Source organism: Arachis hypogaea, chromosome 10 (genome assembly GCF_003086295.3).
Source record: "Arachis hypogaea cultivar Tifrunner chromosome 10, arahy.Tifrunner.gnm2.J5K5, whole genome shotgun sequence".
Taxonomy (NCBI): Eukaryota; Viridiplantae; Streptophyta; class Magnoliopsida; order Fabales; family Fabaceae; genus Arachis; species Arachis hypogaea.
This window is the reverse complement of record NC_092045.1, coordinates 477,798-538,745: the sequence shown is the minus strand read 5'-3', so window position 1 is coordinate 538,745 and position 60,948 is coordinate 477,798. Positions and strand designations below refer to the sequence as shown.

The following is a 60,948-nucleotide window of genomic DNA, read 5'->3' as shown; positions in this document are numbered from 1 at the left end:
CCTGCCCCCCAGACGTTTGGCTGGAAGCTCCGTCAACGTGGAGTTTCCACCGTGTGTCCAGGATCTCGTGAGGGTCCCCCTTACCTCCACTAGGAAGTCGGCCATCGGCTGGGCCTTAATCGCGTGTCTGTGCTTATAATGCAGATCGTAATGAGATAACTCAACCGACCAGGTCATCATTCTTCCTGCCAGGTCGGGTTTTTGCAGAACTTGGCGAATCGCTTGATCCGTCCTGACGGTGATCCGGTTCCCCTGAAAGTACTGTCTCAACCTTCGAGACAAGATCAGGAGTATGTAGGCTAGCTTTTCCAATTTGTTGTACCTTAATTCCGTGCCTTGTAGCGCTTTGCTAATGAAGTATACCGGTTGTTGGGTCCTTCTTTCTTCTCGGACGAGGACGATTGCCAAGGTGTCGTCCGTTACAGCTAGATATAGAAATAATGTCTCGCCATCCTTGGGCTTACCTAGGACCGGTGGTGCTGAGAGTATGTTCTTGAAATGGATCAAAGCTTCTTCACAAGCCGGGGGCCATTCGAAGGCAATCCCTTTCTTCATGAGGTTGAAGATGGGGATGGCTTTGGCTGCCGATGCACCGAGGAAACGAGATAGGGCTGTAAGCCTTCCGGCCAACCTCTGTACGTCCTTGATGCAACCTGGGCTTGTCATTCGCAAAATGGCTTCACACTTGTTGGGGTTAGCCTCGACCTCTCTTTGGGTTATTATAAAACCTAAGAACTTCCCGGCTTCCATGGAAAAGGTGCATTTGAGGTGGTTAAGTCTCATATTGTGCCTACAAAGAGACCTTAACACAGTCTCTAGGTCACCGACTAGGTCTTCTGATCGGCTGGTCTTCACCAAGATATCACCCACGTATACCTCTACTGATTTCCCGATTAACTCATTGAAAACCTTGTTCATCAGTCTCTGGTAAGTCGCCCCTACATTCTTCAATCCAAATTGCATTACCTTGTAGCAATAAGTGCCCCCTGGCGTTATGAATACCATTTTTTTCTCGTTTGGCCAGTGCATCGGTATCTGGTTATACCCAGAGTACGTGTCCATGAAGCTCAAGAAACGATAACCTGCTGCCACGTCCACAAGGGCATCAATGTTAGGGAGAGGAAAGGAGTCCTTGGAGTATGCTTTGTTAAGGTCTGAATAGTTGACATACATACTCCACTTTCCGTTGGCCTTCTTGACAAGGACCACGTCCGACAACCATGTCGAGTAGTCCAGTTCGCTGATGAAACCTGCTTCCAACAAGCTGACCGTCTGCTTGGCTACCTCGCTGGCTCTTTCCTAGGACATCCTTCTTCGTCTCTGGGCCACGGGCTTGGCATCCGGTCTCACGGTTAGTCGATAGCCAGACCTTGAGAATAGAGTAGTGAAAAGGGGTTGCTCCCATGATTATGGGGTTTCGTCGCCTTCTCGATCTCTCCCTGCTCTCTTCTCGATCTTCTGCCTCAGCATGAGTCACGAAGGGCCGAGTGTAGATTATGGGGTCTTGTCATCTTCTCGGTATTTCCCTGCTTTCACCGTGGCCCTTGGACTCTGCGCGGGCCGAGGTGGACCGAGAACCCATTCTACGTATGACGTGGTTCCTCTAGGGGCTTCTTCCCCGGGTCTCCCCTCTCCTTTGAAGAGATCGGGCATGAGGTTGACTCGAGCCAGGTTGGTAGCTGTCCCTGGCCGCCAGCTCCCTCTCAAGATTTTGTACTCTGTGGTGTAACTCCTGCATGATTCTTGCGTTATCGACTCCCGTCCCTCCAAAAGGATGCCTTTCTCGGGAACAGGAGGGGAGCTCGTCCCCGTGAGAGGGGGATCTCATGTGTTTGCGGGAGGAAGCTAAGGAGGCCACCCTGCTGGTTCGGTGAGCGCCCTCTTCCTTACGAAGCTCACCCTCATCTCACCCTTCAACTGGCCCCAACAAAAAATTTATTCGTGCCAAAGGTCCCCACAGACAGCAGCAATGTTCTGTTGCTCGGGTATCAATCGGGTCAGATGTGCTAAATGGCCAGGGATGATGGAGAAATTGGGTTCGGATCACCTTTGTGTGTCTGGATCTCTAGGACCAGTGTGTAGAGGAGAAGGTCGGAACTCGAGATCCTCCTGGGTTGATGACGTGGACTTAAGAGAGGGGATGCCACCTACAAAGGGACTCCGACGCTCTAGTCAGTATCCGTACAAAGGTGGCAGTTAGGGTAAAGCTTAGGTGACATACCTCTGGGGAGGGGTAGGGCCCCCCCCTTATATAGTCTACACTAGGGCGGGTCCCACAGGAGCAGGCCCATCTCCGAGGAAGCTTCCTCCTCAACTGTCAGGTACCTCACGAGAGGGAAAGTGACATCCGGGCATAGTTATCAAAACCGAACCGGTGTTTAACCCAGTCATATGACCGGGTCACCGGGTTACTGGTTCAACCGGTGGGTCACTAATTCACCCGGTTAACTCGGTCATAATTAAAAAAATATAAAGTTATATAAATAAAAATAAAAATTATGTCTTAAAACTTAAAATATAAGTCTTTACAAACATTAATAATCTAATATCTAGTCTTAAACATAACTAATAACCTAAAAAAAAGATAATAAACGAGTCTCTAGTACGAAATATGTTCTGAATTTAAATCAACAAGAGCAAGCGAAAGATAACACAATCATTAAATCAAGTCCAAGTGTTGAGTTCAAATTCAGCATCAACATCTTCATAGGACAAAAGAAACCAAATATATTTTCAGCAACAAAAGATTTACTTAAGTCAGTTTTTAAGCAACGCAGCAACCACTACCATTCCACCAAAATTCACTGACTTTGTGATTCAACAAAGTGAACAAATAGCAACTCTAAAAAATTCTAGCAACAAACAAGAACAACTCTACAAAACACAGCAACTCTAAAATACAGCAACCAGCAACAAACAACAACACTAAAAAACTAAATGCAACATCAGCAGCCATTATATTCAAGTTCAACAATAATTCTAACTAAAGTAATAACAACCAAATTCAATAACAACTCTAAAACACAGAAACCAGCAAGAAACAACAACACTAAAAAACTAAATGCAACATCGGCAGCCACTAGATTCAAGTTCGACAATAATTCTAACTAAAGTAATAACCACCAGATTCAATAACAACTCTAAAAAATCAAATACAATAGTAATAACCACCATATTCAATAACAATACTAACTAAAATATGCTCACCTTCAACAACTCTCAAATTCAATTACAATAGTGAATAGCAACCACTAGGTTCAGTATTCAACAATTCTAATGAAAGACAATGGTCAAAAATTTGAAGGGAGCTCACTTGGATAACTGGTTCCCAGACCACGACTAAGAAGACGACCACCACCACCCGACTGACCCGAGGGAGTAGATGCAGAGATGCTGATTGATTTTTGTCCTCTGTGAGCTTTCTGCCGCCGACGAAGTGAACGTAGAGCAGGAGCACGGGACCGCGACGACGACAAAGTGAGGAGACGAGGTGAGAAACTGAGAGAGCGACGAGGTGAAGCCGTGACCGTGAGAGACCGAGAGTGACGAGGTGACCGGAGGTGCGACGAAGTAACGAGGTGAGCGGAAAGACGATGGAGTGACGAGGTGAGGGCGAGGGTGAGCGACTACCGAGTGCCGATGACGAAGGAGCAGGGAAATGAGTGTTTGGGGGTTCCACACTTCTACTGGAATCAGACTAATTTGTGATTTCTCAAATTAGGGGCAATAGTGAAGGGGAATAGCCATTAGGGTTTTGTTGAAAGGGAAAGGGGGATCTGAAAGCCAAACGACGCCGTTGCCATTAAAAAAAAAGAAAAAAATACGACCCGGACCGGGTTGAATTAACCAACCGGGTTCCCAGTTTTTATGAAAACCCGTAAGGTCGAACTGGATTCCACTGGGTCTCATGCATAGCCGGTTCGACAAGTGACTCGACCCGGTCAGATGATCGGGTGACCAGATTTTTGGTCGAACCGGTCGGGTCGAGCCGGATTTGATAACTATGCATCCGGGTCGCCTCTCTGTTCGGATCGTGTTGTCCCATCAGGTTGACTGGTATGTTGGGTTCGAACAGTGGGCCAACTGAGTTGAGCCGGAACAGATATTCCGTAACCCTATTTATTAATTTTATTGTTAGTTGTCACCAATTTCTCATTAGTTAGTGATAAAGTAATAACAAAAAATATTTCTCATAAAAATAAGTTGTCATTTTTTTTTTCAAATTCTTATAGTAAACGTTCTTTTTATTAATTTTTCCGTAGATTAATTATCATTTTTTGACTGGAATAAATAATTTTGGGTAAGGCCTGGATCTCACTAAGTAACTAACAGGCTACTCCGAAGAATAAGAGGAATGATAACCATAGAGAACTTAGGATTAGTGATTAACCGATTAAGGGTGTGTAAATCCCATTACTCTTATTAATTGCCTGTCTCTAACTTTTAGCAACTGAGCTATCATTAGTAGAGGATTAGCTGAAATCATATATTTATGCACATCCGGTTTTTACGGTATATGCTAACAAATTGACTTGTATTGGTTAAGAAAATTAAATAAGAGTTTAGTTTTAAAATATATATATATATTTTTAAGACTCTTGTTAGAGATATGCAAGTTACTCATTAATAATGATATGTTAACCGTCATATATACATCGATGCATGGACCATACGTAGCATAGAGCACTATGTCTGAAATTCAAATTCCCAGATAATCTACTCTAGATTCGATTCCTATCATTTATGCGAAGAGAAAAGTATTATTATTCTATGTCAAGATTAAAAAAAGCGGCAAATCAAAATATCAAATCTTATTCTATCTCTTTACGCGTATTTGTACATATATTATATATTGCAAATATTACAATTACAATTATGAGGTAATAATAATAATATATTAACACGGAAGAAAAGAATGAATGAAATTAATAGAAATGGAAGGAAGCATGATTTTAAGAGATAGAGAAAGAGAACAGCCACCAATATTCCCGCTGTATTAATATCCCGACAAATGGACAACATGTGTCACACAGATAGCAACTCATCTTTTCTGTAACAATTTTTCTATTCGATCCGTGCAATTGATCCATCACGGAAAATAATAATAATAATAATAATAATTTCTTTATTTTGTTTTTATCAAAGAAATTCATTTGCTCTGGAGAATAATACATAGTTACATACCATGTACGACGTATAAATATTAATATATATATTTATATGGCACCATTTTAATTTACTGAGATCCAAACAGTTATATATTAGTCCATCTTTCCCATAATAATAATTGGAGTGGAATGATATATATAATTGATCATCATGAATTGAAATTATTCTCGATTGTCCTACCTCTCTCATTATTCTTAAAAATGATAATAACAGAGAACAAATCCCAGAAACAAAGAATACCAAAATGGCAAAATCTAATAATAGCTAGCTAGCCTACAATACAACATTTTTTTGGGGGGAGAGGAAATAATTGCACTTTGATCCATTATTTTTTCAAATTAACAAAGGGTGGTGAATAGGAGAAATAGTGAGGCGTTATTAGGAAAAAGTAAAGAAAAAGAAGGGGAATGATGATGGGGAAGTCAAATAAAGCCAAGAGAGAATAATAAATGGGAGGAGTTAAGATAAGAGGAACTTGTTAGAAAGCTCTCTTATTCATTCATAAACATGTATTCCCAAATTGAAAGGGGAACGAATAAATTGGATTTCATTTTTAAAAGAGAGAGAGAAATTGCAAAATGTCCACTACGATAAATACTAGATTGGTCCAAAGAAATAAATTGACAAGTCAAACTTAAAAATCAAGAAGGGAGTACTTTATAAAAGAAAGTTGATGAGTATTGAAGGGGATAAGTAATTTAATAATTCATGACATAAATGGTTCAAGCTCTATCTTCTTAGGTCCTTTTTAATTTATTACGTTGGTCCCCAAATTTAATTACAACAATATAAATAAATAAACGATGCTAAATGGCTCAGTGATCAAACATATTTTGGAGCTTGTGATGGTTGGATCGTTGGATGGGTAGATTCTCCAAAAATAACTTGGAAAGTGACTAGACGAGACAGAAAGCAAATGGTGTGCACCCAAAAGAGAAACTTGAAAAGTGAAGCATTTAGTGAGCCATCAAAAAGGGAGAAAGAAAGTTAAATAAAGATGGTATTGATAACAAGATCCCCTCAGCATACGAAAGGTTGGTGTCTATTCCACGTAATTTATGCACCTGTTTTTAGTAATGGTTTAGCTACAAGATATTATAGTATTCAGCTTGGTATTATTATTTACGTGTTAACAGTTAAATTAGTTTCTAAAAAATGGATACTTTTTTAGTTTATTTATAACAAATTTTGTTAATTAAATTAGTCTTTAAAAATTTATAAATTAATCATATTTATTCTTTTATTATTTTATTAATAATTTTTGTCAATTAATGATATACAATGTCAACTGATAACATATAATATCTAGTATATTTAGTTAGATATTGATCAAAAATAATTATAAAAATATATCAATTTATTAAATTGAGATTAAAATTTATGTAATTAAATAAATGGACTAATTTAATAAATTTTCAAAATATATTTTATCCAATTCAACTTATTAAAACCAAAGAAGAAAGGAGAATGGAGGTAAAAATTGTATGCTAACAAAATGGTGAGTTATCAAACACTAATTCTAGAAGATGTATTATGTGAGAATAAGACAAAATAGAATGAATTAACAATTGGTTGGTTGGGCTTTATTGTTGTGAATGAGCTGATCTTTATATTTTATTTGGACTGTTTGTTGTTTATGTTCGAATAATTAACGTTTCAATCGTGGATAAATTTGAAAAATGATCCATCCTTAAAGGATTAATTTGACTATTAATTTATTATTTTATTTTGTATTATTAGGAAATAATAAGGTAAGTTATACAACACTAGCGATTAACAAATTTTAAGATGATATGGTTCTTCTAAAAATTGAAATACACATTGGGTCTAAAAGCAAGAGACTCTTTTTCAACTTCCATTCCATGCAAGACATTTGAGTATAATTGCTTGATTGGCGAGGATTTGTTATTTTGAAAGATGCTTGGAATAGTTGAATATAACAGTTGGTGGGACTGTGGCACATGTTATATTCCCTGCAATTCACAATAATTGTTTGTCCAAATGAACAGTTATTTTGAAGCAGTGGTAATATATAACAGTGCAGCTTTGGCTACATATCAACTTGATCAAAGTTAATTGATCTATCATCAAAATCAAAGTCTGATTGATGAAGCCTGCTCCTGGCCAGTCTGCTCATCATTGCAAGACCTACAAAAACGAAAAAGACATGCAATTACATCATCTACACAGTGAGAAGCTTACACTTCATCTCCAACCACATTGAAAAACCTGAGATTCTTTAATCTTAGAAATTTAAGCTCATTTAGCTCTGATACCATATCTTCCAGGGTTATCTCTAACTTAGAAATATTTGAGACAACATATATAGGAGAAAAAAGGGAAAGAGAAAGGAGAGGGAGGATAATGCATTCATGGACAAAACATGAACTGGTCTCAGAATTTTATCTTTCAAAAACTTCATTGCAAGGGAAGGCTATGTAAAAGATGGCACAAAGTTATACATACCTTCAATCATCTTGTAGAGTGATGACCACCAACTGTCTGAGGATATTTGGTATCGGTCTAAAGATTCCTCGATTTCTCTATCATGCTTCCTTTCCAAAACCCCCTGCAAAGTTATCACAGCATCCCTTGTTTTCTTGAGTATGCTATTCTCTTCTTCCACTTCCAATCTTTTTAGGTCATTCTGTGATGAGGTGAGACTGACGGCAAGGGCAAATTGAGCTGCAGCAGCCCAGCGAGACGAAGCAAGCCATTTTTTCTGGCCATCATTGTGCTTACTCTCTTCCCTATCTGACTTACTCCCGAGTGTTAAGCTGCGTAGATATTGGGCATTTGCGGCTCCTTTACTTTGCACCATCTTAGAGAACGAACTGCCTTCATTTGATAGCAGTTCTTCAGGGGTATCATATTCAAGAACCTTTAAACATAAGAAGCTAGCATCAGTATTATTTTATGTTGGATAATGAGCATTAGTATTACTTACATTAGTGCCAAATGATAACCATATTATAAGATTTAACCAGCAGTACCATATAAATACAGTGCTTACCTTACCACCATCAAGCAAAAGAATCCGATCACAGTCTATGATGGTGTTAAGACGATGAGCAATGTTGAGCATGGTGCCCGATTTAAATTCCTCTCGAATTGTTTTCTGTATGAGGGCATCTATTCTAACATCTGCTGCTGCAGTGGCTTCGTCAATATCTTTAATATAGGCAATAATGCCCGAGAGAGACTCAACAGTTGCCTCTGCCCAACACTGAAGTTCTCGCCTGCCTCAGAGACCTAAACAAAGTACATTTTCATAAATATTATATTGCTTTCAATAAAACATCACTTATTGACCATTGTAAAAATACTCAGCAATAGAAATGGCAATAGAAATGGTTCTGTACAAAAAAAGCCAGGGTGTATTAAAAAATCATAATTTACCTCAGCATCCAGCCCCAAAGAATTCCTCCGTATCACATCCTTCAAATGTGCCCTCTTCAGAGCCTCCCATAGGTCAGCATCATTGTGTTCATTAAAAGGGTCAAGATTAAACCTTACAGTTCCATAAAAAATTAAATTAAGCTTAATATAAATACAACTACATTAATTCAAAGTTTAATATGCTTCACAATTTACAGAGTAAAAATTATAAAAATCAACAACACAATCATATATCTAGCAAAGCAAAACATCACTTATTATTGCTTTCCAGTTTTGACATCACAAGTATTCCAATCTTTACTCAAGTAGATCAACGAATTTCTTAACTTTCATGTTAACATATTTATCCTTATTTTCTCATTCGTTTTTTTCCCTTACTGTATTTTATAAAAATCAAATTATCAATAACCTTTAATATGTGGCTCTAAAAGGAGTTAGAATTCCCTTCCTGCCCAAAAGATTCTTTCCACTTATGGCCAAAACAGATCTCTTAGCTTTGAAAAATTCAAGATCTACAGTCCATTTTACCATAAGTAAAAATAATAATAATAATAATAATAATAATAATAAAAGAAATAAGTCCATTCTTACAACATTATTGTTCAACATACTCTTCCCTCTGGTCAGTTGGTAACTTGGAAACAAAAGAACAGAATCCCAGCCTAAGTTGCCAATATGAAAATACGATGGAAAATATTATATCTTAAATATACCTGAAAACAAAACAGGGGACTGTGGTATAATGCCAAGAACTTTACGCAAATCAGCCAGCCCAAACTTTGCAATATCACAATCATCAATTAATATTCTTCCTCTTTTCAATTCCATAATTCAAAATAAAGCATTAAGCATGCTAGATTTTCCAGCTCCTGTCCTTCCTACAATGCAAACCTTATCGCTTGGAAAAATTATGAAATTCAAGCCATGAAGGACAGGAGAAAGTTCAGGCCTGTATCGAAGTACAACATCCTCAAATCTGATTGATCCAGATGAGGGCCAGCCTGGAGGGGGGCGACTATCCTCAATGATGGATGGTGCCTCTGAAGGCAAATCTATATAAGTGCCAACACGATCAACAGCAAGCCTGAGCACACCAGTAAGCAAACTGGTAATGTTCAAAGCATCACTAAGTAGTAAACCCATGGTGGATGCAAATTCCTGCTGGTTCTCGGCCCTCCCATTCTGCATTAGCGCAAAGGTTGCAGTAAACCATATCATGAGACCTCCCAGAGTTTCTAATCGAATTGCAAGCCATCGATTTCCACTCATGTTCACCAGAGTGAATCGTATGTTGTTGTCCATCGACTTTCCGTTGATATCAGCCATGCGGTCATAAGCCTTGTAAGCACAAATTGTTGATAGACCATTAAGTGCTTCTCCAAATTGTGCATAAACAGGGGATCCACTAATTGAATCTAAGCGCTTTACTTCACGGGCGGTGCTCTATATAAATGAATAAAATGATGCTCACGAGTTGCTCAAATTCAATTTCACAAACAGAATAATAAATTCTACTACTGAAATTTGTGAGAAAACCAGAAAAAAAAATCAAAGAATTAGTGATAAATACACAACTAAAAATATTTTCGTGGTTAACAGTCCTAATCTAGAAATTATTTCAACTTGCATAAGGGTCAGATTTTGGGTGCATTAAACCAATCATCCATAGCAAAATTGCGTAAGGTACAAATGCTGGTTTAATAACAATCATCCATGGCAAAGCAATAATAATAATAATAATAATAATAATAATAATAATAATAATAATAATAATTGCAAAAGGTACAAAGGATGGTTTATGATATAAAAGGTAATTAGACCAAACTGCTTCATAGTGATTGATGATGGATACTAAAAACTATATGTCAAGTTGAGCTTATCAGCACTACACAAAAGTTGACCATCTTAAGTCAAGAAAAATATAGATAGGAGTAAAATTAGAGGAGCTTAATCCAGGTAACGTGAGGGTTTACTTTTTATTTTTTAAGTTCTAACCAGAAACTTACATTCAAACACATGAATATGCATAACAAATTGACAACAAACAGTTCATAAGTAATGCAAATAATAATATAATGCTTTCCATTTGCCAGAAAGCAGTAACAATGGAATATATGTACGATTTGTTCTTTGTCAGAATGCAAATCTGAGTTGATTGCTTGATTTCCTATTACTGAAAAATTAAATTTAACCAACAAGCAAAATTCCATCATCCTGGAATCTGTTGTCTCTCATGAATGCTGTCAAATGCTTCAAAGAATGTGAAATTTCAGCATAATTAGGATGTGATATATCACCTGCAACAAATGAGTTTGTCTTTTGTCCTACAACAATCCAGCTACACCCAGGCATCTTTTGGATTTCTTTCTGTATCATAGTTCTCCTCAAAGATCTAGCTTCATTCCAATGTCCTGATGCAGCATACATATTAGAAAGCAATACATATGGGGAAGAATTGTCAGGTTCTAACTTAATAAGGTTCTTAGCTGCTCGCTCTCCCCTTATGTCATCACCATGAATTCGGCAAGCTCCCAATAAATTGGCCCAAATCATAGCATTCGGTTTGACATTTAGTTTGTCGATGAACTCTTCAGCTTCTTTGAGATTACCCCAGCGACCAAGAAGATCCACAATGCAAGCATAGTGATCAGCCCTGGGCTCAATGCCATAACAGTTCACCATGAGATCAAAAATTTGACGGCCCTCGGAAACCCACCCTGCATGGCTGCAAGCAGTGAGCACTCCGAGGAATGTGACATCATCTGGTGTAACACATGAGTGAGCCATCTCATTGAAGACCTTCAGAGCTCTTTCTGCATGACCATTTTTTGCAAATCCAACTATCATTGAGTTCCAAGAAATCACATCCTTTTTAGTACCCATTTCTTCAAAAACTTGCACAGCACTTTTTACATCCCCACATTTAGCATACATGTCTATGAGTGCACTGCTGGTTAACTCATCCAAGTCAAAACCAGTATGGAATATTAGAGAATGTATCTCTTTCCCATCTTGCAATGCCGATAAGAGAGCACAAGCTCGAAGAACTGAAACAAATGTTGCTTGGTCAGGGAAGATACTGTTGTCCCGCATTTCTCGGTAAGAATTTATGGCCTCGTAACAGCAATCATTTTGAGTATACCCAGAAATTAAAGAAGTCCACATAACAATGCTTTTAAGGTTCGAAAACTCTGAGAAAAGTACATTGGCATCTGCAATCCTTTGTGAGTCCATATACATGCCCAACAAAGAGGTACCTAAGAACTCACTACCACATAAAAGACCCCTCTTAACTATAGCACAGTGGATCTGCAACCCTAGATTTACCTGAGAACCCTTACAAGCATCTATCAGGCTTGCAAATGTAATTTCAGATGGCTTGAGCCCCAATGCTAGCATCTCACTAAAAAGATTAATAGCTTCTTTTATATTTTTCAGAGCATATCCTGAAATCAGAGCATTCATGGATACCACACTCCATTCAGGCATGCTAGAATAGATTTTTCGTGCATCTTCAATGGACCAGCATTTAGAATACATGTCAATAAGAGAACTTCCAACAAAAAGGTTTGTTTCTAATCCCAACTTAACTGCCAGGCAATGGAACTGCAATCCTGCTTTTAATAGCTTAACATTTCCACAAGCGCTAAGTATGCTTGCCAAAGCTACCTCGTCAGGTACTATGCCATGTAACCTCATTCTATTGAACATTTTGAAAGCATCAGTTTCCTCTTCTTCCTGCACATATCCAACAATAATGGCATTCCAAGAAATGTTATCTCGGGTTTTCATGCGCTCAAACTGTTTCCTAGCTTCCTTCAAAGCCCCAGCCTTGGCATACATATCTACCAATGCATTGTTCACAAATAAATTGTTTGCAAAACTTCTCTTGATAACAACTGAATGCACCTGACGACCAATTTCTAAGCTTTCAAAACAAGCACATGAACTCAAAATGCTAGTGAAGGTAAATTCGTCCGGTTCAATGGTACGCCGTGTCATATCAAGGAATAGCTCCATTACAAGATTGAAATAACCATTCTGTGCATAAACTCCCAGCATGGCATTCCAAGTGACCATATTTTTCTCAGACATGACATCAAATACTTGCTTTGCAGCATCTAACATTTCGCACTTCCCATACATACTGATCAAAGAACTTCCCACATATATACTAGAACCCAAACCTTGTTTGATAGCCTCTCCATGGACTAGTAACCCATAATCCAACGCAGCTAAGCTGGCAATCGCACTAAGAACACTTGCCAGCGTGGACCTTGAGGACTTTATACCACACTTCCTCATTTCGAGAAAGAACTCAATGGCCTCCTTATGATGGCCCCTCTTAGCATGACCAGAGATCATCGCATTCCATGCCACAACATTGCTAGTGTGCATGTCTCGGAACAATTTACAGGCATCATCCAGCTTACCCAAATTCACAAGAGCATTGAGAACAGTCACAAAAACCACCTGGTCAGGAGAGCAGCCAGCTATCTGCATTTTGTCAAACACCTGGAGGGCGTCCTGCGGCAGCCCGGCTCGAACATAACCAGAAATCAAAGCCGTCCAAGAAACAGTGTCCAAGTGGACTGCGGTGTCAAATATGGCACTAGCATGGCGGAGAAAGCCGCATTTGGCATAGAGATCGATAAGAGCACCCTGGCAGAACGGATTGGACTCAAAACCTGCCTTGATCACGCAGGAGTGAAGCAGCGTGCCGAATTCAACATTCCTGAGCTTTGAACAAACAGAGAGAGCTATAGCGAGCGTGAATTGGTCAGGCAACTGGCCAAAACGCATCATAGAAACGAAACAACGGAGTGCATTTTGGAATAACCCCTGCCTTGAGTACATGGAAATGATAGAATTATAAGCGGATAAATGTCTCTGACGGGGATGGAGCTGGTGGAAGAGCCTCTGAGCGAAAGGGACATTGCCGGCAGCGGCATAGAGATCGATGGTGGCACTTGCGAGGAAGCCATCAGAGGAAATGTCGTGTTTGATGGCGTGTGCATGAACAACTTTGGCCATTTCCCCGTCGCCGTGGTTGGGAATATTGTAGAACACATGGTAGTCGTGATGGTGATGGGGATTAGTTTTAGTTTGTTGTAAGCGGAAGCAAATGCGGAGAAGGTCGTCGTAGACTTGTGAGATGGAAGGAGGAGAAGGGGAAGGGCAGTGCTGAATGGTGAGTGAATAAGGTCTTAAGAATAAGAAACCTTGGACTTGAGGTGCAACTGCAAGACGCATCGACAAACAAACAAAACCACCTTATTAATGCTTCTATTGCATAGATGCGTATTGCATGCTGTGAAAATGAAAGAAAGGAATTGGGTAAGGGTCCTATTTAAAGAAAACAGTTAGTGGCTAATCACATTTTAGTCCATATAAAATGTTGTATCACTAATTCACTATATGTTAATCTTATTATTTTAAAAGACTTAAATCATAACGCAAAAGACAATTTATAATCTTCTTTAAGGACTAAAGTAATAACATGGCAAGATAAACTTTGTAACTACTTCAAATCAATAGGTTAGGTAATGACAACAATTTTAAGGACGGTGACCCTTACATTTCAGTAGTATCTTTTTAAGGAGTATCAAAAGAGGATGGTACTAAAATAATTACAATAGAAGTAAAATTAATCCCCTGTTTTATAGGCGCCAATGCAATTAGAACAATAATTTAGGCTTTAAAAAACATATTGGAAATGTGCATCTAATAGCTTCAAAGTTCCACCAGACAATTTAAGCCTTAATTACAATTAATAACTTCAAACCTAAAGGTCAAAGAACTGAAAGAAGGAAGCTACTTCAAATGCAATTAGACCAAAAACTATAAAAAGCTAATAAAATTGATTCATATTCAGTCTTTCCAAGTTCCACTTAAAATAAAAACACAAAAATACTCCCAAAAAAAAAGGGGGCATAGTGATTATTCCTATTTCCAACTGCAATTATTAGATAATGTAACCCTATTACAAGTACTCTATAAAATTTTCAATTTTGAAGTCATTACCATGCTTAGGTAATAATAATAGTTTTGACAGTTATCAGAACCGAACCGGCAATCAACCCGGTCATATGACTGGGTCACCAAATCACTGGTTCAACCGGTGGGTCACTGATTCACCCGGTTGACCCGGTCATAACTAAAAAATTATAAAATTATATAAATAAAATTAAAATTATGTATTAAAATTTAAAATGTAAGTCTTTACAAACATAATAATAATAATCAAATATTAATTTTGTTCATATTTATGCCTGAATCTCTATAGACAAATAAAAGATGAGAAATGCTATTCCAACAGAAGTTTTGTTCATATTTATGCCTGAATCTCTGTAGAAATATTACATAACCTATATACTCCTTCAGTTGTGGACTTGTGGCCACCTAGACAGATAAAAACAGCTAATAATGTTATATATACTGAAAAGAAAAAAAATTAATACTCCATCTTGAAAATGGCCTAACTAAAAATAAAGAGTACAAAAACACCTCGTTCAAAGATAAGACTTCAGAGACCATTTAAGATATAATGATATATACTACAAAGTGAAATTACACCAACAGACATGTTCAAAATGATCCAGCATTTATATAAATTTAATACCAATAAATCTATAAGGAACCAAAAGAAAGATAACAAATTTGTACAAGAAGATCCTCACTAAACTGAATGCCCGAGAATTAACAAGTAAATGATCCCAAAACTACACCCAAGATGAACTATCAACATCTAATGCAGCATAAAATCACAATCCAGTTCAAAACAGATCCAATTACAAGAAATACAGTCTAAAGTTATCAGAACCGAACCGGCAATCAACCCGGTCATATGAACGGGTCACTGGATTACTGGTTCAACCGGTGGGTCACTGATTCACCCAGTTGACCCGGTCATAATCTAAAAAAATATAAAATTATATAAATAAAATTACAATTATGTATTAAAAATTAAAATGTAAGTCTTTACAAACATAATAATAATAATCAAATATTCATTTTTAAACATAACTAATGATGTAAAAAGAGATAATAAAGTAGTTTCTAGTATAAATTTAGAGCATCAGAAACAGATTTGGAGTTTCATATCTTTATAGGACAAATTTAGAGCTTGATCAATATTTTTCCCATTTTAATTTGCATCTATATCTTCTATAAGAAACATTGCATTATGTAGAACATCAGAAACAGAGAACGAAGAGTTTGAAGAGAGAGCTTCAAGAAACTAGTAAACTGAATTAACTTCATCTTATTCTTCCATCAATGAATCAATTATACACACTTCTTAGAGGGATGCAAGAGCTTTATTTATAACAGAGTTAGAAAAGAGAGAAAGATCAGAGATCAGAACAAATTCAACACAACAACAACAAGGTTCAGTAACAAATTCAACTCAACTCAATTATCCAGCAACAAATTCTACTTCCAGCAGCAACCACATTTATGATATGTTCAGCATCAAATTCAACTTACAGCTGACAACAAATTCTACTTCTAGAGTTCTAGCAACAAATTCAGCTATGATAACTATGATAACTTTCAGGCAGCAACAAAAAGTTAAACTATGATAACTTTCAGACAGCAACAAAAAAACTCCAATTCTCCAAATTTGATTTACAGCAAATTAACATTAGCTAAGTCATAATTTCAGCAACAAACTCAACTTTGAACAATAAATTCAAGATGTACTAATAATTTACCGCAATAAAATTGAAAGAGGAATAACAGGGCCGAATCTGAAACTCACATAGGCAGAGAGACGAAGCAAGCATTCATGGAAGACCCGGGCCGAAGCTGAAACCCTAAACCCAGACTCAGGGCCGAGGAAGCGTTGATGGCCGAAGCAGGAAGGCGAGCTTACGAACTATGACAGAGCGCGACAGAGCTTGAGCGGTGACGAGCTTGAGGCGGCGACGCGAGCTTGAGGCAGCGACGAGCTTGAGGCGGCGACGCAAGCTTGAGGCAGTGACGAGCTTGAGGTGGCGACATGAGCTTGAGGAGGGGACAGAGCTTGAGGTGGCGACAGAGCTTTGAGCGGCCACGAGCTTGAGGCAGCGACGAGCTTGAGGCAGCGACGAGCTTGAGGCGGCGACGCGAGCTTGAGGAGGCGGCGACGCGAGCTTGAGGGAGAGAGTGGCGAAGAAAAGAGAGAGGTGAGATGGGTTCTGATTATGGGTTAGGGCACCACGCAAAGGGGTGAAGTGAGGGAGAGAACAAAGAACGACACCGTTTGGGAAAAAAAATTCCGGTCCGGGTTATATGAACCGGTCCGGGTCACCGGTTTTCATAAAATCCGGCCGGGTCAACCGGTTTTTAACGGGTTCATTACTTAAACGGTTCGACGAGTGGCTCGACCCAGCTAGATGACTGGGAGACCGAGTTTTCGGTCGAACCGTCCGGGTCGAGCCGGGTTTGATAACTATAGTTCAAACAGGTAACCAACAATTCTACACCAAAAATCCAAACGCATAGTTTGAACTTAATAAGATCGGATCAGATCTAATGATCTCAAATCAAACTACAGACAAAACAAATACAAAATTTTGACTCAAAACCAGAGTTTATAATCGAAAAAATACTATCAAAGAAAATATATGGAAGCAACAAACAACATTTAATTTGATTTTCATTTTAGCATTCAACAACAAACATTACAAAACAGCAACAAGTAATCCCTAATCACACTAAACATGAAATCAATAAAGCTAACAGAGCATAATCCCTAATTATAAAACAGCAACAAGTAATCCCTAATCACACTAAACCTGAAATCAATAAAGCTAACAGAGCATAATCCCTATTACAAAACAGCAACAAGTAATCCTTAATCACACTAAATCTGAAATCAATAAAGCTAACATAGCATAATCCCTAATTACAAAATAGCAACAAGTAATCCCTAATTCCTAATCCCTAATCCATTTTTAGCAGCAACAAGAAAATTTCAACAAAAATTTTAGGAATTAAAAAAGAGCAGCAACACAAAATCAATTATTTGATTTTCATTAATCCATTCACAACTTCACATTCAAAAATCAGCAGACAGAACATAAAAGGAAGAGAAGAACTGAAGAAGTGAAAGCAGCCACTAACCTTCGATGGAGACACGGACGCTAATCGGCGAAATGACGGCGAGCTGCTCCAAGCCTCGAACAGAAAAGTCAGGGAGGACGGGGATAGGGGAAGGAGGACGTCGAGCTACAAGAGAGGGCCTGTAAACCCCGATTAATTAGTAGATAATTAGTCAATAAATTAATTTTTAATAAGGAAGATTAGAAACATGAATATTATATTAAATTAGGTTAGAGCTCATCGAAACGAGAATTTTAACACTAATTTCGAAGAAAACGGTCCAAAATTAGACCGAAAAAACCGAACCGGTTGAACCATATCCGAACCGGGCTGTCGGTCCAACTGGACCAGCCCATTAAAAAAAGCCACGGGCTCTTCTTTCCTTCATTTCCTCAACGACGAAGCTGAGCTCCAGGGAGAGGAAAGGAACGCCGAACCCTTACGGCAAAGTTCTAACTCCCGTAACTTCTCCGTCCGAGCTCCGATCGTCGCACCGTTTGCAGCCACGCGTCCACCGCGTCGAGCTCTACATTTCTACCAGAACAATTTCATAGGTAACCCCTTAAATGTTCTCAGCCACTCTTTTCCCCCAATTTTTGAAATAATAGGAAGGGAAGTTGAATTTCTTTGATTTCTGATGTTTTAGGATCCAATTAGCTTGAGGAAAACGTTCACTCTTGCTTATGTGAAGTTTGGGTAAGGTGAGGATACGATGATTCTATTTTAATTTCATTAAATTTGAGCTTTGAGTATTAAATTGAATATATGTGTGTTATAAATGTGTATTAGGTTGTGAATAAATAATTGGAGCTTGAAATTGTGAATACTAGAACTTGGAGGAAGTAGATTAGTTGAGGTTTTGAGGGCTGTGTTCTTTTAGGAAAATTGTCTTGGAATAATACTTGGGAATCGGCTAAGGTATGATTTAGGTTTCTTGCATTTAATATATAATGTTCTGTGAAAACTTAGGTTAGACGACCATAGGATAAGTTGGAATGCATGTGTATGTTTAATGTTTAGTAATTTGTCGATGAATATATTTGGTTGAAGTTTATTGGATAATTAGTTATTAATTTTGGATGGTGAATGTTGTTATGTTAATTTTGAGAGAATTATGGTTGAATGTTATTATTGATGAACATGGTTGGTTTGGTGCTTGTTGATTAACTAATAATTTGGTGAATTATTGATTTGAGGTATTTTGTGTTAGAAGCATAGGATTAGTGAACTATGATCCTTAGTTGAATTTTGGTTGTTGGATTTGAATATTGTATGAGTATAATTGTTGATCTGAGATAGATTTATTGTGGTGACTGTTATGATGATGAGGAAGGGTATGTTGAATTGAAAAGAATGCAGGTTTGGACCCAAAAAGGGTGGCAAAGTCCGAGTTTTAGAGGAGATGCTGCCGAAATTTTATAAAAATTAGAGATTTTGTTTATATGATTATTTAAAAAGATTTAGATTCAAAGGTTACATGGTTTGATTTTGAATTATTAAGAAAATGATCATGTTTTAAGTTTGATTCATTTAGAAAAGAATGAATTATGTTTTGAATTGGAACTATTGATGGACGGAATGAGAGGTGTAATAATGAAGGATAAGGATTGAATATGATTGATGTATGATGATGAATGAGATGTGATTGAGAATGATGTGGATGTTGATGAATTATAATTGAATCATTTATATGGCTTATGAATTTGAATGATCTGAGATACGAGATTCCCTGGATTAAGTGTCGTGGCTTGCCACCACGTGTACCAGGTTGAAAACTCGATACTCTGTTGACCCTACGACGTAAGTGTGACCGGGCACTATATAAATTCCCGGAATGTTACCCCCATTGAGCAATATTGATTATTTGAGATAAAGTTATGCATAGACTCTTGGGGATGCACGTCGGGGAACAGTCTAAGTACAATTCAGACTTGTCGGGTTGGCTAGATAACCAACAGATGAGCCTCATCAGCCATAGGACAGGCATGCATCATATGCATAATACTTGAATTACTTGCTTGTGCTTTAATTGAGTGTGCCCATATGTACTTGCCATGTTAAATGTGTATTTGTTACCTCCAGTAATTGTAACCTTATCTGCTTGTTTGTCTGTGAAAATGCATGATGAAGTTGGAGGTACGGAGGAATGGTAGTATGGGACTTAGATTTTAAGGTTAAGTTAAGTTAGGTTTAAATATTCTTAAAAAATCACCTCTTATGGCTTCTATTTAATACTTTAAGCTCTACAATCTGAGTGTCGGCGTTCTAGGATTGCCTCTGGCATTCCCAGGACCTTATATATTACGTGTGTGGCACCTTTACCATACTGAGAACCTCCGGTTCTCATTCCATACTATGTTGTTGTTTTTCATATGCAGGTCGAGAGGCATCTCGTTAGGCGTCTGGACTCTTGAAGCGGAGTGGTTATTGGGTAGTTTTGCTGTACAATGATATATATATGTGTACTTAGTTTTCTCTCCGCATAACTTGTTCTTTTATTCTCCTAGAGGTTGATGGAGAGATAGGACTGTGTATATGAACTTTTGGGTTTTGGATATGTACGTATATATGCATAAATATTCTCCGGCCAGTCTTGACTTCGCGGGTTGAGTTAGGAGCTTGTTATTTTGTATCTTTGGCACTCCATTCCTACTTCTGTTATCTTATGTTTAATAAGTTAAGGTTTTCTTAGCACGCAAGTTAACTCGTTCCTTGAGCGTTGTGCTTTTATTTCGCGATTTTTATTTCCTCTATTCTTCAAGGCTCCTAGCATATTATAATTCTTCTGTTATTATATTAACCCATTTTATTTTAGAGGTCGTAATACCACTCCACCTCTGTTTTACGACTTAAGCGTAAAGTTTAGTGTGGTAGGGTGTTACAGGGCCTGGGCTACAAGAGACAATGCAGAGGCGCCGACAGCATGGACGGCGGCGGCACTATGGCAGAACCGTTGCAGGGACAACCTAAGGTTTGGTTGGGTGATTTTGAACTTTGCTTCAGAGTTCAGAGAGATGAAGCAAGCGTTGATGAAAGATCTGGGCCGAAGCTGAAACCCTAAGCACAGACTCACGGCGGAGGAAGCGTTGATGGCCAAAGCAGGAAGACGAGCTTAGTGCGACAGAGCTTGCGACGAGCTTGAGGTGGCGACGCGAGCTTGAGGCAGCAACGAGCTTGAGGAGCTGCGACGAGCTTGAGGGAGACTGGGAGAGAGTGGCGACTGGCAAGAGAAGAGAGAGGTGAGACGGGTGTTGGTTCTAAGTTAGGGCACCACAATGCAGGGGAGTAAGTGATGGAGAGAACGTCACCATTTTTCTTTAAAAAAAATCGGTCTGGATTACATGAACCGGTCCAAATCACCAATTTTCATGAAATCCAACCAAATCGAACTGATTTTCACCGGATTCATTACTTAAACGGTTTGACAAATAGCTCAATCCAGTTAGATAACTGAATGACCAAATTTCCAATTGAACCGGCCAAATTGAGACGAGTTTGATAACTATGATTGATAACAAGATTCCCTCAGTATACGAAAGGTTGGTGTCTATTCCACGTATTTATGCAGCTGTTTTTAGCAATGGTTTATCTAAAAATATTCAGCTTGGTATTATTTACGTGTTAACGGTTATATTAGTTTCTAAAAGATGAATTTTTTTAAAATTTGTTCTAAAAAAATTTGTTAATTAAATTATTTTTAAAAAATTATAAATTAATTCTGTTTATTTTTTTTATCATTCTATTAATAATTTTTGTCAATTAATGATATAAAACGTCAATCGATAGAATATATAATACATAATATTTTTAGTTACACGTTGATCGAATATAATTATAAAAATATATCAATTTAATAGATTGAGATTAAAGTTTATGTAATTGGATAAATGAACTAATTTGATAAATTTTCATATATATATATATATATATATATATATATATATATATTTGGTCGGCGTCCAATTCAATGTATTAAAACCAAAGAAGAAAGGAGAATGGAGGTAAAAATTGTATGCTCTCAAAATGATGAGTTATCAAACTCACTAATTCTAGAAGAATGTATTATGTGAGAATGAGACAAAATGGAATAAATTATCATTTGTACCTATAAAAAATATAGACGGTGATAAATGTATCCATATAAAAATAAAACGATAATTGTAACAATAGAAGATGGCCTCCGTGTGCCAAGAGTACCCAGACGCTGGTTACGTAATTAGTCGTTAGGCTACTCTTGGCACACAGAAGCCATCTTCCGTGATTACAATTATCGTTTTATTCTTACATAGGTACATTTATCGGTATCTGTATTTTTTATGGGTACAAATAGTAATTTATTCAATGAATTAACAATTGGTTGGTTGGGTTTGTTGTTGTGAATGAGCTGATCTTTGTATTTTATTTGGGCTGATTGTTGTTTATGTTCGAATAATTAATGTTTCAATCGTGGATAAATTTAAAAAGGAAAAGTATATGGAACAAATTCCAAATCAGCTAAAAATAGAATAATGCTAGAGAATCAAAGAGGTATTAGCAAAAAACTAGCTAAAATGCTAAATATCAGAATGTTTCTTTTTCATATTAAATGGATGTTTTTTTTATATATTTTTCGAATTTTTTTGTATTGCAAATGTGAATGCTTCTATTTCTTTAAGAATTTCATATTTTTTTTAAATTTTATAGATATTTAATTATTTTTGCTAAAATATAATTGGATATTTCTTTTGTTAAGTATTAGAATGTTTTTTTCATATTAAATGAATATTTTTTTATATTTCCGTAATTGTATAATTTGCAGTCTCTTTAATCATCAAAATGGTACCTAATATTCCAAAACGCAACATCGTGATGATAAATAATTCTTTTAAAATAATAAAATTTTATTAAAGATAAAAATATTTTATTAAAAATAATAAATGAAAAACAATGAGAAGGGAAGGAAGAATGTAGCCAAGCAAAACCCAAGAAAGTACCCAAAAAAATAAAATGCACCAAAAAATAAACCCAAAAAACGTTCTCCAACCCTCTAAAATTCTCAATTCTCTGTACGACTGCACACGGTTTGATTGGCCTCAGCTCACAAATCCCAACTTTCCAGCTGTTAATGGCCTTCCTCTGCTGACCACCCGCGGCGCCGCATGCTTCGTGTCTTTCATCCGTAACCACGGCGGAATCTTCAACGGTGGCCCCACCATCGATCACCACCTTCCATCAAAATGCAAACTTGAAGACTCCGGCTCCCTCATCGATGACAGCACTTTACTCGGCATGATCCTACTCGGTCTCGACGCGCTTGTTCCTGTCGCTGTTGACGCCGGCTCCGAGGGGGAAGTCACGTGCGCTGACGCGTGGAAGCTCCGAGACCTGAACTCGAGTCCGAACATAAGGTTCACGAGTTTTCGACTGGAAGCGGAAGCGATCGGAGGAGTGGGTCGCAGTGGGGGAGGCGGAAAGGACTGACAGTGAGAGAGAGGAGTCTGTGTGATTGTTAGAGATAGGTAGGTTAATATGAGAGAAAAGAGAAATATTTTTATAGGTTTTAATTATGTTTAGTTAATCAATTTTAATTTTTTTAAATTTTGAATTTAAAAAATTTAAAATTAATTACTAATATAAATTAATGTGATTTTTGTTTAGTTTTTTGCTGGTAACCTCTTAGTTCCGTATACTTTTCCTTATAAATATAGTAATTAGTTTTATTTATTTATGATTTAAAATATTGGTTATTAAATGTTCTACCACATTCAAATTAGGAGGAGATACGTTCAGTATCATTGCAATGTGAATCACAGAAACTAATTTTGTGAATCACAGAAACTGATTCAATTAGTTTCCGTCTCTTCACCCCCTTCCCTTTTCAAATGCCTAAAACATGATAAATAAAAAAAATATATTCAGAATTATCTAATTTACAAAGAAAAGAAATATTCTAACGTCTAGTATAAATACCATCCACGTAGAGATTTTAAATTCACCCAGAGACATTTGGCTAATTTTTTTGCTGAAACCATCTTAGTCCCTAACATTATTGATTTAAAAAATAATCCATTCTTCAAAGATTAATTTAACTATCAACTCATTCTTTTATTTTATTTTATTTTGTATTATTAGGAAATAATAAGCTAAGTTATACAACACTAGCGTTTAACAAATTTTAAGATGATCTGGCTCTTCTAAAAATGGAAATATAAAGGTAATTTTCACACACTGGGTCTAAAAGCAAGAGACTCTTTTTCGTCTTCCATTCCATGTAAGACATTTGAGTATAATTGCTTGATTGACGAGGATTTGGGATTTTGAAACATGCTTGGAATAGTTGAATATAACAGTACTAGTGTAAGTTTGTGGCATAACATGATCAAAAAAGGAAATTTTTCTAAAATAAAAAAATTAGTAGAATAAATATATAAACATTTAATCACTACTGAATTTATAATTTCATCGTATGTAAATCTTATTACCTTGATTTAAGAATAATTAACATTTTATTTTCTCACTTAGTTTTAGAGAATCTTTTTCCAAAATCCAAACACAAGTATTCAAGACCTAAAAGATATTTTTTTTTCCCTAATATATTTTGGGCAATAAAAATTACATTACAAATGATAAGGGAAATTGGGTTAATTTCTGGATTAAGATCAAAATGAAACTTATTGCATTTTCGAACTCAGGTCTCATGGCTGAGTGATGGAGCTACATTGCCAAAAATAGAGTTAGCACAACCTTGGGTATGTGAGTCAGTTGGTGGGACTGTGGCACATGTTATATTCCCTGCAATTCACAATAATTGTTTGTACAAATGAACAATTATTTTGAAGCAGTGATAATATATAACAGTGCAGCTTTGGCTACATATCAACTTGATCAAAGTTAATTGATCTATCATCAAAATCAAAGTCTGATTGATGAAGCCTGCTCCTGGCCAGTCTGCTCATCATTGCAAGACCTACAAAAACGAAAAAGACATGCAATTACATCATCTACACAGTGAGAAGCTTACACTTCATCTCCAACCACATTGAAAAACCTGAGATTCTTTAATCTTAGAAATTTAAGCTCATTTAGCTCTGATACCATATCTTCCAGGGTTATCTCTAACTTAGAAATATTTGAGACAACATATATAGGAGAAAAAAGGGAAAGAGAAAGGAGAGGGAGGATAATGCATTCATGGACAAAACATGAAGTGGTCTCAGAATTTAATCTTTCAAAAACTTCATTGCAAGGGAAGGCTATGTAAAAGATGGCACAAAGTTATACATACCTTCAATCATCTTGTAGAGTGATGACCACCAACTGTCTGAGGATATTTGGTATCGGTCTAAAGATTCCTCGATTTCTCTATCATGCTTCCTTTCCAAAACCCCCTGCAAAGTTATCACAGCATCCCTTGTTTTCTTGAGTATGCTATTCTCTTCTTCCACTTCCAATCTTTTTAGGTCATTCTGTGATGAGGTGAGACTGACGGCAAGGGCAAATTGAGCTGCAGCAGCCCAGCGAGACGAAGCAAGCCATTTTTTCTGGCCATCATTATGCTTACTCTCTTCCCTATCTGACTTACTCCCGAGTGCTAAGCTGCGTAGATATTGGGCATTTGCGGCTCCTGTACTTTGCACCATCTTAGAGAACGAACTGCCTTCATTTGATAGCAGTTCTTCAGGGGTATCATATTCAAGAACCTTTAAACATAAGAAGCTAGCATCAGTATTATTTTATGTTGTATAATTAGCATTAGTATTACTTACATTAGAGCCAAAGGATAACCATATGATAAGATTTAACCAGCAGTACCATTTAAATACAGTGCTTACCTTACCACCATCAAGCAAAAGAATCCTATCACAGTCTATGATGGTGTTAAGACGATGAGCAATGATGAGCATGGTGCACGATTTAAATTCCTCTCGAATTGTTTTCTGTATGAGGGCATCTGTTCTAACATCTACTGCTGCAGTGGCTTCGTCAAGTACTAATATCTTTGATCTACGCAATAATGCCCGAGAGAGACTCAACAGTTGCCTCTGCCCAACACTGAAGTTCTCGCCTGCCTCAGAGACCTAAACAAAGAACATTTTCATAAATATTATATTGCTTTCAATAAAACATCACTTATTGACCATTGTAAAAATACGCAGCAATAGAAATGGTTCTGTACAAAAAAAGCCAGAGTGTAATCAAGAAATCATAATTTACCTCAGCATCCAGCCCCAAAGAATTCCTCCGTATCACATCCTTCAAATGTGCCCTCTCCAGAGCCTCCCAGAGGTCAGCATCATTGTGTTCATTAAAAGGGTCAAGATTAAATCTTACAGTTCCTACAAAAATTTAAATTAAGCTTAATATAAATACAATTACATTAATTCAAAGATTAATATGCTTCACAATTTACAGAGTAAAAATTATAAAAATCAACACCACCATCACGTATTATTGCTTTCCAGTTTTGACATCACAAGTATTCCAATCTTCACTCAAGTAGATCAACGAATTTCTTGACTTTCATGTTGACATATTTATCCTTATTTTCTCATTCGTTTTTTTTTCCTTACTGTATTTTATAAAAATCAAATGATCAATAACCTTTAGTATGTGGCTCTAAAAGGAGTTAGAATTCCCTTCCTGCCCAAAAGATTCTTTCCACTTATGGCCAAAACAGATCTATTAACTTCAAAAAAATTCAAGATCTACAGTCCATTTTACCATAAGTAAAAAAATAATAATAATAAAAAAAGAAATAAGTCCATTCTTACAACATTATTGCTCAACTTACTCTTCCTTCAGGTCAGTTGGTAACTTGGAAACAAAAGAACAGAATCCGTATAGGCTAAGTTGCGAATATGAAAATACGATAGAAAATATTATATCTTAAATACCTGAAAACAAAACAGGGGACTGTGGTATAATGCCAAGAACTTTACGCAAATCAGCCAGCCCAAACTTTGCAATATCACAATCATCAATTAATATTCTTCCTCTTTCCAATTCCACAATTCGAAATAAAGCATTAAGCATGCTAGATTTTCCAGCTCCTGTCCTTCCTACAATGCCAACCTTATCGCTTGGAAAAATTGTGAAATTCAAGCCATGAAGGACAGGAGGAAGTTCAGGCCTGTATCGAAGTACAACATCCTCAAATCTGATTGATCCAGATGAGGGCCAGCCTGGAGGGGGGCGACTATCCTCAATGATGGATGGTGCCTCTGAAGGCAAATCTATATAAGTGCCAACACGCTCAACGGCATTTAGACTATTCTCAGCCAAACTAGCAAGCCTGAGCACACCAGTAAGCAAACTGGTAATGTTCAAAGCATAACTAAGTAGTAAACCCATGGTGGATGCAAATTCCTGCTGGTTCTCGGCCCTCCCATTCTGCATTACCGCAAAGGTTGCAGTAAACCATATCATGAGACCTCCCAGAGTTTCCAATCGAATTGCAAGCCATCGATTTCCACTCATGTTCACCAGAGTGAATCGTATGTTGTTGTCCATGGACTTTCCGTTGATATCAGCCATGCGGTCATAAGCCTTGTAAGCGCGAATTGTTGATAGACCATTAAGTGCTTCTCCAAATTGTGCATAAACAGGGGATCTACTAATTGAATCTAAGCGCTTTACTTCACGGGCGGTGCTCTATAAATGAATAAAATGATGCTGACATGAGTTCCTCAAAATTCAATTTCACAAACAGAATAATGAATTCTACTACTGAAATTTGAGAGAAAACCAGAACAAAAATCAAAGAATTAGTGATAAATACACTACTAAAAATCTTTTCGTGGTTAACAGTCCTAATCTAGAAATTATTTCAACTCGCATAAGGGTCAGATTTTGAGTGCATTAAACCAATCATCCATAGCAAAATTGCATAAGGTACAAATGCTGGTTTAGTAACAATCATCCATCGCAAAGCAACAACAACAACAACAACAACAACAACAACAACAATAATAATAATTGCAATAGGTACAAAGGCTGGTTTATGATATAAAAGGTAATTAGACCAAACTTCTTCATAGTTATTGATGATGGATACTAAAAACTAATATGTTAACTTGAGCTTTTCCTAAATGGATAGCTTTGCTAAATCAGATCACTAGGAACATTTTTCATATGTCGATAGAAATGTATGACCTACAGACTTGTTTGTATTTCAATTTCTACAATACATAAGATAGCTTTACATCACCAGAAAACTAGCATGTCAGCAAAGTATATTTAGACAGACTTCAAATCCATACGTTCTACTATCTAATGCCGGATACCGTTTAGGGTTTCAGAAAGTAAATAGAAGCCGGTGTAAGCAAGAAAACAATGTCAATACCTGATAGTAGAGATATGCTCCATAAAACAGTACCAACAACGGCATTATCGCCCACAAGGACATTGTGCTGACAATCCCTATCAGGACGAATGTTGAAAGGAGCTGAGACACTTGACCCAGAAACATATTGACAAATGGGGCAACATTACGATCAATGTCACCTAAATCCTTTGCAAACCTGTTGATTACTCTTCCAAGTGGATTTGTATGAAAAAAAACCATAGGAGCTCGTAATATGGAGTGAAGCATGGCTTCATGCAACCTTCTGGCTGCATATAGACTTGATATGATCAACCAATAAGAATTTGTTAAAGTCACCATAACCTGAAAGGGAAAATAATGAGAAAAATACCAAATGATCATATTCCACAGATGTAATTCAGTAGGAATGCAGGCGTTTAGAGTAACATGGATTCTCATGGGACAAAAAGCAGACACTGCACTGATACAGATGTGACAGAAATGAATGAGAACTTAAGCAAAAGGAATAATTACACCATATTCTTCAGTCATGTTACAAGAGAGCTATACCTGAGCAAATGATAGAGCTGCATATATCAGATTATAAAATCCAGGATCATAGCCCACTGAAGCACTCTGATCAGTCCAATGGCTCAACCATGTGCTACTTGAAATTCGTAACACTTCTGTTAAGAAATAGCATCCAAAGAGTATTACAACCACCCAAAGACCTCCTAATGCAGTCTTGTATCTGAAAGGACAACAATAATATTCAAGATAGTATGATAAAAAGAGGAGCAAATGGGGAAAAAAGACCAAGAAAACAGGATCACTACATAAAATTTGCAAAATAATACACTTTCCAATAGATTTCCATCAGGATTATGCATAAGTAGAGCATGGCAGTGGCGATTAAGAAGCATATTCACAATGTAAATGTTTGTGCATGTGCATAAGCACATCTAATAATTTGTAGGGGTATCAAAAGGAGACATCCAGTAGTTAGTAAATGATTACAAACCACTAAATTGCAATCAATACAAAACTATTTGCATGAATCATGTTACCTTGCTAAAACTTTCATACTGACAACACCTGTTTCCCGTTCTTCCTGTTTAATAAGGACAGATTTTCCTTCTTTTGCCTTACTCCCACTCTTTGCAGTATCATTAAGTTCTCCATTGGCCACCTGTTTTGAAGAGGACTTTGGATCAGCAGTTTCAGTATCTACCGTTTCTTCTTCATACTCCTCCATCTTTCCAGCATTTTCCATAAGCTTTTGGAACAATGGCCCCTGGTTAGAGAGCTCCTCAAATGTTCCCTCCTCTTTCACAGTACCTTCATGGATCAAAATGATTCTATCCACCTGTGAAAGGAAATGCAGTTGATTTGTAACAAGAACTCGGGTCTTCCCTCTCAATTCTCCCTTGATGCATTTATCAAAAACCTGAAATGACATGCAGTGGAAAATACTACACAACGTTAAGATAATAAATGGAACCCAGTTTACAGTCAGCAATAAACGGGGGATCAATTGCATACAGTACCCAACAACTATCAGAACATTGTCAGCAACTATTTCGCTATTAGAAAGTATGATCAAAGGTACTAAGATTAGGCATTGCAAGGCTTCTGTGACTTGGATAGTTTAGGTGTGCCTCTTCCATGAGGCAATGTTTTTTTCTACCTTAGTAGCATTGTTGTCTTTTTCTCCTTTTTCTTTATTGTTGGAGGAACGTGCCTAGCATACCTTTAGTTACAATTGGAGGAATTTTAAGAACGGATTTAGAGAATCAGTAGACTAAGTTAAAAGGCAATACTGAAGCATGTCAATCACATGCATCATTCATAATGTGTAACTTTGCAAAGTACAAACATGTATATGTTAATATGTACCATATCTTGTGTATAGAAAACATTCTGTTAATAACAACAGGTATGTAAAGTAGAATCACTCAGCATAACCTGTTTAGCGACATGCGCATCTAGAGCACTAAGGGGATCATCAAAAATGTACACGTCGGATTTGGAGTAGACAGCTCTAGCCATGGATACTCTTTGCTTTTGACCACCACTGATGTTCACACCTCTTTCACCAATTTCGGTAAGATCACCACCCTAGTCATTGATAGGCATGTTAGAGAAAGGACAAGCAAATGCCACCAACTTTTAACGAAGAATTTGACACATTATATTCCACTTAAATGCAATAAGTAGTGCATATACTCACAGGCAGTAACTCAAGGTCATGTCGTAGTTCAGTCACATCTATTGCCCTTTCATATCTTATTGGGTCAAAGGCAGAACCAAATAAAACATTATCTCGCACCTGCAGAAATAACTTTTATAAGCCACATATCATATCATAGTGGCATGCTAACAGCCTTGAACCTTGTTACCCTTACCAAAACCATAAAATCAATTCATAACTAGTAAGAAATTTTCGGCGACTGTGAATTTCTTCAGATTAATTTTATATTTTTTGAATTGGAACACAAATTATTCCACGTGCATCAGAAAAGTGAGAGCCCTGTCCAAATCATCTTGCTGTCACTGGATTTTAAGATTACATGAAATTCTCAAAAGATAGCAAGATCTCTTGGATAAGCTCTCCAATGTCTCCTCCCAACAACTTACACAAAAGATAGCTTGAAATAAACTTGAAAAATATATTATCTGTCCATAACTCTTTTTTAACCTAATTCATATGCAAACCATAATTCCGAATTAAAAGGTTATAGTAGCAGCAACGAGAAAAATTATAGTGCTTGTGGAAGAGGTCATTTGTAATGCATCTGAAGAAACAGTTGTATGAGTCAATTATCAGCTGAGCATACCAATAGCAATAGATATATATGTTCTGTTAAAAAAATTAAGAACTATTAAGCATGTTCATCACTATACATGATTATGAATACTATTAACTTACAGTTGCATTAAAAATCCAAGAGACTTGGGGTACGTAAGCAACTGTCCCTCTCATAACAACAGTTGAACCTACAACTGCAGGAAGTTCTCCAAGCATTGCAGATACTAGTGATGTTTTCCCTTCTCCTGTACTTCCAACAACTGCAACTAGGCTACCAACAGGTATATCCAAGTTTATGTTCGCCAATGTAGGCCTTTCTGCCTGAATAAAGAAAACAAGAGATTTAGAGCTACCAGGAAGATATATAATACGAGTACAATAATATCATACAATTCATTTCAATTCTGGCCATAGAAGATAAAAATTGCACACAGCAAAAAGGTAATGATGAACAGATGTCCTTTGTGCAAGTCAACTATGCAGAATGATGAAACATGCAAGCATAGAATGACAAGACCATGGACCTTGGAATCCCAAGAGAAGTTTCCGTTTTTGATTGAGATGGCTGGTAATCCTGGCTCAAGCGGTGGATTTGGTAAAAGTATTCTCTCTTCTGCTAAGAGCAAATCCTCCAAACGCTTCAATGATACATTTGCATTAACCGCCTTAAAACAAAAGAAAATTCAGTCTTCAATCAGCAACAATAATACTATACAAGTTTCCACCCGCTTTGGCCATTATAAACTAGAGAAACTAACACTCTTTCTGCTATTTTAGAAGAAACAAAACAACAATAAGTATTTAATAGAAAAACAAACACTAATAGAGATTACAAGAATGAAGGGTGCATTACGTCATTATCCTGCTGGTAAATCAACAAAACAAAAGAAAATTACAATGGAGAATAACCTGAGTTATAATATTAGGAAGCATGAAGAGAGGAAACCGAAGCACAGCAAACAGAGAAAGTGATGTAAAAGCTCTTGCGGGTGTCAAATTCCCTCCAAGTAAGGTGAACATTCCAAATGAAATCACAGTTACAAAAACTGGAATACTATTCAGTATGAATCCATTTAACTGCCAAAAAAGAAAAATTAGAACAAAAACAGCTGGAGTCAGTAAGAACATGAGAAAAAGTTGTAACATTGGATTTCCGTTTTCCATGCTCAACACTTGAATTTCAAGAAAAATTCAAACAGTGCAAAGCTAGCAAATATCAGAAATAAAGCATTTTCTTTTGTTCATGATGATTGGAGAGAATATGATTTAAATAAAATGGTGACCACATTCATGAAGCAGCTATCTAGTTTCTGATAGGTATTTAGAAAGGTCAGTCTACAAAAGTGCATCATGAGGTCAGTTGAATTCTACTATGTTTATGACAGCCATTACCAGTGAACTTAAGTGTCTACTAGTATTAGTATTGTACTTGATCTAATTTAGATTTATAACATTGATAGATTTGGCTAGAGTTAAATCTATCCTTTTACTTTCACCATCTTAATACGGTGCAGGCCACCATTCGTTCTATTATACTATCTTAATGGATGCACATGAATGCAATACAGACATGAATTTCTTAGGGAAACTGAAAAAAGGAGCCAAGATAAATAAGCTGAAGTCCAAAAAATTATTGAAACATGAATATTAAATATTGGCTTTGTGTCATACCGCTCCAAGTAATGATGCTTTTCGAAACCATGATAATTCATCATCTCGGACATTCTGAACTTTAGACTGGAAACTACTCTCCCATGCATAACATCTAAGCCATGTCAGAAAAGCCAACAACAGAATGGTTAGAACTTGATATTTAAATTTTAAAAAAAAATTATTATAAAGTTCAAAAGAACATACTTTACAGTGTCCATAGCTGCCAAAACTTCATTCATAAGGCCAATTCTCTTGTCTGTACGTTGTAATCCTTCCTTAGACAACTTCTGCATTCTACTGATGATAAATGTCTGCTCCCACAAAATGCAACATTAAGATCAGGGAATCTTATAAAATTAATTCAAGTTTTTCAGTATGGTTAACAACCCAGACTATTAGCTTATGAATGAATTTCTCAAAAAATAAAGTTATATCCATTACCACCTCAGTACATTAATGCAAAGAGACTAGAAAATAAAAGATATGCAGAGAGGAACAGAAGCAGTATACTGTAATAAGAGTGCATTTTAACTAATAGATTCAAAGCAATGTCGGGATAAAACAAACTAGAGAAATCAGGTGAACTCCTGTACCTGTAATGGAAACATAAGGACTAGCATCAAAGCGCCCAAAAGGGAAGCAACACCTAGTTGTTGATAAAGAAGAACCATGGCAATGGTAATGCGGAACGGAGCTGACCACAAAGTATGAAGTGACTGGCATATTTGCTGTTTGGGTAAAAAAAACCCAGACGTTAATTGCAAAACAGTAGTATTAAAACATCAAACATATTCAGAGAATGTTTGTGGCACAAGACAATAGAAGGAAACCATGCCTGAAGTGCTTCGGCATCAGTAGTCATCAAGTTGGTTATTTTTCCAGATGCAAATTGCTTTCGAGCTTCATGGGTAAGCCTTAATGATTTGCGAAATACAGCAGCTACCTACAACAAAGAAAATAAAAGGGGGAAAATTGAATAACAAACTCAGTATTGAGTGTGATTGAGTGACCAATGAATTCTACTTGTTTGAGCATCTAGTTTCAGCATGTAAGACATTCTGTTCCAAGCCTATTGGGATTTCACATATAAAATCATCGTTGGCAACTAACTTTATGAGTTAAGGTTTTAGGTCAAGCAATTCTTTGACAACCTACTAGGTGGGAATTAAAGATCTAAGACACAAAGAAATGAAACAATAATAAAATTACCAGTGTTGATCTTAGCCGGAATCCAACACGCATGACATTCTGAAAATATTGAGCTTCACATAACACCCCAAAGACCTATCAAACAGAAATTCAGATAGGAAAGAATCCTAATTAGTAAAATCTACATATGTTTTAAATTATTTGCCCTAGTTTATTCAAAAACGGATGGCGTCTTCAATGTTTATCAGCAATCCAACTATGCAGAAGCAATTAGAAAAGGGGTACAAGAAACACATTCAAATTTAAATCCTTGAATATGAAGCAACCAGCGGTATCATTAATCACAGAAAATTAAGAATACAACATTATCATCTACAATTTAATCAGATTTTGTATCATACCACTCCAACAAATATTGAGAAGGCAAAAACGTATCCAATCCAGGCTGGATCACCATTTTGCATAGACTGCAGGCAATTAATAGGACACATCAAGTGATAGAGAATTGTTAGAACAAAATAATAATGAAGAATTTGTTAGAGCACTATAACTTGTACTGGAGGTGGTTAACCAGTGATTTCAGTAAAACAGTAACTGACCTCTAGCAGCTGATTCAATATTAGTGGGCCCAAAAACTGGGAGAGATCATTTCCAATCTACATATTGTAAACAGATTAACAAAGATATTAAAATTGACAATGCATTTTGACATACAGCAAAGTTTAACTCATGTAAATATTGAAAGCGACCAAATGAAATGATTATATAAACAAAAGAAATAGAACATTACCTTCCAAAATCCTCCCCACCAAAACCTGTAAAGCACAAGAAAACAGAAGCACAAAGATATATGAATGCATAAACACAAATGAGATACATGAACAAAAATAAACAAAGTCAGGAAAAAAAAGAAGTAAAGAACATTCAGTTATATATTGTACAATAAGTGGTTTCATCATCACGAACTAATTTTACTACACAGAAGAAGATAGAGGAGTCTAAGTTTGTCGGCCAAGATTAACTTATCAGTGCCAAGCACCATTTTACTTCAATATCTGCCCTCTCATTCTGAGCCATTATTGATGGTCTCAACTCTCAACTTATGCAAGTGATCATAAAGTAACACCAGAAAACATTGTCTATCTTCTACACTCTATCATGTTCAACACAAATCGGTCATACCTCCCACCAAGGCTTGCATTCAATGCTCTTAAAAGCCAAGGTTTCGACCTCCGAGATTCTTCTACCCAACATCTCTGGAACCTACAGAATCAAGAGGCACTATAAAGCAAACATGAAATACAACAATTAATGCCAAAAGAAAGCTTAAGCAAAGCGAAAACTCATACTTTTCATTCAGTGTCTCAGTCCGATCCCATGTATCTAACTTCCATATATCTTTCTCTGTAAGGGGTCTTTGATATCCTAGATTCATGATAGGATTCATCCAAGAAAAAAGGATTCCTGCTCGAGGAAAAAGAAATAAGAATGAAACAGCGAGGATCCATGCAAGATATTACTATGAATGGTATTTGCACTATGCTACCTCCAAAATTAATGAACACAAGAAATAAAAGCCAGGACTCCTAATCACATACAGCATATCTTGGCAAATTTTACTTCAGTTAGCCAAACGTAATACCAGAAGCAGCAATAACAGAAAAATTTATAGCACAATCAGCCCAGAACATAACACTTCAAAGTTCTAACCCACTTAACATTATAGCATTTTTGAAAGTATCCTTGATATCCTATGTGCAAATACAATTTTACATACTTGACAATATGTTTGCATGCCTTTCAGGACATATCTGCTCTCCTCCGTGCAGTTCTTCATATGCAGTATCAACAACCAAGTCACTCCGAACAGGGGTAGAACCCGGATAAGGATCCAAAGTAGGTATATACACAAGCAAAAGTAGTCCAAACAAAGCCTGGAATTGTAGAAGAGATAAAATATTATTTCTTTATTATTTATCCTTTTAGATAGATGTTTCCATATATTCCAACTGGGGTAAATTAAAAGTATGGGAACAAATAGATACTCTCTAAAGCAGCAACAGAAAAAATAAAAATTACTAGAATGAGGATGAATTCAACAATGCAGCAAGACGCCCAGTATATACTAGATAGCTATTTGTTTGGAAGAAAACAAGTATATACTAAAAAAATAAAAACAAACAATACATACACACACAAACCACTTGACTACAATAGTAAACAAAATCCATAAAGACAACCTTTAAGTATAATAGACTTAATGATAAAGAGACACCCTATACAATGCATGTGTTTCACCCAAACAAATTGCAACAAAGAATTGAAAAGATTGTATGCAACCTAAGTTAATGCTTTAGATAATCAGCTTCAAAATAGATAGGGAAAAAACAGAATACTATCCAAACACATCAAAGGCAGGTAGCAGAAATTTTTATGCAGGCAATTGGCAGAAGGGAATAAAACAGCCTGGCATGATTAACATCTATATATCAGCTGGAATTATATAGTGTACTATCTGGTCAGTGTGTATCATGAGTTTTAGGATGGGTTTGTACAAGCATTCCTAGATCCAATTTACTATCATGAAAATACAAGTATGCGTAATACACCTAACTGTATTATGTTAGCACATCACAGTATATAACAATTTACAGTATTCTTTTTTTATATGTTCCTTTGTACAATATGTCACAAGTTTATACAATAAATCAAATAAGAAAGCTCAAATTTGTAAGAATGTCAACCCAGTACAGATTAAAAAAGGCTACTACCAACTTTAGATACAGCTTTCTCATTGGAAGCTATGCAAGAGCCAACAAACAAACATAATGTTATGCATCAATAACCCAGCTACTAAAAACAAATGCATTATCACCTATCATAAGGTTACATTAACTTAAAGAGCACAATATACCTGGCAGACCACCTCGCTTATGTACAAATACAGCACTGACCTGTAAAAAGGAAGTAAAAGATATGAGATTGAGAAAAACAAAGATGAGCGCTGAAATACAAGATGACATGGTTAAATCATGTCATAATCACCCAATGAGTCACTTAGTACGATAAATACGGCATGGTTAAACAGTCAAACCTGCTATACAACTCCTGCACAGAAATGATAAGGTTGAGCATGACAGTATCCCCGACAATAGAATACAGCAAACCAAATCGGATAAACCATCTGAATTCGTAAATGTAAACTTTAGTCTCGACGCCAATCAAAATCAGCATAGCACCCCAAGTAAGAACTTCAATGACCAGTGAAGTGATCTGTAAATGTTATTACACGTTTAAATTTATCAGAGTCAACATCTGCCAGGAAAGAATTAATCACAAGAAAGGAAAGGTATAGTGTGCAAAGAACGATTATGCAAACATATTGAACAAGGGAAAGCATTGAGATTTCAAAAGCATGCAAATTCATACAATAAAATAATCAAATCATACAAGCATATGCGTAATCAGAATTATAGCTCACCTCAAATGGAGCAAGTTGAGTCTGACCATCTAAATTTAGAATTGATAGTCCAGCAATCAATCTATATAAGGGCTCGGCCACACAATACAAAGCTAACAACCCAAGCAAATAATTATAGAGTTTTGACCGTAAGCAGAACCTTTTGGCTTTGAAATCCTTCTTAATCAACCATATCCGGTAGACACACAGGCCTAGAAGCACCAAATGAGAAACGGAGATCACCAAAGAATCAACCGCGCAAGGAGTGTAAGCTCCAAAGGCATTGTCAACTGTTGTGGTCCATACTCCATTTGCAACTGGCTGACAATACCAATCCAATGGCTCAAAAGCCATTGCTATAAAATTCTTTACTGGAGAAGTTCAAGCAAAAAGCATCAGCACAAAAAGCTCCCCTCTTTCTCCTTTGGCAGCAAGATGAGACCCTAAACTCAATAACCAATCAGAATCAGCTGCGCCTCAAATGAGTGCATAATCCAAAACAAGCATTTACACTTTCAATTTTCAATATGTAAGTAAAACCGTCATTATTCGCAATAGCAAAATGCTGAACTTATTACTATTTCAACTTCTTTGAAAAGGGGAAGGGAGACCTCATCAAAAAAAAAAAAAAATGAATAATATAGTAAGAAGATATCCAAACAAAAGATACCAACTTTGAAGACGAAAACTTCCATGTATAGAATCAAATTCCATCGCTCTACTCCATCAGATTCAGTATAATTTGTTTTAGCATATCCCCAAAAAAAAAAAAGAAAAAAAAAACAGAAGCATAATTCAAGCATAAGATTCTTATTGCTGTGTTTTAGTGTCTAATCATCAGTTGCAGTATATTTACTTGGAAGTGAAGTGAAGATTAAGCCAACACACGCACACAAAAGTTATCAGATTTACCTTTTTTTTCTGGAAAAGGAAAAAAGTTAGTGAGTAAATAACGATAAGATGGAGGGCGAAAAGAACAAGAAAGTGTGAGCGAGGAAGGAGAGAGAAAAAGAAAGAGAGAAGCGAATCTAACAAACCTGGTGAGTGGGGCGAGTGAAGTTGAGTGATAGATTCAGAAACACACAATTTATTTATTTGTAAGAAGAAGGAAGAAGAAGAGTGGTCGTCTTCACTCTAATTCAGTTGGAAGAACATGTCAACGTGTTATACGTCACAGCTTACGAATCGTTTTCTTCTTTTCTTTCTATTCAAAAATCAATTAACAAATTAAAGCTTTATTTATTCTGTTCGAGTCAATGAGGCTTTATTGCCCTCAGCCCTAAGGGTGTAATCATAATCATTAGATCATTATATTATTCTAAACAAGTAATATTCTGGCACCCAAAACATTGATTCGATGCATTATTACTCTTTTTTTAACTTATTTTAAAAATTATCTTTTCATAATTATATAAAAATCAATATTTAATAAAAGTTATAGTAATTATCAATCATTTTAATTATATTAATTATCAATCACCTATAATTAACTATAAATATAATATTTACCTTAATAGTTTTGTTATATGCATGTGTATTAATTAGTATAAAATAATAAAATTAATATTGATAGAAATTTTTATAATTTATTTCATGCTACTAAAGATTATATATAATTTATAGTTCATAAGTGTAAGTTTTAGAGACAAAATATTTTTTTATTTTTTAATTTATTATTCTTTAACTACTTCATAAAATAAGAATGTATTCTTTGTTTTTTCATCAAAAAAAATTTCTGTTCTGTAGGCCATCTCTTTTTCAATTTTTGTCGCCTCCAACCTTCGGTCGTGCTCTCTCACATCTGTGTCTTAGAAGGTATTTTTTATTGTAATTATTATTTTAATTGGTTTAAGATTGTTAAGTTGTTAGTATTGCGAAACTAAAGAAAACGAGGGTTGGAGCGCGACGAAATTGGAGTAAAAAAGTGCTGAAGAGCGATGAAATAGAGCCAGCATAGCAGAACAGCAATTATGCAACAAAAGAATGACGAGAGAGATGAGTTGCAATGGGGGCGATGATTTTAAATAGTGTCAAAGACGAACACAGTGAAAACATACAATGATTTTGAACAGATACGACGACGGTGGCAGAGAGGATTTTGCTTTGTCAAAGGAGTAATGAAGAAAAATTATAAGAATAAGATATTGACTACTGAGTTTAGGAAAAAATTAGAGTTTTATGTTTTGTTTTTTGATGAATGTAACAATGTTGTTTTTGGCTCTTTTATAAAAATTGGTTGAATTTCGGTTTGATTTTACTAGATAGTTCTCGCCTAATTCAACAATGCAATAATAACTTTTTATCTAGACAGTTCTAGACTTATCAAATTTTAATTCGATTAATTCAATCAATTGATTTGAACTAATTTTTAAAATTATAATATAAATATAGATCGATTATGAAATACTTAAGATAGAACATAATAAATTTAATCTCAATGAATCATATACTAAATTAACTTGATAGATTTAAATGGTTATTATAAACCAAAAAAAATAAAGAGATTTGAAAATTTGATTCAATAATCATATTAAAGAGTTGAAATTTGGTTCAAATCTGAGATTATGGTTCATTATTTTAATAAATTTATTTAACATTTTTATATTTATTTGTACTGAATTATTTAAATAGATGATTTTAAATAACAGTAGAGATAGACTATATTAATATTTTAAGAAAATAATTTTTATACTTAATTTCATAAATTATGATAATTTTGTTGATATAATATGTTAGTCATTTTTGTCAAATTACAAATTAAAATTCGAAACGTAAATCTAATCAGATTATTTTGATTTATGCATGCATACTATCTTAGTAAATCTAAATAGACTGATTAGATTTATTAAGACAGCATGCATATATGTATAAATCGAAATAACCTGATTAGATCTACTATCACAACATGTAAATATGTATAAATCGAATCAAACTGTTTCGATTTATATTGAGAACTAAATCTAGTCTATCTATTTTGATCTACATAAAAATATGATTGGAATAATTTATGTTACACTTTTCATTTTGGGAATATTAGATAAATGTTGATTTATTTACGTGAATTACCCTATTTTATTACACACATTATAGGTCACATAAAAAAACAAGGGACATGTGTTTTGAAGTAAGTCCGTGACAAAAATTAACGTTTTGTGATTACTAACTATCCTTTTTTCATTTTTTGGTGTCTTGGCTTGAGATTATTATCAATTAATATCAACAACATAAAATATACATACAATGATGGGATATATATGTAAGTAAAATGCACTCTAATTTTATCAAAAGAATTTGCCAGGCAATGTCCTAATAATTTTCAGTTAAAAATAATCCTAATAATATTTATAAAGTTTTTAATAATAAAATTAAAATGGCATTATTCATTACCTGTACTATATAAATAACTTAAGTAACATTTTTTATCTTATAGTGTAGTAATGAATAGTCCAACTTTTAAGGTTCATAATTACGACGTGGACAAACTGAGTGTAGAAGAATTTATGAGGATGTATGTACTATCAACTATGTAGGGTAGTGTGATCAAGCTGAACTGAACTGATTCCAAAACTATTGCCACTATTGATTGGTGGGTTTTCCTTTTAATGGATAAGATTCCAATGGCCATGCAAAATTATTGTTTCTTCTGAAAATACATTTAATGCTTTTCTATCAAATATATAGCTTTTTATACATTTTTATAAAAGAATTTAATTTTAATATAATATCTATATAAAATAATTTTATAAATGTATTTAATTGGTTTAATTACTCTGTTGATCCCTATAGTTTCGCAAAATTTTCAATTAGGTCCCTATACTTTTTTTCTTTTTAATTGGGTCCCTGTACCAAATTTGTTTCAATTGAATCTCTATATTTTTTTCTTTTTATTTGAGTCCCTGCACCAATTTTTTTTTTCAGGTTGGTCTCTGTATAATTAAGCCAATTACTATTAAGAGGGACTTAATTGAAAAAAAAATTGGTGTAGGGAGCTAATTAAAAAAAAAAGTATAGGGACCTAATTGAAAATTTCGCAAAACTATAGGAGCCAACAGAGTAATTAAACCTATTTAATTATATAATAAAAATAACTACTTTTTATATTAATCGCATAACTAATTATTTAAAAAAATATAATTAAATGACTGTGTAAAATATTTTATATTGTCAATATATTAAAATTAAGTTTTTTTTTATAAATTCTTTTACTTTTATGTTCTTAGGATATTGTAGAATTAAAAGTAAAATAAATGTTATTATAATAAATTTTAACACAAATAAAAACTAAAATTATTCTGTTAAGAGTGCTAAAATTAAACTCTAATATTTTAGAATTTTTAAATATATTTTCTTGTAAGTCATTTGCATCTTATATGATATAACAATTCCACATCAATTTAGCTAGGAGAAATTCAATGAGAGCACTCCCTTTTAGAATGCAGCCACAATTTATATAAACTAACTTGGTCGTTGATTAACAATTGAATATAATATAACTAGTTGTTGTTATTTGGTCAAAATTGGTTGCCACCAAAGTTGCACTCCAACTTGTAAATGCTTCAAATGACATACGCAACCTTGAATTGCGTGCTGATTTTCAAAAGACATCATTAAGATAGAATGAAAAAAGTAAATTATCGTATTTATTCTTAATATTTGGGATAATTTTTAAAATTATTTTTAAGGTTAAATCATCTTATTTAAATTTTTAATATTTTAAAATTAATTTAATGTTGTTCTATTGTTAGATATATGCTAATAGAATTAACAGTAGAATAAAATTGAGACAAATTTTAAATATTAGAGAATTAAATAGGACAAAAGTGTTACAAACAAAAACGATAGATAAAAATAAATTTTAATTTTATCCTTTAATGATATCAATTTTTTACTGTACATAATTATTTAATTATTTTTAATCACATATAAGTAAATTATACTTAATCACATTACTTTTATTTTAAATAAATTTATTTTTTTATAATTTGACTTTTAAAGATTTTTACTCGTCATTAAATATTTAAGTTCTTAATGTTTTAAAATTGTCTTAATTTTATCCCGCCGTTAATTCGATTCCTAATAATAAGACAACAGTAAATTAATTTTAAAACGTTAAAAATTTAAATAAAATAATTTAAATATTAAAAATAATTTTAAAATTTATTTCAAATAATAAAAATAAAAACGATAATTTACTCTTAAAGATATATTATCAATGAATCATGTATCAAATGACCACCCTTTAATAACCATTTCCCCACCTTGTTGTACACCTAAAAAATTACCAACCTCTCAAGTGGCATTAGGTTTCTTCTTTCACTAAGGGGTCTCTAATTTGAAGCATTCCCTAATATCCAAATAACACACTATTTTTTATAGAAAAAACATTAGAAAAATTTTAATTGTATAAAAAATATCGGTATTTTAATTATTTTAATCGTTGATCTGAATTATAAAAAATATATATAATAATATTAATTAAAATCAACTATTAAAAATAATTAGAACCGATATTCTGATATACTTAAAATTTTTCCGAAATCATTATATTGATACATCTACTTAGGTCAGCGTCATGAAATTTATTTATTTTTTTCATGAACTATTGGTTGTCAGTTGTCAGTGTCACAATGTCAAAGATTTCATTAGAAAATTTAAGAACCTGTTTCCTATGTTACATGTAATTTATCTCTATGCTGTTGGTGTGGCTGCATCATAGGAAAAATTAGGTTAATAGTAATAAAAATTAGAAGATGAGAAAAGTTATTACGTCATATGTTAAGAGAAAGGTGAGTTAAACTTCTGAGCCAAAATGTAAGTAAATCTGCTATCCTCTTTGAAATGAAATTATTGGGCAGGTGTGGTATTTTCAAAAGACCGTATGGAGGTAACCCTAATTAATTCAATTTTCAAAGATGGTAAGACCTAAGACTAAGAGTACTAATATCTTCCAAATTTTATGAAAAAAGGAAGACCAAAACTGCCTCTTGACAATGATGTTTTTTTTTGCCATGGCAATTTGCCAATTATTAAGGCATGACCTTTTGGGCATCGTCATTGGATTTTCCATCCAACCTCTTCACAAGGCCACTACCTTAAATGGGCCTCATAAAATGTTTCTTTTGATTGATAAGATCCAATCTTCTAACAATGTTTTTTGTTCTGTCTTGGACCCAATGCACAACTTTTTGCTCTGGGAACACAAAATGTACTACTTAATTTTGTGGTTGACCTAACCATTTAGCAGTTTGGATAATCAATTTAATTAATTTTTTTTAATAAAATAACTTAAACAATAAATAATTATGTTAAAAGTAATTTATAAATAAGTTATTTTGTATTTGAATTTTTAACTCTAAAAGTACTTATTTTATAGAAATATGATGAAAAAATAGAAGTATTATGAGAGAAGTCATTTTTTTAACTTCTCTATAAGCTCCTAAATAATTTCTTAAAAAGTTGTAATTTGGTTTTAAAAATTACACCAGACATTAATACTACTATTTTTTATAAGTCAAAAATTAAAAAAAATTACTTCTAAAATTTTCAAACGGACCCTTAATCTTTTTTCATTTCACTAATTTTATTTGATTTGAACTTATAATATTAATATATCGTTCATAATGAAAGAAATTAAGCTTCGAACTATTAGTTGATATAATTTTAGCATACACTTTTGGTTTCCCCCCTCCCCCCTAAAACCTTGAATTTTCACTTGTTTTGCAAATGCAATGGAGGCAAGAAAAAGGAATAATCAATGATGGCAATATTCACTTTAAATTGACATATCATAGCAGCTTTAGCTTAAAACATGGAAAGTAGGGAAAAAAAAACAAGAGCCTAGAGATACGTGCAAATTTCTTTGCAAACTTCAACATCATTATTATTAACAAATCTTAGGAGATGCTAATGAAATTAATTAAAGGCTTCTATTGCATAGATGCGTATTGCGTGCTGTGAAAATGAAAGAAAGGAATTGGGTACGGGTCTTATTTAAAGAAAATAGTTAATGGCTAATCACATTTTAGTCCATATAAAATGTTGTATCACTAATTCATTATATGTTAATCGTATAATTTTAAAGGAATTAAATCATAACACAAAAGACAAATTTTATAATCTTCTTTAAGAACTAAAGTAATAACATAAAATGATAAACTTTGTAATTATTTTAAATTAATAGATTAGATAATGACAACAATTTTAAACACGATGACACTTATGCTTAGTTTGGTAAAGTTTTTTAAAGATGTATTTGTGCTTTTTAAAAGTTCAAGTTTCTTATTTTATGTTTGATAAATCGAAAAAATCATGTGCTTGTGCCTGCAGTTTTTAAAAGATCGGAATACTTTTGAAAGCACTTAAAATAGAACTTTTTAAAGTTGGTTTGTGTTTTTCAAAATTTAAAAGTCTAATATAACTTCATATGTTAACTAATTTTCAAATTTAACGCTTACATTTATATCTATTATAATACTTTTAAGTTTTAAAAGCTATTTTACCAAACGTAATTGATATTGCTTGTATTTATTAAAAGCTATTTTTTATTTGATTTACCAAACATAAATACTACAACTTTTAAAAAGTCATCTTTTAAAAGTTAACTTTTATAAACTACTTTTAAAAAGTAAAAGTTTTATCTAACTAAGTCTTACAGTAGTATCTTTTTAAAGAGTATTAGAAAAGGATGAAACTAAAATAATTACAATAGAAGTAAAGTTAATCCCCTGTTTTATAGGTGCCAATGTAATTAAAACAATAATTTAGGCTATTTAAGCTTTAATTACAATTAATAACTTCAAACTTAAAAGTCAAAAGAACTGAAAGAAGGAAGCTACTTTAAATGCAATTAGACCAAAAGCTATAAAAAACTTATAAAGTTTATTCATATTCAGTCTTTCCAAGTTCTACTTTAAAAAAAAAAACACAAAAAAAACTCCAAAAAAGATGGGCATAGTGATGATTCAAATTTCCAGATGCAATTATTAGATAGTATAACCCTATTACTAGTACTCTCTAAAATTTATCAATTTTGAGTCAATACCATGCTTAGGTAATATTAATAATAATTTTGTCCAGTGATTCCACTTCCTCTTTGTCACAAACTCTACCGGCATAAATATTAGTACGTGGGGCCTTGTTCACAAAATTTGGTGTGTCCCATACTCCCTCTCTATATTATTTATTCCCCAACTTGAATGTACCTATTCTTAAGATTTAATATGAGACATTAGGGAAGAATAAAATAGAAGGAAACATCTTCAATTATAATATATATAAGATATGGCTTCTAATTATATTAAATCACCAATGTACATGTAATGAAAAAACAAATAAATCAGTGCAACATCATAACAACAAAGAGCTGTTGCTTCTTGTAGTGTGAGTCATAAATTAAAAGTCTAGAACTTATTTCACGTGAATTGTTAAAGTGTTACATAGCTAAGGTACCTGAGTCATGTGACAAACAGATAAAGTTACAAACACAACCAGCTAATTAGCCAAATATAATAATAAGCTTATTAATTTTGTGAATTATTGTTAAGAGAAAAAAAGGGAACAGAGGTTGGTTCTAAGAAACACCCTTTCCTTGTCATCACAACTGTAATGTGCCTGCAATTTCGGTTTGGCCATGAAACTTAAGTAGCAGGCAAATAATAAACCAATCAAATAAAAGTCATGAAACTTTAGGGATACTATTTGTTTCTTTTTTTTTCCCTTTAAAATTAAAGTAAGCCTTGTCTTCCAAGTTAATAATACATAATACCTGTTAGAATATCATTGACTTTTAATGACAAAATTGAGAAAAAAATATTTTCACCAACTCAAAATAAAATTCATAAAACTTGGAAGTTTAATTATGGCACTTGTATATAACAACATTGTATTAGAAATAACATTTATTAAGAGGGCCTAGCTTAACTAATATTTTGAGGCTGAATTGAATATGACGATTAAGAATCTAATTCTAATGCCTCCTGAATATCTACAATAATGGCTAGTTTAGGAAGCAACAAGATTGAGGTGAATATGTAATGTAATTGACCAAACAAAGCTCTAAGACCCACATATTCATGTCTTCCATTGTGTCTAAATCTTAATGGAATGGGAAACTGGTCAGTGTAGACACTAGACAATGACTAATCAAATTTTTAACAGAAAGGCTAAACCTGTGCACTAATTAAGGGCCTCAAAATAAGCTCAACCTTCTTGATGGCCTCTTAAATTTGTTCAATCCATGTTTTGTATTGGCATATATAGCCTTGACCTCATCTCTTATTATGTTATTGAGAGTGACACATGCTTTTCTATAATGCACCAAACTTGCCTTCAATTCTTCAAATTCCCATTTTATCATCCTACTTCCATACAAGGTATAAACCTTCAAAACAGAACTTTATAACTTTGACCCACTTGTTGGTTGGAAGTTTGAAACATGTCATTATATCCATGTTATGTGTAGCTTAGTCACTAAAATTAACAATGGTAATCCAACAAGCTGTGTAGAGTCACCAAAATATATAAGTATAACAGAAATTCATTTAGTTTGATATTTCTTTCATTTTCTTTTATCTATCATCAATTCATCATCACGTTTTGATAAGTGCTTCGCTTAATATATATGCATGTAAAAAGAGAACATATGAAGTAATAAATAATTGGTCTAGATAAATCAATGAGTTTCATCAAATGAATCATTAGCATCAAGTTTAGAACAGCAAAGATCTATGATTAGAAATGATAATCCATGGATATGCTAAAAGGATGGCTACTTTTACAATAGTGATCTCCATCATTATCAATTGAAAAAACCTTGAATTTAGCCACAACCTAAGAGCGTTCATGTGAATAGGCTAAAAGATGCCCTTCCCATTTAGAAACTATATTTCCGTACATCATCGGAAGACTGTATGCAACATTAACTATTGTTAAAATTAAGTATTTCATTGTCATCCCCGTATAAAAATACTCGACAATCCACATAATTATAATATTGCAAAAAGATACCACATGAATCTACAAGATCTTGGATTCCACCCTTTACCCTTTCTCTTTCCATTTCCATTAGAAGGGTCACTGGTGTCGGTTTGCAAGTTAGTGAAAGGTGAAACTGATTTTGTAACAAATAATAGCTGAAACGCAACAATCTGAATAATAATGCCACCAAGTGATGATGATGACATCCTTGTGACAGAGCTGAAACCAGCCTAGGCTCCACTGTAACTGAGTCCTAGAAAAGATCCACATCAACAAATTTGCAAATAAAATATGGAGAAATGCACGCAGTGAGTTGCATACATAATAGCTTTATTATCTGTGTATTAAAGTCCACTACCTATCCCTTGGGGGACCATACTCAACAAAATTAAAAGCCACATGATTAAGCCATTGACACGAAGCATCCAACAAGTTACAATCACAACTGTGGCTAACTCACCCCACGTGACCCTTTAGCTTTAACCAATTTCATCCACTACCGTGTACCGCAACAAAGGACACCAATTACTCACTCAACTTGCAAATTATGCTACTACCCATTATCAATCATACACTATTCTGAACCAACTAATCATAGCTTGGTCAAAACATTTCTCATTAGCAAATATTACAGTTTGCATAAGCCATAATTGTGAAAATTTCTAACTGAAAACTAAACACATCCTATCAAATCCTCATGAGAAGTGCAGAGTCAAAACTCAAATGCAAGTTCAGAACACGTATTGCATTGGTATGATGATTGACTCATCCAGAAGTTATTTAAAATTACAGAAGAGCAAAGTAAATTTGCTCATTTAACTTTTAGAAGAATATATCACAAAGCATAGCAAACTGATACCTAAGATATTCACAGAGAGAGGAGAGGGAAAAGAAGAAAAAAAAGAGCAAATGATTGCAAATCCAAAGCTCTTAACAAGACCATCACCCTAGTTTTGCAGCAGTATGCATTCTTTTCTTACAAGCATTGCCTCAAATTAAAACAACCAGCAGATGCATTCATATTTCAGTTCATAGCATTATATTAGGTGAATGATTTGCAGCTCCTTTTAACAACTACTCAAATGTCGGCTGCAATTTCAGAAGCCGAGGACTTGAAGGCGCCTCAACTTCACTAAAATTAGTGTATTCTGATTCCCTTCTATACCAGAGAAACTCAACATTTCTCAATTGATTCTGCATTCCCTGGAAATCCAAGCAATCACAAGGTTAGAAGATAATAATAGGGAGACAAACTCGATGCAAATCTTTGTTCAGTCAGCTCATATTAGATTTAACTAACCTAACAAATTGTACATCATCATTCTATCACTTCTAAAGCAACTAACAAACAATATCACACATACAATTAGGCCATCACAATAAGGCTACCAACCTGAGTTAAAGAGATCCTGGACAAAAAGGAAATATAACATGCATTACATTACAGGGGCAAAAAAAATTACATCCAATCACTAAACAAAGTCCACCAAAAACACAGATTTAGCAGATTCAGTTAGTGCAAAACCATTAAGCAACTTCACAACAGCAACAAACTCAACATACGCAACTCCAAAAATATTATACCTTTTAAGATCCAACATCTAATCATCAATCAAAAAGAGTTCATTTCAAGGCAGTAAGTCCTCCTCTTCACCAGCATCCTAGCTGCCGTCCGGTACGGTTCCTCGAAAGCAGTAGACACCCAAGAAACATCAGAATTCTCCTTCTTTGCAGCAGGGGCTGGCGACTGCTCACTCGGCCTAATGGCGACAAGCGTGGCGCCCTTCAAAACAACCCCATCAGGCAGCTCCAAGTGCGGCGCATACCACAGCCTCATGTTCAACGCCGGAACAAGGGTCCTCTTGGAAGCCGACGAAGCCGAAAGGGGCTTCACTCTGAGCTCCTCAAGCTGATCCCTGTTCATATACAACACTCCCTGACCATCGGCATCGGTCAGAACCAAACTGTCTAATGTCCTATGCTCCGAAATGATCGGCTGAAGAAGGTAATGCCGCGCGGACGCCGCGATCAAAGAGCTTATGGTCCAAACCACGCGAAGCTTCAACCCTCCGTTTGTGTAGAACGAATCGGGAATGCTTCCGTTGTCTTCGCCATTGTTGCCGCCAACAACTTCAGAAGCGACATTGTCGCATGATTTAGCCTGAATTACAGAGGAAGCTCCGAGGATCACGCAATTGTCAAGGGTTGAGCCGAAATCTGCCCTCCACTTAAGGAGTACTCCGTCTTCGATCCCTAATTCACCGCTTGGGAGCTCGATCCGAAGGAGGCGAATCTCGTTGAAGTTCTTGAGGACTTGTGTCGGTGAGTGGTGGGTAACGCCTCCCTGATCGGCGTCACCGTCGTCCTCGCTGCCCACGGCAAGCGAGGAAGACGCGGAAGACGATGGACCTGGGCCGGATGAAGAGCCCAAAGAGGATGAGGCCCGTTTTGGGCCCAGGAACTGGCCCAGGGCTTGAAGAGGCTTGACGATGCCGCCGAAGACTAAGCGGAAGAGGTTGGAGAAGGGGCCGCGGGATTTGTCAGAGGCGGCGGCGGAGGAAGAAGAATCGTCGTCGGAGATGACGCAATCGACGCGAACGACGACGTTTTCAACCTGTGGGACGAGGGAATGGAACCTTCTGGAAACGACGCAACATCGGCCTAGGGCTTTGACGTCGCCGATCTTGTTGAAGACGAGGAGGAGGAGGGAGTCGGGGAGGCGGTCGAAGTGGTCGATCTCGATGGAATCGGGCTCCGGGTAGATCCGGCAGGGTAGATCTGCGCGCAGGGATGACATTGTTTTCGTGGAGAGAGATTAGGGTTTTAATTATTTGTTGAGAGATGGAAAGAAAGGGAAGAAGTGTGGAAGTGGGTGTGAGATGGGGTTGGAGAATTGAAGGGATTTGATGGTTAGGGAAGAGAGGGAGGAAGGAAGGAGGAGTTGTGAGGAGGAGATGCAAGTGGAAATGGGTGGGTGTCGGAGGCAGATCCACGGCTTTGCTTTTGTCTCTACATATATTCGAGAGAGAGAGAGAAAGATATTATGCGATGCGCGTAGAATAAGTGAAGAGGGTAAAGGGAAAGGGTGAATCACTGCTGCTATAGTCTATACATTAGAGAGGAGCCTCTCTCTCCGTCACTCATGACTAACATTTGCTGCATAATCTATGTTTTGAGCTCTCCAACGTTATAAATCAACATGAAAATTGAAAACTAAATACAAATTCATACTTTTATATATTTGGATTTTTTAAATTTTGAATTTTATTTTAGAATGTAAAGTGTAATTTTTTACCATTTATTTTTTATGTGAGACCAAGAGAAAATATGAGAGAGAAATCATTCAAGAGTGAGTGATCACACTTTATTCTTTAAAAAAAAATCCAAAATTTAGAAGATCTAAATTCTTTATATATTGAATAAACTACCATTTCAACCCACAAAAATTGAAAATGCTGATATATTTATTTATAGAAAAAGAAAATTATCATTTATACTCATGAAATATGTGTTCTATACAATAAAATTATCAAAACACTAAATAATCACATAAAAATTCTAAATTATCCTTATCATCATCCGCATCGTCTTTCTCCTCTCCACTAACCACTTTATCATCCTCATCTGCTCATCACCTTACCACCACCACCACTAACCCCATCCGTTGTCGTCCTCTTTTGCCGTGGGTCCCTCCTTCTCTGTTTCCCTGTCTCGTCTTCGCCGACTAGGACCTTCGCACCATCTCCTGCTTTACCATCGCTAGCAACTCTATAGTCGCAGTGCCCCCTCTCCTCTCTTTACCTAACATGGCTACATTTTCCTCATCATTGAACCAGTGCCGCCAATGGACCACTGCGGTCCCCTTTGCGAACCAAAACTGCGGCGAGCTCTCTCTCTCTCTCTCTCTCTCTCTCTCTCTCTCTCTCTCTCTCTCTCTCTCTCTCTCTCTCTCTCTCTCTAACCACCAAACCCTAATTCACTTGTCCTTTTCCGCTTCTTCCCCTTCTTCTATCCTCTTCAAAAATCAGAGACCTCCAAACCACCATCACAGCTCTGCCATCATCGCCGTTCACACATCCAACAAGAACTGCGACGAACCCGAGCCGTCCTCACTGTCCGAGTCGTTCTTTCTCTCGGTCTAAACCACCACTAGTGAGCCACTTACCAATCTCGCACCTCCTTCACCGAACCCTAACTCAGTCCGTGTTCTCACTCTCTCTTCTACTCCAAGGAGTTGCCGGCGACGTCACCATCATAATTAGCTTCTCAGTCGCCGAAACTTCAAAGCATCTACGGTAGCTAACGTCTCTCTCGTCGAAACAGAACAAGCTCACTCCTACTTCTCAGAGTTTGGCTTAGGTGAAGATTGCTCAATTCGTTCAATTCCTCACATAGCCTGTTTGAGTTTGGCAATTAATTTGTTGCAGGGGCATTAGGTGGTAACACTCTGTTATGAGTTTAATGAAAAGTTAAAAATGATAATGATAAGGGTTATTTGAGATTTTTATGTGATTGTTTAGTATTTGGATAATTTTATTGTATGAAATTCATGTTTCATAAGTATAAATAGTAATTTTCTTTTTTCATGGGTAAATATATCAATGTTTTCAACTTTTGTGAATAGAAAGAGTAGTTTATTTTTTATATATTTAATTAAATTATTTAATATAATATAGGTTAATATTTTAATTATTAATTAAAATATGAGTAATAAACAATTTTTTTAACACTTTTGCAAACTATATTAGAGAGGACACTTCTTTTTTTTTTGTTGTCTACGGTATTCCTCAGTCCGACAGGTCAAAAACAAATCCGTCGCGAATCAGAGCTCCATTTAAGGGTCTGCCGCTGGCTAATGGGTTGCTGTATGCACAAAGCGGGATTCGAATCCTCACACTTGTTTAAGCGGACGAGTGAGTTGACCACTCGACCAACCCAAGTTGGTTAGAGAGAACACTTCTTGATCACATCATTTGTGTTAGTAAATTTATGTCTTTATATTTAGGGTAATTGTTAAGTAGTATTTTTATACTTTATATAACAATAACTTAATAAAAAATAAAATAAATTTCAAATTGACCAAATTTATTTAAATATTAAATAAAATAGCCGAAAAAATTTTAATTCTTACTTCATCTAGAAGCCACCTTTCTTTACTTTGTATTTTTCTTTTGTATCATTTATCTCTTTTTTTTTTCATCACTTTTTCTTTTTTTTATTTAATTTTTTCTTCTTCTTGTGTTGCTTGGTTTTTGTTAGAGAGTTGCCTATGAGATGTTAGGGACTGAAAAAACTCTATGAAAAAATAATAGTTTAATTCTATGTTATTTTATAAACAAATAAAATATAGATGTGTGCTAAATAATTTAATAGACAAATTTGGTCCTGTTAAAAATACTAGTGTAAATAAAGACTAAATTTTAATTGATATAAAAATAGACTTTTTTTAACTGGAATGTCTCTTGTGACTTTGTGATGGCCTCCTGCCAAATTCTATGATAATTAAGAACGAAAAAATGTCGAATTGACCTATAAAGATTTCTGTAGTGGGTAATTGATTTCTGTAGCACTCTTCAATATAATTTTTGGTAATAGATTTTGCCAATAAGTGAGAAAGATCCCAAATAATAAGATTCTAGTTGGTTACTAGGTTCTAATTTTTAAAACCTGATTTTAAATACTGAAAAAAAAAACTCATTAGGCTAACCGTTTACCATAGTTTATTTATTTATCTTTTTAGAAAAAATTATTCCCTAAGACAGTCGTTGTTAAGGTAGTTACTAAGTAGATACATAATAAAGTAACAGAAGTTGAAGTTCTTATGATATATTGTGTATATGCAATTGGGTAGCAAAGTGCACCTACTTGTCTGGTTAAAAGCAAATGTGGATGCAGTTATTGATTTAAGGGACAAATTTAAAGCAAATTAAATTGTGACAATATATTTGTTGATGACATGTTGTTGCATCTCTTTTTCCCATTTATTTAATTCAACTTGTTGCTGATGTTTCTTGACTTTGTTCCATCACTCTGGATGCAAGTGTAGTGTAGTTACATAAAAAGGTCCTCAATTCTCTCATAGCTTGAGTGTAATAACACACAAAGTGCTAATTCCTAATTGGTTCTATGTTTTAGTCAAGACATTCAACTTGTTTGCTTCTTGCTGCTTGCTACTTGCTAATACTATATGTTTATTTGACTCTTCAATTCTTCATAATATTTATAGACTCTAACCAATCCTTAAGGTTGTATTTATTTTTGAAAATCGGACAAAATAAGACATTGAAAATAGGATAAGACAAGACACTGAAAAATAGAGACACAAATTTTTGTGTTTTTGTATTCTGTTTGGTGATAAACTAGAACAGATTATGAAAATTCAATTTATTCTTATTTTTTTCATTTAAAAAATTTGAGATGAAAAATATAATAATAAAAAATATAATCATGAAAAATTAATAAAAATAATAAAAAAATAAAAAATAAATTGTGTTCTTTATTAATGTCTCCGTATTCTTCCTGTCAGGATGGACACAAAATACACTAATTTAGTGTCTCTTGACACATTGTTTCTGTTTATATCTTCTCTGTCAATCACGATTTTATATTTCTGTGTTCTTGTTTCAGTTTTCTGTCTCTGTAAACAAATGCAACCTAAAATCTGTAAACTTTTCTCACCTTTGTATATTCCACCGATTTTGTTTATTTTCTTTTATTGTATTTTTGTTTTTGGGTACAACATGTTAGACTAATTCAAGTATTGCTAAAGTCATGGGGGTAATAAAACCACTTTATATAATTATATAATATAAATATAAATAAGAAAAGTATAGGTAGTATCTCTCTCTCTCTCTCTTAGGATATGAAGAATGGGGTATGAACTTAATTAGCACATACAGCCTTCAATTAGCTTAATTAATCATAACACAATATAATTTATGATTGCTGCTTATTTGCAGGCTATAACTAAAGTCAAATAATCAAATACCTAAAGGAATAAAAGTTAAAAAGACTAAATAAATATATTTTTTAATTAACTTGGAGGAAAGAACTTATAATTTGTTACGTGAGTACTTGACTAATGTTACACTTTTCATTAAAGCTATGGAGTTGATCCATTTCGGTTATATGAAACGGTATCCATGCAAGACAATGTATATTTTGGACTTGCAGTGCTGAGCTGGATCTGATTTCGATCTTAGCCCTCTAACGTGGTTGCAATACACCCTGTTATTATGTAATGAATCTGATCCTCTAATTTTATTTTATTATTTTGACCTCTCCCACCAACCAATAATATATGGATTGAAATCATTAAGACTATGTTATTTGCTATTTTATTATATTTGGTATACAATTATACATACACACAAGTACACATCACAAACAAATGAATAAATTAAAGAATATGCGAGGGAGAATTGAAAAGAATTTGTTTCAGTACAATAAACTAATTAATAAAGCTTTCAATCTTATTGTACCTGTTAAAAGTTAGTAATAAAACTAGCAAAGAACTACACTTGTTTTGAAAACTAGTACAGTAAAACAAACTACTTAACTGTACTAATTAAATCACCATTATTACCCTGATTGTTATTTATGAATGGGCGTATGGCAATTGGCAAATGGTAATATTTTAATGAATGCGTATAGCCGTATACCGGTATACGGTATACGTGCGGTATAATATTTTGTAATTTAATAAAATACAGACAGATAATCATTAAGTCCTCAAAATAACTGGGCAAAGCAACTCCTACAGTATATACCATTATTCCTAAACAATGTAATTAATAATGCGAGATTTATTTGATTTGTATCTTAGGTTATTGGGATATCAATTTTTGCTACATAACTAACAAAGATTTTATCAACTTCTGTCAATTCTTATTTATGCCAATATTTAATAAAAGTATTTTTGTAAAATATTTTTTTTTATGGTTGTATCTCCTGGATGTATCTTTGTGAATGTGTCTCCTGAATGTATCTCCTTATACATATATCTTTTAGTGGAGGTATTTTGATTGGATTGAGAAGGTGAAAACGACATAGAGAAAGCGCCTTGCAGTGGACAGCGGCGATACATATTGCAAGGGAAAGGTGTCGCGGTGGTCCTGGAGAGGAGACAATTGGTTGCAGAGGGCACCGGCACTGCCTAGAGGATCGTTGGGGTGGAGGCCGCGGCGGCGGTACAGACGCGAACAACTGCACACATTCCGAGCAGTGCAACAATTGGCGCGATGCAGCAGCAGCAACTCCATGGGGAGCGGGTTCCACGTGGCGGTGAAGACGATGGTGGTGAAGGCTCCACGGCATGACGACGAAGACGATAGGGCGGAGGGGATGCGACATGGCGATCGCGGAGGCATAATGCCGGCAGTGGTTTTGTGAAGAGCATGCTCGGCATGTTGTGCAAGGGCAACAACAGTGGAGGTAGAGGATACAACACCGACTAATGCCGATGTGAGGGAGAACGCTGGGACGAGTGACGACGACGCAGTTAGGGGTTGTTGCGGAAGAGGATTGGGTGACACCTTCCTGAATTCACGTCGCAGCTCTCTTTGGCGTGGTTATAAATCCTTATAATTAAATTTTTTTTATTAATTTAGGTCAATTTAATGCTAATTGTAATTAAAATATAATAATTAATTATTGTTGACAATAAATTGACAAATAATATATTGGTACCCTATACTTTTTCTTAGAATATAATTGTAGTGATGACCTAAAAACTTGTTAGTATTAAGCATTAGAAATGCATGTTTTGTAACCCATATTAGCACATGGCATGTGCAATAAACATTTTTCTCCATAATTCATATTTGGATCCAAAAAAATTTTATGAGTTAATACTCAAAATGATCTTTAAAATTTGGCCTTCGAAATTTAAATTGATTCAAATTGAACCTCCAAATTTTACGTTAACTCTTTTTCCTATCTCCATAAATGCTAAGTTACACGTTGGCAGTTACTAAACCACGCCGTTTTAGTATTGGCACCTAATCCCTTTCCTAAAACAACGTCGTTTGAGGAATTAAAACATAAATACACCTCAATTTTGAGGATCAAAATACTAAAATAGGGAGACTCTTATTCTTCTTCATTCTCTCGTATGCATAGTGGTGAGAAAGATCAATGTCGTTATTGTAGATTTTCGACGAAACTCGATTTAATCGTTTCGTCATAAATTATTTTCTTGTATGATTTATGCCTCTTTTGCTTTTTCTTTGTAATTTATGAGGGAACGACTAAATCGAACCTCGTCGAAAATCTACAATAACAACATTAACATTTCTCATCACTATACATGTGAGAGAATAAAATTTAAAAACAATATCCCTGTTTCCATGTTTTGATCATGAAACTGAGGTGGAATTTTGTTTTAATCTCTTATTGTCTCAATCGGCATATTTTTAGTGGAAAATGTATCAACACTAAAACAACGTTATTTAGTAATTGATAGCATGTCATTTAACGTTCTAATTAAGTACATCCGTAACGAAGATAAACAAAAGGGCTAACGTGAGTAATCTTGTGAAATTTGGAGATTCAATTTAAATCAATTGAAATTTCGACAACAAAATTAAGATCGAAGTCAAATTTTAGAGATTATTTTGAGTATTCACTCAAAATTTTTACTAACAAAATAGTAGGAACACACGCGCACGTTTTGGCATGTGTGCGTTCATGGCTTATGCTTGATGAACACACTATCTAGTATCTACTACTACCATTTGCTAGTTTTCACGATGATTCATATTTCAGATTTTAATTTCCGTCCGTACTCTTATGAAAGTACAGACACTCAGCATTTACGTCCCCACTACTATACAATCATCTTTGGAACTGAAATTATTATGGTCAACGTAACTCCTAGTTTGTATTTCTTCTACATTCCCACATGTCATTAGATTCATCGTTATATAGTTTAACATTGTTATTTGTGTCACCGTGCAAGTCTTAATTCCATTTTATATAGTTTAATCTCAATGAATTTTAACTCTTTTAAAAAGTATATGCGCACCTTTTCATATAGTTGAAGTCATGTTATATTTACATCTTAGCATTAACTTGCTCTTTATTACTTATTTTATTTAGTATTTGCTCTTTCTTACATTTCAAATGAAATTCACCTGCCATTTAATGTGAATCAGCACGGTATTTAATGTTTTATTTTTACAAAAAAAAAAAAAAAAATATTTTTTTTATAATGAAGACAACTACTATCTAAGTAGGTCCCTTTGTGAATAGCTCTTGAAACTTGGCTTCTTGCATGAATTCTCATTGGTATGCTTGGAAGTTGGAACTCAAAATATTTATTAGGGGTATTGCGGAGAAAGCTCTTGAGTTAATGACATAATATTGGGATAGAGATTTTAACTGGTAAGGTCATTTAAACAACCCTCCTTCACCTTCCATCAATTTAGAACTAAAGCTTCCATGAATATTTGACAAGAAAAATGCTTAATTAGTTATCTACATTATATTTGAACATATGGAATGTGGCGTATGCTTTGGAGATGAAATTAATACCCTAGTTTTTATTAAGGTGGAAATTCAAATGCAGTCGACTTCACGTGAAGTTGATCCTGAGAGCCGTTAGATGATTTAACTGATTTGACTAAATTTTCATCTAACGGTTCTCAGGTATATTTGACTAAATTTTCATCTAACGGCTCTCAGGTATCAACTTCACGTGAAGTCGACTTCACCTGAGTTTTCACCTTTTATTAAGGTATTACGTCTCAACTAATTTCTCATGATGCATTATTTAAACCAAACTAATAAGACATTTTGTTGGCGATTTTGTAAAGTTTAAGTCAGAATTAGGCTTAAAGTGACATTCAGTTGGGCAAGTCTAAACTTGAATACAGAGACAGCATCCACTGTCACAAGTAACATGAACACATCGCTTCGTCTCTAAAATATTGGGAAAAAATTAATATTAAGTTGGAAAGGTACAATTTATCCTTTTTTTCACTTTGTAATAATACAATTAAAACAAAATTGACTCATTTTGGACATGGTATATAACTTCATCTGTCACGTTGAACTCTAAATTTATACTTGAAAGGCACTTCTGCACTTGAGAAATGTGGGGAGATAAACAAATATCCTCCTTACTTATTGAAAATATCCCGGATCAATTGGTAGAAAATGTTCCAAATTTGGACCCTACCAACATTATCTATGAGATAGACTTTTAGTTTTAGGTAGGACAAATAATAAAAAAAGAATTGAAATGGAAAAAACTCTTGATGCAAACACGAGTAGATGTGAGAGCAATTGAAAGTTCCTATCAACGACACAACTCACACAAGGTCCCATAGACCTATAGGACACTAACTTAATGCAATACTACTACATTAGAAAATGAATAGACAATAGTCATAGTAATAGTAATAGCTGTTTTACATGTGCCATTAAATACACTTTTATTTATGATTAGAAGCTACTACTTCATCTACCTGCCTGCTTGTTTTGGTGTGGTCCAAGTCCTCGTGGATTGGTTAGTGGAAAATTGAAATTGACAAGTTTAAATTTTAGAGAAAGTCATTCTCATAAATATCCCATTCTAGAAAGTAAGTCATATGACGAACATTATATCGATATACAATCACTTTTTCAAGTAAAATCTTCAAATCTTTGTCAAATAAAATTCGGTTCTATAATGGAGACATCCTTCTATTATCTTTTTTGATCCACTAATATGTGGCCTGAATAAAGGAAGGAAAAAGAGAGAAATTTTTCTAACACTATCTAACTATCTATTTTCAGAAGCATAATAATACTGTCATTAGCTCTTCTGAAATCCTAAGAAATAGGACGATATGCTCATTAATACACCAACATTTTCTAACTATATTAGTGTTGAGGAGAAACTTAAGACCTGTTTAGTTTTCATTTTTATATTTCAGTTTTTTCTTGTTTATAAAATTTTGAAGGAAAAAAATAGTAAAATATAAAAGATACTTTTTCCCCTTTATAAATCCCAAACAAGGGAGGAGGAGGAGGAGAGAATCCAAAAATGCCTTATATTTTCTATATCTGGCTTCTCGAATTGTATTTAAATGAACTTAACCGGCCAAAGTGACATCATCATGCAACCTTTCTACTACTACTGTGCAGAAAACAGACCTAATGGATACCTGATTCTGCTTTGTTAACAAATAAGTTCAATTTGCATGTTTCTTTTTCCTCTTTTGGTTGAACAAATGCAGTGTAACCAAGAAAAGCAAAAACTAATATACCTTCACAGTTCACAATATTTACAATCTATTCCTGGTTGAAAACAAAACTGAAGAAAGCTGTATGCACAGGAATTTATTAACACTACTTTATAATTTTATATACAATCTAAAAGTAATTTCATATACAAATAGTGACAACAAACAAGATCTCTGGCCTTAAGTTCCCATGAACCATACCCCCTTCATAAAGGAAATATCATCTCCAAGATAAACAAAAATACCTGAAGCGAATGACTATCAATCCAAATTCTATTGAACTACATCAACTTATAACAATGGCTGCAAATTGCAATTGACCTACACCCAATAACCAAATTCAAACTAGACATCCTTTTAATAAGAACTAGTGGAATACCCGGGCTACGCCCGGACTAAATATTAATCTATTACAAAAATTTAGTTTTACTTATATGTTGATACTAAGAATTATACTTTCGTAAGATTTAAAGTTTTTAATATAATAATTATTTGTACAATTTATAAGACTGTTTTATTATCGCTTATATAGACTATAATAAATAGCTTTATAGGTATTTATCTAAAGTTTATGTAAAAACTGAAATTAAAAGGTATTTATTTATAGTATATCAGAATTATTTATACAATATATAAGATTGTTTTATTTTTGTTTGTACAGAGTAAATAATTAAAAACTGAATTTTTTTTTTTACATTTTAGTCAAACAGACAAAATTAATGTAGTGAAACTTTTTTTTATATTAATAGATCCTATTGTATAGTCTAAATTACTCGCGGTTGGTGTGTTTAATACTTTTAATGGTATTTATCTAAAGTTTATCTAAAAAAGAGATTCATATATTTTAATGGAAACAAATTGCACGATCATAATATCAAAAAAAAATTAAGTGATTAAACTTTTTTGATATATTGATATATAATTCGGTTAATAAAAATATTTAAAAGGTAACCTTTAAAACAATTTTTATTAGCATTCTTTAATACGACGTTAGAATCACTTTTACGATTCGTGCCTTGTTTAAAAAAAAATATATACATAAAAGGCATTTTATTAAAAATTGCTTAGATTAAAAAACCATTCACAATAATATGTTCCTGCTGTCTAATGTTTTCATTAACGTTTTTTTAATTTTTGAAGAGAATTAGACACCATAATAATTTTAATGAGATATATATAAAAGAATAAAGGTTATCATGTCTAGTTAAATATGTAAAATAAATAAAGTATAATCGTACATGAGTAAAATATATTCCCAAAATTATATATATTTTTTATGTTAAATTAAATTGTGAGACAGATTTTTATGAAACGTAGTTATCTAAATACTTATCAAATATTTAGCAATATTCAATTAAAAAATTGTAATTATAACGTGAAATAATTATTTATAATTCTCTATGTCGCATCTCATTTATAGAATATAAATTTATGTTTTATAAATAAAATTATTGTTAGATATATAGGGTTTTTTCATTGTGTAAACATGAATATGTTATATTAATCTTAAAAAATATATTAGGTTCAATTACAAATAGTTATGGATAAATAAACAATAGAAAAAATAAAAAATGCAACTTATATGTTTGAATGATAAATTTTCTTAAATGGTAATTTTTAGAGTATACTTTAACAAATTAAATTAATAATTAACTAAACGCGTATACGAATAATGTTTTATAATTTTTAAGTATAATTTGAATAACAGATGTTATCATTTTGAGTCATAAATAAATAT

General features: G+C 34.4%; 3 protein-coding genes, 1 long non-coding RNA gene and 1 pseudogene across 8 annotated transcripts; 1 reads left to right on the top strand and 4 right to left on the bottom strand.

Moving 5' to 3' along the window:
* Positions 1–6,871: 6,871 nt before the first annotated feature.
* LOC112718407 (ABC transporter C family member 2-like) lies at positions 6,872–10,005 on the bottom strand (annotated as a pseudogene).
* Positions 9,347–16,814, bottom strand: LOC112714342 (pentatricopeptide repeat-containing protein At3g09040, mitochondrial). 3 transcript variants are annotated; one of them, XM_025765928.3, is made up of 3 exons: positions 16,331–16,814; positions 10,866–13,879; positions 9,347–10,011 (listed from the first exon to the last, which is right to left on the bottom strand). In XM_025765928.3, the coding sequence occupies exons 2-3, from the start codon at positions 13,819–13,821 to the stop codon at positions 9,998–10,000; spliced, it is 2,970 nt and encodes a 989-aa protein (XP_025621713.1). In that variant the 5' UTR covers positions 13,822–13,879; positions 16,331–16,814; the 3' UTR covers positions 9,347–9,997. The 3 variants fall into 3 exon arrangements, with proteins under 3 accessions (XP_025621713.1, XP_072061722.1, XP_025621711.1); XM_072205621.1 differs by having other exon boundaries at positions 16,284–16,811; XM_025765926.3 differs by having other exon boundaries at positions 10,866–13,808; positions 16,331–16,811.
* Positions 16,815–18,040: 1,226 nt separating this feature from the next.
* Positions 18,041–20,354, top strand: LOC112714344 (uncharacterized). Its single transcript, XR_003159213.2, has 4 exons — positions 18,041–18,209; positions 18,302–18,356; positions 18,445–18,573; positions 20,034–20,354. It is a non-coding gene; the product is annotated as an uncharacterized lncRNA (long non-coding RNA).
* Positions 20,355–24,121: 3,767 nt separating this feature from the next.
* LOC112714341 (ABC transporter C family member 2) lies at positions 24,122–38,310 on the bottom strand. Of its 3 annotated transcripts, none has more exons than XM_025765923.3 (28): positions 38,046–38,310; positions 37,030–37,451; positions 36,643–36,821; positions 36,463–36,502; positions 35,326–35,482; positions 34,898–35,012; positions 34,731–34,811; positions 34,339–34,363; positions 34,148–34,204; positions 33,950–34,015; positions 33,609–33,683; positions 33,235–33,342; positions 32,993–33,127; positions 32,604–32,710; positions 32,418–32,511; positions 31,656–31,823; positions 31,271–31,411; positions 30,867–31,067; positions 30,168–30,266; positions 29,903–30,055; positions 29,005–29,384; positions 28,508–28,688; positions 27,977–28,300; positions 26,529–27,285; positions 25,849–25,970; positions 25,467–25,712; positions 24,920–25,334; positions 24,122–24,601 (listed from the first exon to the last, which is right to left on the bottom strand). In XM_025765923.3, exons 2-28 carry the CDS (start codon positions 37,360–37,362, stop codon positions 24,504–24,506), a joined length of 4,857 nt encoding a protein of 1,618 aa, XP_025621708.1. In that variant the 5' UTR covers positions 37,363–37,451; positions 38,046–38,310; the 3' UTR covers positions 24,122–24,503. The 3 variants fall into 3 exon arrangements, with proteins under 3 accessions (XP_025621708.1, XP_072061721.1, XP_029145327.1); XM_072205620.1 differs by having other exon boundaries at positions 37,921–38,069; XM_029289494.2 differs by lacking the exon at positions 38,046–38,310 and adding an exon at positions 37,683–37,931.
* Positions 38,311–47,707: 9,397 nt separating this feature from the next.
* On the bottom strand, positions 47,708–50,190 carry LOC112714340 (F-box protein At5g46170). Its single transcript, XM_025765922.3, has 2 exons — positions 48,568–50,190; positions 47,708–48,186 (listed from the first exon to the last, which is right to left on the bottom strand). The coding sequence occupies exon 1, from the start codon at positions 49,778–49,780 to the stop codon at positions 48,596–48,598; it is 1,185 nt and encodes a 394-aa protein (XP_025621707.1). The 5' UTR covers positions 49,781–50,190; the 3' UTR covers positions 47,708–48,186; positions 48,568–48,595.
* Positions 50,191–60,948: the final 10,758 nt, after the last annotated feature.

Excerpts from the sequence above, each read along its gene's own strand:
- LOC112714342 (XM_025765926.3), bottom strand. The coding sequence starts at position 16,355 with ATGCTTGCTTCGTCTCTCTGCCTAT. Across the intron at positions 13,809-16,330 it reads TGCTTCGTCTCTCTGCCTAT|TTGCACCTCAAGTCCAAGGT; the intron begins GTGAGTTTCAGA and ends TGCGTCTTGCAG.
- LOC112714341 (XM_025765923.3), bottom strand. The coding sequence starts at position 37,362 with ATGGCTTTTGAGCCATTGGATTGGTATTGTCAGCCAGTTGCAAATGGA. Across the intron at positions 28,689-29,004 it reads AGTATGAAAGTTTTAGCAAG|ATACAAGACTGCATTAGGAG; the intron begins GTAACATGATTC and ends TTGTCCTTTCAG. Across the intron at positions 24,602-24,919 it reads ACTCTACAAGATGATTGAAG|GTCTTGCAATGATGAGCAGA; the intron begins GTATGTATAACT and ends TCGTTTTTGTAG.
- LOC112714340 (XM_025765922.3), bottom strand. The coding sequence starts at position 49,780 with ATGTCATCCCTGCGCGCAGATCTACCCTGCCGGATCTACCCGGAGCCC.